Below are 58,909 nucleotides of genomic sequence, written 5' to 3'. Positions count from 1 at the left end.
ATCACCGTCCTGCCACCGGTGCCCCGGGTTTCCTTCTCTTACCGCGGGGCTCTGCAGCTGGGGACTGGGGAGCACCAGGGCGCCTGTCCGGGCAGGCACCGCGGGGATGGAGCACCGCGGATGGAAGGTTAAAAGCTGTCTCTGCGCCTCTTTTAAACACCTGCATTTTAAAAGTTGTGCAAATAAAGAGCCTTCAAAACATACTGACAATGTTGGGTTTTTTTTCTGTAGCGTGTTCAGACGGTGATGCATCCAGAGCAACCTGCTGAGGAGGGCTTGACAGGGCTTAGTTTACCTAAACGAGTTCTACTTCTGAGACACCAAAATGGAAGGGAGGTGAGGAAAGGGCCCTCAGCCTTCAGCTTTGTAAGAGGCGATTTTTAGCAGCCTTTGCAGACTGCGATAGGCCAGGCATGCTGTCAGAGCACGAAGTGGCTTCATGGTATGTCTTCTGTGTTACCTGTTACCCGTCAACTTACCTGTTGAGCCTTTCAGTTTATGATGAATGCAATGTTATGAATATATAATGAGTATAATTAATTTAATGCTATTACTAACATTAAAATACAGTCATGATTCACACAAAACTAACACAGCTTGCTCCTTTTTGTTGATCACTGTTTGCAGCAATGGGTCATGTGTTGTGAGCAATGACAATTCTTCAGACACCCAGTACAAGTTGAGTCCTTTTCTCATTCTTACTAACTCTAGACTTATGCTTTTGCTACCACGTGAGTACAAGCTTTTTGTAAAAAGTGCAAGCAAACTGTAAAAAATAGGAAGTGGACTATAATCCCAGGCCTAGCTTCCAGATAAAACTGATACAGGCTGAGTGAGGCAGTGGTTGATCAGCCTTCATCGTTTCAGTAACAAGCACCTATTGATAAAGTGTTGAAAAGCAAAGGTCTTTGCCTTTTTTTTTTAATTGCAAAGATCTCTGTTTATTAATATGGGCCTGAAAGGCAAACATAATGTTTCTAGAGGGAATAATCCTCCAAAATCAGCATGAGCACCTGCAAGTTCTAAGCAGTGTTTCTGAAAAAGTACTTAAAGGAGGTGGACAAAGAGGTTTTCAGAGAGGATTCCTGAGGTCCTTAGAGCCCTCATCATGAAGTAAACTGGCTTTTGCTGTGAGAAGTAGCTTTCACTTCCTCGCATTAATAGCAGGAAGTAGGAAGTGTACTAATCTAAATAATCCTTGGTAGCTTGCAGTTTCACAATGCCATGTATATCACAAAATGAGAAGAAAAACAGAAAAAGATACAATTCTAACTACATCTCTGACCTTTGGAAAATAAAAATTACTGTTGTTTATACAAATGGCTCAAAGCACAGGAAATTATATGCAGGCAATATAGTAATTATCACCACTGCACCTGGCTTGTCAAGCCATGTAATTGTGGAAGATGAACAGAGTGTAACACTTAATGTTTAACTCCAACAACAAGATCATCTCAAAATAAGGACTATTAAGTATTTAAAAAAAATTATTTTTTCCAACTAACTTATGCTAACTTTTCATGTTAGAAGCATAATGAGAGTTTGTAATCCCTGAACTTTATATGCTTGCTTTGCTTTTTTACACGTCAACATTTGGTACACAAAGAATGTTCAGGTTTTAATCAAATCATCAAGGGATTGTTTATTTAAATCAACAATTCTTTATGCATTTTTAATCAATTCTTTCAGTCTACATAAATCAAACTTACTAAAAGAAACATTTTCTGCTGGCTCTTAATGAGTTAATTTCTCCCACCTGCAATATTTCCTCCAAAGCAAGCACCAAGTTTGCTTTTACAGCTGAATTCCTAAATACCAGGTCAGTGAGGGGAAGGGAAGGTTTGCTGCAACTGGAATTTCATGTTCTCCTTTTCAGGAATGATACATTTCTTTGAGAAATATTCTGTCATTGAGTGTGACAGTGGTTTGAGCTTTTGGTGAATTACATTCACTATATTTTACTGTATTTAGAAGAGAAGAAAGAAGCTACTAAGAAAAAATGCTGGCTGTAGAACAGTGGGAAAGGAGCCATAATTTTTCCAAGGTAAATCTGTGCTGTTACCTTCTGAGTGAGTCATCTATCCCCCCAAGGGGTATAGTTCACTTTCTGAGCTCTTAAAATAGACTTTTGTAATGGGTTTGTTCCTTCTTCAGACACTTTCCTTCTGTAGCTGCCTTAAAAGGGCTTAAATTCTTCTAGTTACTGCCTGATTGCCTCATTTCATATCCCACATGTCGTCGGTAGAGAAGAATGTTGAAGCATTAGTATTTTCTTCAGTAACAGATTTTAGCATGCAGATTTGAATGGAAATGCTGAAAAATACACGCTAGTGCTTCTGATCATGTAGCAATTACTAACTGCAAAGGATGACTCCTCTGCTTAGAAATCGTAGTGCTAGCAAGAAAAGCATTTTGGGGCAAACCTTAAGCAGGACAGCTTTTAAAGCTTTGGTGTTTGGGCTTACTAGTTTAAAAGGTGGAAAAAGAAATCTGCAGTGAAAGGGGAGGTTAGCTTATAATATTGTAGTTTTATTAAAGTGTCAGGAAAGAAAGAGTAAGGGATGCTACCACACAGTGGTTTTGTCTGTGGAACTGGTTTGTTTCTCATGTGTATCGTGTAATTTGAGTTTGCATCAATACTTTCATAACTTTCTATTATGCTTGGGAAGTGGGGATTTTTTAATGGTGCAATTTAGTAACCTAAACTGTAGTAACTGCCATCAGTGGTTTAATGGTCTGTTGTTATGGTCACTGTACAACGTGTAAACCCCGTTGTTAAAAGTAACACTTTTTTGCTTTAATAATTCAAAAATGTGGGGTGTTTACTGTTTAAAAAAAAATGTAATTTCACTCTACAATAAGAAGGTTGGTAAGCTGGTGAATGTCTTGTCTTTCCAGCTATCTGAAATAATTTCCAGGTGAGAAGATAGCACTGGTCTCCATATGCTGATTGTAAATCTCTTTCTATGTAGAGCATTTACAAAGAGAGCACTAAGTATTAAATTACCTTTTCAGGAAATAAGAGCAGCTTATGTTAACATGGTCTGTGCTGTGTTGTAAAGCTTTCACCTTCTGCTGCGTGGCCCTGCCCTCTGGTGGGCACGCAAAGGCTGGCTGAGAGCCTGCTTTTATGTAAATTGGAAGGTTGCCTCCAAGAAAGCTTACCTAATCTTACTTAGCAAATCTTGAGATTTAAAAAAATTTAGTTTTCCCCATTGTGTTTCAGTCGCAGTTTTGCAGTCCTGTGGCAGCAGCAGAGATATTATCACCAGCGTCTTGGAATATTAAAGAAAAATAGTAGGATTGATGACACTTGCTTGTTACTATATTGCTTTCTTCATCTTACCATATTTTGGAGATCTCTTCTCATACAGTTGAAATGAAGGTCAAAAATGTGTTTTCCTGAATGCTAGCTTGCTTGCCATTTTTGTCTGTGATATTTTTAGACACTTTGAACTTTACACAGATAGAGTATCTGTTGTATATAATTCCAAATTAAAGATTTGTGTTCCAGCATATGTTTTCATTCTGGAACTTCTTGGCTGTTCTTCTGTAATCTTATTAGGATCAGGGATAGAGAAGTTTCTTTTTCCTATTTAAAAAAATACCTTTTCCATGTTTGACTAAAGCTTTTCTGTCTTTCTCCCTGTGCCACAACTTGCACTTTATCCTTCCATATATTTTCCTTCCAGTTAGAGATATAGAAATCAGTAAAGGTCAAAATGCCCTTAAGGATCTAATCTGAATTTAGTACTGTTTCATTGTGAAGCAATCTGATACATGTCTTAAGGAGATAGAATCTTGTTTTATAACCCACTGAGGTTTTTTAAGTATAGACCATGAATCTGATCCTGCAAGCTAGTAGTAGCATAAATAGATGTTATGTAATGGTTCAAAAAGTCACCAGGAAGCATCAGGTTCTTATTAGGAAACTGCTGGGGGAAAGACCTTTATAATACTAGTGGTTTGGGGCATTTTTCCCAAGGAGAAAGGAAACTTTGGATTTTAATTTTTTTTGTCCCATTTAAAAATGACATCTCATAAACTATGTTATAGTCTTTTCAAAGTTATGTATGCACTCATAATGCAAAATTCACACAGGAAAGTAATCTGAAACCTCTTCTGAAATTGCAGCTGAATTGGGCTGCCAGATGGGAGCTTATGCTCAGAAATATGCAGGGTGTAGTATTTGAATTTTAACTACTAGAAACTACTTGGATGAAGAAAAGTTATGAAACCTAAGTCAAAAATCTCGGTTGTGAGTAAGAAAGCCTTGAGTTTTTGTTGTTTTGTTGTTTTGTTTTTTTTTTTTTTTCTCTTTGTTTCTTTTTCATGGAGACAAAGTTGAAAAGAGGGTAAATATTCCAAGTTTATTTGGAACATCATAATATAATACATATGAATAGTAGTATATATTAATAATGTTGATATATGTCCGTGGAGAGAGTCCACAGGAGCATCACTGAATTGATCAGAGGAATTGGAGCATCACTCCTATGAGGAAAGGGTGAGTGAATTTGGTTTGTTCAGCATGGAGAAGGGAAGGCTTTGGGGTGACCTAACTGGGGCCTTCCAGAAGGGAGGCTACAGGAACAATGGAGAGAGGCTGGTTAGAAGACCCTGGAGTGACAGGACAAGGGGGAATGGCTTCAGACTGAGAGTGGGTTTAGCTTAGATATTAGGAAGAACTTCTTTACTGTGAGGGTGATGATGCACTGGCAAAGGTTGGCCAGAGAAGTTGTGGGTGCCTCATCCGTGACAAAGTTCAGGACAGGTTGGATGGGGCTCTGAGCAACCAGGACTAGAGAAATGTGTTCCTGTCTGTGGTAGGGGAGTTGGAATCAGGTGATCTTTAAAGTCCCTTCCAACCCCAGCCAATGTGATTCTGTCATTCTGTGAAGTTCATAAAGTTCATCTCATAAATGAATAGCAATGGCAGGCCTACCTACTTTGCAAAAAATAGCTTTAGTGATGCAGTGATAAAAGGTATGTGGATGTCTGTGTGTGTATAGATGCTTATATTTTTTAATGAAACATTTATTGAATATTGTCTATTTATCAGGATATTGGAAGGCTTATAACTGAAAAAACTTGAAACACAGTGGAACAAAAAAAAACCTTATGTTGTCTTTGTGTCCAAGCAGCATGATCCAGTGGTCTAATTATGAACAATATTTAACAGAAGTAAGGATAGATATAGACATTTATGTAAATCATGAATCTGTTTATAATTTGTATATCCTGAGTCAATTGAGATTTTCATGACAGAGGTCATATCCTCTAAGTTCTTCTACAGAAGGTTTCTCTAGAGTCTTCTCCTTGAGTACTGTCCCATGGAACTGCAGATTAAGGCTTTTCTTTCCTAATTTATAGCAACTAAATATTCACCCAGTAGCCACTTTCTTCCCAGACAAGCACTTTGGGTAGAACCAAGAAGACTTCTTTTACTGTTGTGCTTGATTAGAACAAGAATGAACAGGAGGTACAGTAATATTCAGGTCCTATGCAAAATTAATAATAATGACCAACACATTATATTCAGTGAATTGAGAAGGATGTTTGGCATCAAAAATAACTGTACTTCATATGGAACTGCAATAATGTTAGCGATGAGATGAGAAAGTACTTTCCTCTTCTCATTTTATGAACAATAATATCCTTACAGTCCTACTGCCTATGACCACAGCAACTGTGGGATGTGGGAATCCCTGCTTTTGTTAGGACTGCAGGACGACATCCCAAACAGGTGTATTTTGAGTAGGCTTAGCTTACAGTAAACAAAATTATATCTGAAATTATACTTTTTACTGAATCCTGTGTTTATTAATCGTTTTATAGGCCTCGATTCGTTCATGAATAATGCACTCTGTAGCACAGGCAAAATACGTAAATGGGATGAAAGTATTTAAGCATTCAAGTTTTGCTATGTTCAGAGTTTTGGGGGACATCTGATGCTCAGAGGGAAGGATTTGCCGGAAGGAGCGGCAGAGCCATGGGGAACGGACGCTCATTCGGTGCCTTTGATCGGGAGGTCACTGCACTGGCCACGATGTGCTGCCCAGCGCGTTTCAGGACTGATCTGACGGACTGCTGGCTTCTGGAAAAGTCACACGAACGGGCCCGCTGTGGGTGAGGCTGTCGCAGCGTTGCTCGTGCAGTAAGCACACAGGAGCTACGGCGGGATTCCGCACACCGTGTATACAAATTCGTGAATGTGCTCTGGGAGCGCCCCGAGCGCGGCTCCTCATGGCCGGCCAGCGAGACTACAGCTCCCAGCGGCTCCCGCGCACATCCCGCGCCTGCGCACGCGGTCCCAGGGGCGCAGGCGGCTCCCTGTTCCTTGAACGGGAACTCGGCTGCGGTCGGACTACATCTCCCAGCGGGCCCCGCGCACATCCCGCGCCTGCGCAAGCGGAGCCGGCCCAGCCGCACTCCGCCGTTGTCGCCGTCGGTGGGTGGGTGGGGGAAGGGAGCGAGCGGGAGGAGGAGGGAGGGGGGGGAGAGTTGAGAGTTCACCCGCCGCCGTCGCTGCCAGGCCGGACTCATGATTCCCATATGCCCGGTAGTTTCGTTCACCTATGGTGAGTAGCGGTGCTCTGCGATTCCGTGCTTTGGGAGAGGGCCGCGGGCGGGGGTCGGTCCTGAGGCGCCGACTCTGACCCGGCGCTCCCGTTCTCTCTCTCTCCCTTGTCCCTCTGTGTGTCTCGTTCTTTCCACACCGCCTCCTCTTGCCGGGCCTCTTGTCATGGCCCCCGCCGCCGCCGCCGCCCCTCGATCGCCGCCGCCGCAGTGCCCAGCCGGCTGGGGGAAGATGCCAAAATGGCCACCGGCAACTACTTTGGATTCACCCACAGCGGGGCTGCTGCCCAGTACAGGTGAGCACCGCCGCGACCTCCCGGGGCCCCCCCAGGGCCCCTCTGCCCGGCCGGGACCCCGGGCAACTCCCGCCCCTCGCCCCGTGCCGTGGGCTGTGCTCGGACCCTCCCGCCGCGCCCGCGGCTGTGTTCTTATCTCCCTGTGTGCCTGGGGGTGGCAGGTGGGGCTGGCCACCGCCGAGGAGGAGGATCATCAGCAACAGCAGCGGGTCCCCAGGCCCTTAGATTAAAATGGCCACTTGCAGTCAGTCAGCAGCACCGGCGAGTCTCCGTGTGCCGCCCCCAGGCCCGTCTCCTGCCTCAGCTTCGGGGAGCACAGGCCTTGCTCCCCACGGCTTTGCTGTCACTATGGGAGCCCAGAATCCCTTCTAACATGGGTTGAAAACCAACCTAAGGGAGGCTGGATGGATCAGGGAGAGATGGAGCACCGGAAAATAGCAGGGGACTTAATCCAATTGAAGTAATGTTATGATTAATCTGTCTAAGAAAGTAGAGAAGGTACTTTCATGGACAGGTGTCTTTTAAAAAAAAATGTTCTACTCTGATTTCTAAGACCAGGAGCAGTATTCTAATGGAACTTGAGGACATGTGACTGTGTTAGACAGTATATATACCTGTGTCTTATGTGTCTGGATAGATCTATCAATACAGATATCATACAGACACACTGCCACAAGTCTTGGTGTCTTTTTAGTTTTTGTTCATCTAATTTGTGGCCAGGGTGTTAAGAAGCAATTGATAGCATCTATTATATCACAATTTCTGACATCATATTACTTAATTTGCTATATACAGTCAGGAACATCTTTGCAATTCTGGCTTGTATTGGAGTGACACCTTAAAGTCAACATTTGAATCTTATGTTGCTCATTCCATAAACCTGCAATAAAGACCTTCCTCAATGCCTAAGTTGTAGTAAATAAGATAAAACCCAAAAGAATAAAGCAAATATATCAGAGATTATTAACAAATGAATGCAGAGGTGTGCTAGTAGCTAATAAAAATTGCATACCTAATACAGTTTTAGGGATGTACACTTTTGTGGAGGTGTTGGAATAACTCTGTTTTTTCCATTGATTTTTTTTCCTGAAAATTAATGTGAAGTACACTGAATTTAATTTACTCTGGTGACTAATAGAGGATTAAATTTAGCTAATCTTCTAGTTCCTTTGGGTACTCACAGTGCGTGTATGTGTTTACATTTTACGTAACAGTTATAGTGAATATATGGGACATATATATAGAACTTCCTTTTAAGTATAAAGGTTAAGTAAATAATAAGCCAAGATCTGTATGTCTGCAGTTTTGAAGTGCAGATGAATTTTGAAAATAATCTTTTATTGCAGGGTTGAGGTGATCTTTAGACTAAAGATCCTGAACAATTCCTTTGAAGTTGTATAATTGGAATAACATTCAAGTTTAATAGCTGATCCTAAGTGTGTTTTTGAGAAAATGGAAAACAGATCAAAAGAACCTTTTTCCTTTGCTATCATAAGTTTAAGATACTCTTTAATTTGCTATCAGTAAAAGACTCTACATCCTATAAATTATTTGTGTGTTTACCACATCTGGAAGTGAAGACAGGACCTTGTTAGGTCCTTACTGGTGTGTTTACACAGTGCTACAAATAATGTTTTCCACTCCAGTATATTTGAGAAGGAGATGGTGGTGGCAGGGGAAGATGGTAAGATTTGATTTTACAACAAGTCTTTAAGTTTTTTTCCAGTATTTGAAATGACAGTTCACAGAATAAAAAACTCAAGTTCTTGGAAACCAGGGCAATAAATAAACAAACAAATGTTTTTCTACCTACTTAGTGCACAGGTGAGCCTCATAAGTCTTGAAAAATAAAAGGTGTTTCTGGATGCTGAACTAACTTGTGGATTCTTAAAAAGTTGCATAAAGTAACAAGTTGTTTTATGAGGAAAAAAATCACACTTGCAGTTGAAGTCTTTAGTTCTTTATACATACACCATTTGGAAGTTCTGACACTGTAGTTTTTATGGCAACAAACAGAAATTTTCGTAATAAACACAATATCGGTCACATTTTTAGAGGTTCTCTCTTGCCAAAATGGCTGTGAAAAATTCTGATATGTTGTAAGAATATTAGTCTGCAATTTTAGATGACTCAATGCTCCCTAATAATAATAATAATAATCAGAATTTTATTGATTTTAGCACTTAGTTCAAAAATTTGTGCAATTCTTTTAGCATACACACCTTTCTTGTAATATCTTAAAATATGAATATCTCAAAATATATAAAGTCTTCATCTGGAAACATGCAGAGAAATTAACAAGCCTAAGTTTTGCATCAGAAAGAAAAGAGTCTAAGTAGACTCTGTTTAATTTCAAGGAATAGAAAAGACTCTTTCAGTTGGAAGGGACCTACAGTCATTGTCCAGTCACTTGCGTGCCCACTCGGGGCTGGCCAAGTTCCAGCACGTTGTTAAGGGCACTGTCCAAATGCCTTTGAACACTGACGGACTGGGGCATCGACCACTTCTCTAGGAAGCTGTTGCAGTGCTCTACCAACCTCTCTTTATAGAAATGCCTCCTGATGGCCAGGAAGGCCTCCTGGTGCAGCTGTGAACTGCTCCCTCATGTCCTGTCCCTGGATTGCAGGGAGGAGAGCTCAGCACCTCCTCTCTTCAGGAAGCTGCAGAGAGCAGTAGGGTCACCCTTCAGCCTCCCTTTCCCCAGACTGGACAAGCCCAAATTCCTCAGCTGCTCCTCACAGCAAGTTCCTTCCAGCCCTCCCACCAGCTTTGTTTTCCTCCTTGGGACACCTTCAAGGACCTTGCCATCCTTCTCCACCTGCAGGGCCCAGCAGGCCCCAGGTGAGGCCACCCCGAGGCTGAGCCCAGCGGGACCATCCCCTCTCTGGGCCGGCTGTGCCGTGCTCGGTGCTCTGGGATGGGGTTTGTTGGGATGGGGTTTGTCCTTGGGACTGCCCGGGCACTGCTGACCCACCCTGAGCCCAGCACCAGCCAGCCCCACCTCCCTGTGCAGCTGTCCAGCCACTCCTCTCCCACTTCATCCCTGTGCTTGGCATTACCCCATCCCAGGTGCAGAATCCAGCATTTGAACTTCTTAAATTTCACTCCATTAATGACTGCTCAATGCTCCCAATTTATCTAGATCCCTCACCAAGGCCTCTTTCCCTAAAGAGGTCCACAGCATCTCCCAGTTTGATTCATTAGCCATGTTGGTCATGATGCACCCAGCTCTTGGTTGCCAGATGTAGCCCCATTCAATACAGCCCTTTGCTGCCGTCCAGCCAGAGCACTGTGAATCTGCTCATCCCACAGCTGGAAAACTTGTTGGAAAAGGATGCTGTGAGGGATAGTTTTAGCAGCTTTAGTCAAACTGGAACTGCATCTGCTGCCTTCCCTTCATCCAGGATGTAAATGACCTTATTATGAAAGGATAGGTTGTTTAAACAGGACTTTCCTTTGTGAAACTGTGTTGACTGTGGGAGATGATTGCATTGTTTTTGACAATTCTTTCACCTTCCAGTAGCACTTAGTATCTCCATAGTTTTTCCAGGAGCTGAGGTTACACTAATAAGTCTCCAGTTCCGTTTCTTGCCTCATGCGTTTGTAAATGGGAATTACACTGGCAAGCTTCCAGTCAGCAGTGACCTGCCCAGACTCCTAAGGCCTTCAGTAGATGATTGAGAGGTCTTGCTGTAATGGCTGCTGGCCCATTCAGTACTCTGGAGTGAATCCCATCAGGGCCCACGGAGATGTGGGAACATTCAGCTTATAAGCTGGTCCCTCAGAATTTGAGTATTCACAGTTGTGGATTTCCCATTCAGAAGACTCAAAGGAAAAAATTGTTCTATTAAGTGATTGCTGAAAGGTGCTTTTAAGGAAAGTTTCTGAATTTACTTCTAGACTTCTTGTAGATTCTTTCTGAATAAACTCTCTGAATTGCAGTTCCTCAAAATGACAGTATTCTAATTTGTGTTATTAGTAGTGAATCATAGGATCATAGAATATCCTGAATTAGAAAGGACCCACAGGGAACATCAAAGTCCAGCTCCTGGCCCTACACAGGACATCCCCAAGAATCACACAATGTGTCTGAGAATATTGTCTAAATATTTCTGGAACTCTGTCAGGCTTGGTGCTGTGACCACTTCCCTGGAGAGCCTGTTCCAGTGCCCAGCCACCCTCTGGGTGGAAAAACCTTATGCTGATACCCAACCTAAACCTCCCCTGATACAACTTGAGGCCCTTCCCTTGGGTCCTCTTGCTGGTCACCACAGAGAAGAGATCAGTGTCTCTCTTTGCTTCCACTTGTGAGGATGTTGAAGGCTACAGTGAGGTCTCCCTCAGTCTCCTGGCTGAACAGACAAAATGACCTCAGCCACTCCTCACAGAGCTTCCCCTCCAGGCTCATCCTTAGAGCCCTCCTGTGGACACTGTCTTACAGGTTAATACCTTTATAATATTGTGGCATCCAAAACTGTCCCCAGCACTTGAAGTGAGGTCGCCCCAGTGCAGAGCAGAGCAGGACAATCCCCTCCCTTGCCCCGCTGTTGATGCTGTCCCTGATGCCCCCAGGACAGGGTTGGCCCTCCTGGCTGCCAGGGCACTGCTGACTCGTGTTTAACTCGCCATTGACCAGGAGACCCAGGGTCCTTTCTGTGACACAGCTTTCCAGCCTCTCCTTCCCCATTCTATCCACACATTCATGGTTGCCCTGTCCCAGATGCAGAATTTAAACTAAGAAACTAAGAAGACAGTGGAGCATAGAAGTCACTGTGTCTTCCTGGAATTCCAGCTTAACCATGGCCATGGTGGATCATTTAAATACTTTGTCGTCCTTCACATGAAGAAGAAATTAAAATTTGTCCAAGTTTTAACATTAAATACTGATATTTGAAGTGGTTATAAAGGCCAGGTTGATAGATGCTTAGGTGGTAGACATTGGATTTGGAAAATTCAGGAGTACTGAGTTGTTGCTGTTTAGCCCCAGCCAGTAGTACTGGGGGGGTACTACACAAGTTCTTCCTCACTTCCTGCCCACCCTGGATTGAGATAGGAACAGTTCATAGTTGAAAGAAAATTAAAAAAAAATATATATATATAAAAAATATGAATTATAGTAGTAATACCAATAAAAGTAATAGTAGTAGTGAAGGGATTAGGGGGAATGAAACTCAAGAGGCAAAAGCAGTGCACAACACAATTGCTTATCCCCTGCTGACTAATGTTCAGCCTGTTCTCCAGAAACAATCAGCAGCTCCTGGCCAACTCGCCCTAATTTATACATGCATGCATGATGTTCTATGGCACGGAATAACCCTTTGGCCAGTTTGGGTCAGCTCTCCCGGCCACGCTCCCATCCAGCTTTTTGTGCACCTGCTCACTGGCAGAACACAGGGAACTGAAAAGTTCTTGACTGGGAGTGAGTCTTGCTGAGGAGCAGCTAAACCATATCTGTGTTACCAGCATAATTCTCGTACTAAATCCAAAACACTGAACTGAACCAGCTACTAAGAGGAAAATTAACTACCCCAGCCAAAATCAGAATGGGTATGCAGAACTTGATAATATCTACTGTTGTGACGGTATAATCAGTAAAGTTCCTTCAATTAACTAGATAAGAAGAGGAATAGATTACTGCATTTATTAGTTCATAAATACTAATTTTCATAAAACATACTTGAAATCTTGTTTCATATTTAATCAAAGACAGCAAAAGAGCTAAGTGCCCTTTAAACCTGTAAATAATGTATTAGAAGCATTCTTGTTCCTTTCAGTATTATTGCTGCTGTAACATTTCCTGCTACCCTACTCATTTAAAATGCTTTGTGTGCATTACCCAGTAATAATATCGTGATTTACTGAGGGAAGCATTAGATTATGCAAATAGTAATGCAGAAAATTTCTCTGAACAGGACCTTTACAATTTGTGCTTTCTGCTAGTGGTGGCATTAGGGCCTAGGGTTATAAACCTGTATGCAATGCAAACCTCATTTGTTACTTATTGAAGTGACTGTACTAATCCATCTGTTTAGGATCCTGAAATAAATGTGGAATTTGGTGGTACTAGTCATCTTTTTCTGTGTGTGTGCACACCATGTACCTCACCTGAGCCACTGTGTGACTGCTCAGTTTGAAAATAACACCCTAATACTGGCTTGTCTTTCCAATATAAAATAATATTAGCCTTCTTGGTTCGGTGCTGGAGAGAGGTATAGTTATGCTTTTAATCTCAAATTGGCTGGTTAAAATGCTGATGGAGAGATAGGGGCATTGAGTAATGTTTGGACAAAGAAGTGTGCAAATGTGGTAGTTTCATTTAATTAACCTTGTATTATGGTTTTGGTTTCTGTTAGAAAGGTGAAGAATTTTAAGTGTTGTGAGTTTCACCTTGGTGGTATTCATACTGTGTCTTGCTCTAACAAAACAGAACACTAGTGGAAGATGCTTGGGTAGTTAGGAATGATTTGTTAACTTTGAATTGCCTTCAAGCAGCTTGAATATTACTGAGTGTGGTGAGCTGTCACAGATAAAGGCAATTTTAGCAGTGCAAGTTCAGAACAGACCACAATGCCTGTGAGTCCAGGTTAAGATGCAATCTTCTAGGCAGCAGAATGGAAGTGAACTCTTGCAATTACAGCTGGTTTGGAATTCAAATGTAGTGCACCATGTTACAGCACATTCAAGTGGCGTAAAACAACAAAAAAAGTGAATTGCTACGCATGGATGAGTTGGCTATTGAGAATTGATTGGGGGTGGAGTGTTCTTTTCACAATTGCTAGTATTTCTAATTACTTTTGTCTTCAATATCTGCCCCAGTTAACTCTTCTTCATCTAGATAACTAGTTTGAAAAGTATTGAGTCTTTCGGAGATGTTAGGGCTGTAATTTGCACAGGCATACCAGACCAAGCTTAAGATATCACTAAACATAATTCAGTCTTGTATTGGTGAAAACGGGTTGGTGAGGAGAACAGTGGGTGGGACTTCTTCTGCAGACAGTATGTACTACTAGACTTGAGCAGTGAAAGTAGTCAGTTTTACCACGGGATGAAGCTAAAAACTCAGAATGCTTGCTCTGTGTACTTTATGCCCATGCTGTCTTGAGTTCCATCACATCTTGACACATACATTCTTGGCAGAAGAGGCTTCACTGAATATGGTAGAGCTGTGTGGAGCTGATTCTCTTTTGGTCAACGAGTGCTAGTGTTTAGCACTGTGTCATGGTTTGACACTGGCGCAATGCCAGTGCCCCCATGAAAATGCACTTTCCCAACTAATTGCTGTGAGATGTGATCAGGAACAGAGCAGAGCAGGCCCAAGCTTGATAACAAAGAAAAAAACTTTATTAAACTACTACTACTATAAAACACAGGAACTAAATCCTGGATGAAGACCTTTCAAAACACTCTTCCTCCTTCCACCTAATTTCCAGACAAACCTACAGTGAGACACCACCCAGGATCCTGATCAAGTTGCCACCCTTCAGATAATCAATACTCAGTCCATCAAGGGAGAGAGGAGTCTCTCTTGCACCATAGACCCCCGAGGAAACACAATTGCAACCTCCTGTGTTTCCACATCACACATGGCAACCGCCCGGAGAAAATCTGCCACTCTCCTTTCCATATCACAGTGGTCTCACCACCGTGCATGGACAGACTGTTCATAGGGCTCCTTTAAGGATGCTTTGCCTTGGACCAAAAGAGACAACAGTTCAGTTTCTCATCTCGGGACTACAGTCCCCCCTATTTCTCCCTGGGGCCGAGGGTCCAACAGCTTCTCCTTTTTGGGACTACAGTCCCCCCCATTTCCCCCTGGGACCGAGGGTCCGAAAACAGAGATCTTCTTCCCTTCTTCTTCTCTGAAGACAGAGGGCCTCTCCACACTCTCTTCAGCTTTCCTCTGTTCTCTCCATTCCTCTGTTGGTAGTCACTGAAACAGGTCTCTTGGCCCACCAACGCATCCCCCTAAATGCAGTCTCTGTTGCAGGAGAATTTGGTTCAGTCTATGGCTAACAAGAAAAGTCCAGCCACAAGCCACTCCGTCGTCTCCTCCCACTCAAAAATTTCCTCTTCCAACATCTCAGATCACAGACTGTCTCTCTCCTACTTCAAATCAAGGAGGAGTAATATTTTACAAAGCCTTCATTTCTCAGGAAAGGGTTAAAAGTTCAGACTCCCTGGACGGCAGTCCTTCAGCCCCCTCGACCAGGCCTCATGGCTCCCCCTCCCCCACCCAGCCCCATGGCTGGGCAGGGGAGGTCTGCACAGCACCCTGACCGGAACCAAAGACAGCGAGCTCTTGGGAGTTCCTGCTTTTAACCCCCTGTGTTCTCAGAGGTGTATCCATACCTTCAGTGGTCACTCCAGGTGCCAATATCCAAACTTGACCACTGATTGGTTTGACCCAACTTCCTGAAAAAATTTGCTTCCATGTCAAACCATGACACGCTGTAGTAAGCATGCTGTTCTAGCTCAATGTACACAAGAAGCCTCCAGTACTGTTGTTTGTGAAAGGATTTTTTTGGACTTCTTTTCAAATCAATGAGTTCCCACTCTCAAAGGAGATATGCCAACATTAGAAAGGCAATAAGGGGCTCTGGGTTTGTTAACCTGGGTTGTATGCCAGTATTGCAATAGGCTGTAATAGGGATCCAGAGAAGGTGGTGAATGAGGGGTAAAGGGTGCCTTGAATCAAAGAAGCCTTTGTCATTTTAAGGAGGGAAAGCCTGCCAAGTAGTTGAAATTTGCAGCAGGTGCTTGTCTTTAGGAGCTGAGCACTTTGGGAAGATTTTCTGTTAATGGTGTAGCTGTGTCCTTTGTATCCTCAGAATGGGTTGATGGTTATAGGCTTAACTGTGGGGTGTTAAATTATGTATGAAATTTTGTATGCTACTGAAATACAGCAGTGGTAGCTTAGAGCATAGTTACATTATTGGTGCTAGAAAAGCAAAGTTAGTAGCTTAAGGCAGGAAATACAGAATGTTTTAACCATTTAGTACAATTTTCCATACTAGTGAAGTTTCCTTCCTTTTATGGAGAACTTGCCAATTCTAGCATTTTTCTGTTTAGCATCTTCATTAATGGTCCAGATGTTAGGGCAGAGTGTACTCACAGCCAGCTTGCTCATGACAGAAAATTATGAGGAGTGACTTACATGCCAGAGGGTTACAGTGACATCCAGAGGGACTTCAAAAATCTGGATAAAAGGGCTGCCAAGAATCTCGGGAAGTTCAACAAGGGGAAGTGCAAAGTTCAGTACAAAAGAACAACCCCATGCACTAGTATATACCATGGGCCACCCAGCTGGAAAGGAAGAAGACCTGGGGATCCTGGTAGACACCAGACTTGAATGTGAACCAGCAGTGGGTCCTTGCAGCAAAGAAAGGGAATGGCATCCTAGGATGCATTAGATAAAGTACTACCAGGTGGGTGAGGGAGGTGATCATTCTTCTCTTATACAGTACCAGTAAGGCCACACCTGGAATCCTGTGTCTGGGCTTCAGTACAGGAGAGATACAGGTGTACTGGAGAGAGCCCAAGAGGCCCTCCAAAGCTGCTGAGGAGTCTGCAGCATTTCTCTAATGAGAAAAGGCTGGGTAAGCTGGGACAGTTTGGCCTGGAGGAGGGTGAGGGGGATCTTAATAAGTATAAATACCTGAAGGAAGTCTGTAGAGAGGAGGGGGTTGGGTTTCTTCTCAGTGGTGCCTAATGCCAGGACTAGAGGCAATGGGCATAAACTGGAACACAGGAGCTTCTCTCTGAATGTGAAAAAGCACTTTATGAATACAAGAATGACTGAGTCCTTGTGCATGGGGGCTAGGTAAGTTGTGGAGTCTCCATCCTCAGAGATGCTCAGAAGCTGTCTGGATATGGTCCTGGGTGTTTCACTGTAGGTGATGCTGCCTAACTGGGATTGGATCCCTGATGACCTCCTGAGGTCCCTTCCAGTCTCTGCCATTCTCTGATTTTGACAGGGATGATGTTAATAGCTGCTGCTTTTTTAGGCAGATGTAACCTCTGAAGCTCAGTTCTTTTTGTTTTGCATATTACCATTTAAGGCTGTTGAATAGACTTGGAAAAAAATTAATTTTTTAAAGAAAGCAGTATGGGCAGTGGTCTGTCTGTTGTGTGTAGCCAAGAAATGAGAGGTTGATACAGAACATACATTACAGCACTGTTACAGACACCTGCAGTATATACAAGGAACAAAACATGGCAGAATTTGGTTAGATTTAAATCAGATTGTGAAACTAAATGTAGAGATTATCAAAGAAGAAAGGATGTTTTGAAAACATGAAGCTGTTAATCTTTGAGGTGAGTTATTGATAAGTATATGGTTTAGCTATCTAGTGGCAATCAATAATTTGTAATGGCACAAGTTTTGTATTTGTAATGGCACAAGATGCAAACAAGTTTTTAGAACAAGGAAGGGGAAGGGAAAACTCAAAATGGCTACAAAACTCTGTCTTTTTGAGGCTTTATGTAGTTAAACTACTGAAATTTAGCAGAATTCATGAGAGTATAGTACATTTGCATACCTTCAGGTCTCTCTGGATTCCTAGCAAATTGCATTAGACTAGGAAAAAAGCACTTTTCTGTAAAGTTCTAAGAAGATATTCAAATATTGAAAAAATTTATGCCTGTAGTGAGTGACAGGCTCCAGAAATATAGAGGCAAAGTCACTCCTAAAGTACAACATACTATAATGTGATATTTCATTTCACCATTTTATGCTGTTTATTGTCAAGTGTGTTTAGGAGACTAAAACTCACTTTTTTTCCCTGGTTAATTCTAATTTTGGTTTTGTTCTGTCCATGTTCCATTAGCACATCTGGAACTTCATTTGACCAGTTATTCAGGAGTGCCTCTTCCTAGGTTAGGATCTGAAGCAGTAGCAGATTGCGCTGCTTCTAACAGTTTTTACAGAACTAGAACATACTTGTTTCAATCATCATGTTCCTGAAAGAACTGCAGAACTGTATTTTTGCTATTCTGCTATTAATAGACTAATCTGTGAAACTTTGAGAAACCTGGCACTTAGATTTCACCAAATATGGTTCCTTAAATGCTAAAATGTTCCAATGTTCCTAAAAGGTACAAATCAAAAAATGCATCCTAATTAGTGGAAGGTTTTATTCAAGATACTCATATTTAAAAAACTATTTTAGAACTTATCTTAAATATTGTGCATGGAAATCACTTCCTTAAATTAAAAAAAAAAAAAAGGCAAAAAAACCAAACCCCTGGAAGAAATAATTTTTTTAAAGTTGTAATTTTTGAGGAATACTTTATTTTGGGTAGAGACATACTTGGTTTTAGACCAGATCCTAACTGTCTATCAAAACAGCACTCATCTGAAAACTGAAACTGAAAAATCAGAGATGTTCTTTGCCTCTTGGAGGAGAATTTTCAGTGTTCAACGAGATAAACAGAGCTGAAATAGTAGCAGCCTTTGTGTGCATGTGTTGCTTGTTAATACAGCAGCATGCTGAAGATAAGCATGTTATGTGCACATACGTAATAATTAATTTCTTCTTTTTTTATTCAAATAAATGAATCAAGTGTGATGAAAAGCAGGGCTTATGTGGAACATTTTCTATGCTTCCTGTATACATGCCCTTTATGTGCTATATATCTTACTTGGAAGTAGGCTGCCTTTTCCTGAAAATGTATTCTTCCTCTGACAGTAACTGCCACAGATGGATTATCACATTTCTTAATGCATGACTTACTCAGCATATACTTTATGGGGAATATAAAGTATCTTAAAGTCTTCATTCATCTGGCAAAATAGATAGCATTATATCAAAATGTTGTGTTTTATTTATATTGCTAACACTAAAAAAACCATAAAATTTTCTACTTCCCATTTAGTTTTAAACAAAATATCTCCACAATTTTTTTTCTAGAAAACGGCAGTAGCTGGAAATCAAAAAAGACAAGACATAAGTGTATTGCAGAAGAGAATTCAATATTTGTTTCAGAATTGCTCTTAATACTGTGTCATTCTTTGGAAATCCAGATCTTCTTTCAGTGTTACTATTGGGAAGTAACTAACAACGGTTCTCCTGTATTCCATCTAGCACGTTCTTATCTAAGCTTTTTGGGGAATAATGCTGCTTATTTGCAAACTTACCTTATATGGCTTTTTAAGTGAGACAAACACGTGGTTGTGGAGCTGAAGAACATTGTTTTGCCAAGTGGACACCTGTAGCTCATTAATTGCTGTTGACCAGCAATTTCTGCTCTCTACAACTTCTGACTGTTTTAAGTGTGCTGCCAGCTATTTTGATAATCAGATTATCATGGAATTAGAGAAATATACTGTGGAGAAACATACGTGGTCACAGCTCACTGCAATCAGTCTTGTCTAGCAGGTTTAATATCATAGTGGTATTTTACAATATGTGGCACTTGTGCTGATACTGATGTAACAGAAGGATTGGTATTTCCCATTGTTCTTGTCAGTAAAAACTGTAATAGATGTTATTCAAAGATTTGAGTCAAAGGTGTTTCACAAAAAGTACTTGTGCACAGTAATACAGTATTGCCAATAAAGAGTTAGCCTCTCACCTTCTTGGAGTTATTCAGTTATAATGTGTAGGACAAGGACAAGTTAAGTATACACTGTGGTGTAAAACTACTCAATAGAGGTGACCATGTTTGGGAAGAGGAAATAAAGAGGATGAGGAAATATTATAGATGTGGAAGTTTAAAAACAGGTAAGGAGGGATAAAACACTTTAGGTAAGGCCCTGCAAATGACATTCTGTAGTTGACTCAAATACATACCTACAGAATCTGGAGCAGAACAATTGCCATGTGCATTGCAAACTGACTCTGGATGGGATAGTGAAATGCAGTGACACAGGCACCTGAACAGGAAGATGAGCATAGAAGAGTGTATTGTTCCCAGAAAACAGAAATTAAGTCAGCTTTGTAGGGAAGCATTATTTCTATTACAATCAGAAAGACCTAAAGAATTAGGTCTGGTATAAGTATAATACATTATTTTTGAATGAAAATTTCTGGTGGAAGATGTGCTTTGATAGTAGTACAGCAGAGTACAATTGGAAGCTACTCACAGCATCCTAAATTAAAGAATGATTTATTCTGAAAGTGGATTTAAACACTCCAAGAATTGTTATGTGTAGTTGCATTGAATTGAGCGGTCAGAAACTGGATCTGCTTTTGTAGGTGTTGGTGTAGAGCTCATTTGCTTTTGAAACTGGAGCTTTCATAAATTAAGGAAAAAATTCTTGACAGGATGCTCAAACATCATGTGCTGGTTTTGGCTGGGGTGGAGTTAATTTTCTTCATAGTAGTTGATATTAGGCCGTGTTTTGGATTTGTGCTGAAAACAGTGTTGATAACAGGGATGTTTTAGTTACTGTTGAGCAGTGCTCACAGAGAGTCAAGACCTTTTCTGCTCCTCACCCCATCCACCAGTGAGGGCCCTGGTGGTGCACAAGAAGTTGGAAAGGGACACAGCCAGGACAGCTGACCCCAGCTGACCAAAGGGACATTCCATACTATATAGCATCATGCTCAACGATAAAACTGGAGGGAGAAGGAGGAAGGAGATGATGTTCAGAGTGATGGGATTTGTCTTCCCAAGTAACTGTTTTTCTGTGATGGAACCTGGCTTTCCTGAGATGGCTGAACACCTTCCTCTTTCTGGGCATAGTGTTGCACCTCAGTGTTTTGTGTGGGGCCCAGAGCTGGACACAGGATTCAAGGTGTGGCCTCACTGGTGCCTGAGTACAGGGGAAAAATCACTGCCCTGGTCCTGCTGGCCACACCATTGCTGATACAGGCCAGGATTCCATTGGTCTTCTTGGCCACCTGGGCACACACTGGCAAACTGATGTGTCCATGCTCATGTTCAGCCACTGTTGACTAGCACCCCCAGATCTTTTCCCACTGGGCAGCTTTCCAGCCATTCTTCCCCAAGTCTGTAATGTAGCCTGGGGTTGTTGTGACCTAAGGACAGGACCCAGCACTTGGCCTTGTTGTGCCTCATATGATTGGCTTTGGCCCATTAATCCATCCTATCTGAACCCTTGTTTTGTTTTGCTTGTGTGTGGCCTTTGTCTTCCATATTAAACTGTCTTAACCCACATGCTTTCTCACTTTTACTCTTCCAGTTCTCTCCCTGCTTCCACTGTGGGGGAATGAGCAAGTGGCTGCATGGGGCTGAGTTGCCAGCTGGGGTTAAACCATGACACACTGGCACAGGTTGTCTAGAGCAGCCTTGGAGTCTCCATTCTTGGAGGTGGTCAGCCCGTGACCGGACAAGGCCCTGAGAAACTTCCAGCTTTAAAATAAGCTGTGTTTTGAGCATTGGATAAGGACAGGTGACTTTGAAATCCTTGTGTAAACCAAAATTATTCTATGAGTTTTAAACTCCTGCAGGTTAATAAAGCAAACTGAATCGAGTGTATTTGGAAGAGAGCTTGGACTCAAAAATGCTAATAAGGGATATTAGAATTTATTTTGGGGAACAAAAGAATCAACTACAAAGAGAAGTGGCTGCATCAATGAGTTAGCTTCTTTCTCTGCAGTCGGCCATACTTATTGGTGTATTCTTAATTCATAGAACATACAGAATAATTTGTATAAGGTCACCTTTTCCGCATGGTGTTGAGGGATGTGGTGAAGATCATGCATGTGGTTTTGATGACACGCCTAGATCTTTTGGAGACTTATTTATCAAGACTAAGAAGAAATACTTGATATATGAAAAATGACTGCTTAATGTAGAGATTAGTAAAAGAATTACAGAGAAGGAGCTGGTAAAAGTGATTAGTTTAATTAGAATAACTATTATCAAATAGCAGTAATTGCAGTGGAGTTCACTACGGATTGGTTGTGACTTCAGTATTTTTACTAGTGTGGCATATTGTGCTATTTGATGTGAGGGAAATAGAGTCAGTACACAGGTAACTTTATAGGAATTTGTTCTGAGGAAGCTAGACTGCTGGGAAAAAAAGCAGTTGTCTGGAATAGAGTGGGTGGCACAGCTGAAACTTCGTATGAAATGACGCATGAGGTTCTTGCAATCTGTAGTCAAAGAAAAACAGGTAATATTAAGATAGGTAGGTGCACAGATGAAGGAAGAGTGGAATAGGGAGTTTGACGAAATAATCTGGGGGGAGCTAAGTTCATCTCAGCAAACGTGAGGAGGTGATAATCACCAAACCAGGATAAGAACTCTTGTCAGTTAATTAAAGAAATTGGCACAGCGATATTTGTAAGTAAATTAATTACATTAAAACATAAGTCTGCTCATCTTAATATTAAAGGTCTTCAGTAAGACCATGGAAGAGAAGAATGTCACAAATTTAGAGGTGATGTCACCATTAATTTCTGTTACATAATGTAACACAACTTTTAGAAAGGAAGAAGTCAGTTCTAGAATATTTTTCTTGCTGTCTTGCAAACTCGATCACTAGCTCTGCATGATGTTGCAGAAGCAAGGGGAACAGGTTTGCTGAAATAAACACGGTCATAGAACCTGTATTAGCCTTAGAAATCTATTTATTTGGGCTGTTAATTCTATGCCATGATAAAGAATTTTGCTTCTTAGTTGCACAAGAAATGAAGTTGTCTGTACCATAATCTTGTTAATAGTTCTGCTGGTAATGTTTGTAATCTTTTTCACAATTTTAAATACTGAAGACTATCAGGTATCTTTAATCATACATATTCTGAGAACAAAAGCATTTTCTTTGCTTAACTGACTGCTACTGTTGCTTTTGTAGTGTGATGTGAGCACTGTATCTTATTTTGTAGCTGTAACAGTTTCATGAAATGGGGGAACAGCCATGCTAGTGCTTCTGCACAAGTCTTCTGCTCCCTTTTTTTGCTCCATTGCCATGTATATATATATATATATATATATATATATATATATATATAATTAATATGGGTTGTCACTATCAGCAGACCTATTTTGTAAGCTGCTGTGTTTCTTAACATATCTGCCATGCTAAAATATGACCCCAACAGGAAACGCTCACATTGTTTTCTGCTAGATTAATGAGTTAAATCAGTGCACTGAATGGCTTGATAAGTAGCAGAATTAGCACAAGGGATGGAGTAAGATGGCTTAGCCACTACTGGTGTTTGGGGGAAGGGGAGACTAAGAGCAGGAAAAGTGTGAAGCAAGACTTACCTTGTTGGCAGTATCAGACGGTTGATGTATTCAACTACAGTCAGTTTAGCAGTCTGCTGTCTCTTTACTCAGTTTAATGTGATTTTAGTAGATATATATGGCCATGATAATTACCTCAGATTTTGTGACTATTTTACACTTCTGTACTGTTAGTTGTGTAGATAATGAGACCTAATTTTATAGACTTTCATTCACTTCTACCATTATAAAAGAGTCTTCCTGAATTTTGTGATGGAGTCCAGTTTCTCATGTTAAGTAAACAGAATTTTCCTGTGAACATTAGGGAGGAGGCATTGCAAGCAGCAATGTGAGGTTCATCAAAGTGGTTTAGTTATTTTCATTTTGTTCTTAGGCTAATAATTGAAAATAACATAAAACATTATTGAATGTACAACTCACACTGAAGTAAAATTGGATAGAATGGAAGTAGTCTTTTAAGCAATGAGGAACATGTGATGGCAAGAAGGTGGAGTCCAGTCATACAAGTCCATCAGTAGTAAAATTTTCTCTGTTTGTGCTGTGAGAATGGTTTGGGGTGGGGGGAGGGAGCTGCGTGTGTGTGGTTTTTTAATTTATTAAAGTAAGTGGGTTCTACTGCTATTGAAATGACAAAATCAGGTTTTCTAAAAACAATAAAAAATTACTGAACACAAGGGAGTTGTGGAAATGTCTTTTGTGAAATTAAAAGTGTATAGCTATTATTGAACAGCAGTGTAGGCAATGTGCAAAAAGAATCAGAATTATCACTGAATCCCCACTTGATGTCATTGTTCCAGATAGCGATATTTTACCTGCTTTGCTTTATTTGTTTAAAAATCAAATAACTATTCCAAGCTTCTAATCATAATCCACAGTTATATATCATTATAGGACAACATCATGCAGAGTTATGTATCAGTACAGGACAATAATTCTAGTTTCTGTTCAAGTAATTAAACCTTTGAAGCAATCATTTTTTATTTCTGCTGTTAGTATTTGTGGATTTTTAGTAAATTGCCACATATTACCATCCTACCTGCAAATTTTAGAGAGGCAGATTAGTCTCAGCATGTGCCTGGAAGATTGTCAGAGCTCTGGTAGTGGTTTTCTTGCTTGATGTGATTGTCTGCACTTTTGATACTTCATGTTGTGTCAGTGGACTTCTACTTGAGCAAATGGAGCCAGCTTCTAAAATTCTGGCCATCTGTTGGAGAAGTCCCCTATCAGTTCTGTGTGTCTAAGTAATTACAACAGTTCCGAGCTGATTTTCACGGCTGTCTTAAAGAGTTCATTGCTTGAATATGGTGTAATGAAAAATTCATGCTAGTACAGGTCAGTAATAAGCTCTCACACAAAAGTAGCATTTTTCTTAATTTGATAGGTGTGTCACTCTGCTGAAGAACTACTAAAGCATTTAAAACTTGCCAGTTGGGAAAAGCTAACAGTTTGGGACTACTGCATTATTTTGAATGAAAGACTTGTGTTCACTGCTTAGAGAAGACTCAACACAAACACTCCCCCTTATGAAGTAAATAATCATCTGCATGAAATATCAGGAACTGTAGAGATAGAACACGGAGTAATGCATGCAAATTGAAAGAGGGGACATATAGGTTAGGTATTGGGAAGACATTCCTTGCTCTGAAAATGGCAAGACAGCTGGAGCAGGTTGCCCAGAGAGGTTGTGGGTGTCCCAACCTTGGCAGCATTGGCTTTGAGCAATCTGGTTGAGTAGGAGTTGGCATGGAGGTTTGGACTAGATGGTCTTTAATGTCCCTTCCTGTGTGTGTCCATCCACAGAAATTTAAGAATGATACAGCCTTCTTCATGGGGATGGAAGATGGTTAATAAAAGCCATTAAATAAGAGTATGCACAGATAGAAGGCTGCTCCAGATCTTTCTGTAGAATAGGCAAAGTATTAATCAAATCTGGGATTTTGAAATGTGTAGGCATTAGCTTTGTATGTTGGATTAATTATTTACTGTCTTCTGCCTATACAGCCAGCAGCCAGCTTCGGGTGTAGCCTACTCCCATCCAACCACAGTTGCCAGCTACACTGTCCACCAGGCCCCGGTGGCAGCGCACACGGTCACTGCAGCCTATGCCCCGGCCGCAGCCACGGTGGCAGTGGCCAGGCCTGCCCCGGTGGCCGTGGCAGCTGCTGCCACAGCTGCCGCCTACGGCGGGTATTCCACAGCAGCTACAGACTATGGCTACACGCAGCGGCAACAAGAAGCTCCACCACCACCGCCTCCTGTCACCACGCAGAATTACCAGGTAGGTTCCTGCTGTGTGATTTTTTTAAAATTTTTTTTTGAGAGGAGGAAGCCTGTTTGGAAAAGGAAATGTGATTTTTTGCAACTGCTGCTGTAAAGTAAAACAGTGTCTTCCATTTGCTTAGATGTTGGCTTGATGTGCAGTAAACTGGGCCATGGAGCTGAAAAGACTGTTCCAGTAAAAATTTTCTGTAGAGGTAGAAATAGTTCATTTGTCAGATTCCTGGGTGCCACTGGAGTCTAGTACCAAGCTTGTGAGGACAGAAGATTGCCCTAGGAGATAAACTACCCTGTAGGTAGATTTTGGATATCCTCTTCTGGGATCCCTGCCTGTCTGTGGATACAGGCTCTTGCAAAAGGGCTTTTGCTCTCTTTCATCTTGAAATACTGTGTTTCTTGCAATAGTTTTTCAACTTTTTAATTCTGAACTTAGCAGCGCATTATCTAGATTCTAATTAGCATTTTGGTTTGTTTAAAAGGACTATATTATTGCTTCATGTTCTCAATTATTTTGTATAGCTTCTATAATTCATTTTATATTATGAGGTCAGTTATTAGATAGATTTGGAAAAAAAAGAGTCCCTATACTAAGTAAAATAATTCCTGTTTACACAGGTTGGACAAAAAAAGATTTTGTTGTTCTATTTCTTGGAATTAAAAATAATTTTAATACATTAGTGTATTTCAGCTCTAGCAATTCATGCCTGTTCCCCCTCAGTTGGTCAGCTCTTTGTGCTTTACCATAAACATGGTGAGGGTGAGAGAATGTTTGTACATGCATATAGTGGCTTCCAGGTCATCCCCTTCTAAGCTTATTAGAGGTCTACTGAGTTGAAAATGTATCAAAAGAGCAAGTTGTATTGCCTTTGAAGACTAGTTATGGTTCCCTGATGAACTAGTTGATATAGCAAACAGTAAAGAAGGCTTTAAAAGTACCACTTTCATACTCTGAAAAATATAACCAAGAGAAATGTTAATGATGAGATTTTTAAAGCCAGTAAAGGCTTATGTTTCTACCCCTGAGAATTTATTAGGACTTGTAGAAAATCATGTTTTGTAGAGATATGTGGTGGGTTTTTTCTTAATATTTTACAGAAATAGAATCTGATACTATCATTAAAAACCATTGAGGGTAGATGCTTTTCAAAAATAGTTTGATAGAGAAAGGGATTAATAGCATGAGGATAATTCCAGTATTGAGTCTGTGGAAGGCGGTTAGGGCAGTTTCAGGCCTGAAGTATCCATGAAAGTAAATTTAATTTCTCTAATGCATATACTGTATGTGTAGGTGGGGAGTTTTTATTTTACTTGAGTAGGCCAGAAGACAATACATTGTTAATTTGACTCTGCTAATCATTTCTGTTACTCTAGCAATTAACCTAGAGGTGGTTTCTCTGTTTTGAATTCTTAGGATTCCTACTCTTACGTTCGATCCACTGCCCCAGCTGTGACATATGACAACAAACAATATTATCAGCAGCCAACCGTGACTGCGGCGGCCGTGGCTGCTGCTGCCCAGCCACAGCCCTCAGTGGCTGAGTCCTACTACCAGACAGGTGGGTGGCATGATTCAAGCTGCTCTTGTTGCTCACAGTCTTGTTGACTACTTTAAGCCTCAAAAATAGTTGTTTGACTGCTTCACATTATCTTCTTTTTTTAAGTTTTGTTGTGTAATCTGTGTCACTGTGTGGAAAGTTTTTCTGTGCCTAGAACTTCTAGAACTGTGCCTAGAACACTTGTGATGTTGCCATAAGTAGCTGCCTCTGAGGTTTGGACTGCCACTAAATACACTCAAAACATACTTCTAGGCAAAGTTCTTACTGATTTGTCTAGAAACCTTGCTGAAGTAGTTGAGATAATCAGTGTTGTGTTCAGATGATAACTCAGTTAGAAATATTATTTTGGTTCTCTAGGTACTTCATGTATATAATTATCTCATTATTCATATCATGATTGCTACAAATCATGAATCCTGCTTAGGTTTTTTTATGTAGAATTAAGAGGTAAGTTAAGGTGTGTTTTGGTTTGAGTATTCTAGTAAAACTGTTGGATAAGAAGGTTGTTTAAAACCATGTTAAAAACATGATAGCACAGTTAAAAACAAATAAATTTAAGGCTTACTACTGTGAGCTGTGATTTGATTGAGATACATGGTATGCAGTGTATAGCCATGACAGTAAACCAACCCAATGCCCAGCACTAAAAAGCAAAACAAATGAAATAAAACTCCCAAAACAAACCCCCACTTCTTACACATTTGTTCACAAGCATGTTGTTAATTTTCCTTTAGTATGGTTTACATTTCATTCAACTAAAATATGTCAATGTTTCTACATTTGTATTTTCTATCCTCATTAGCTCCAAAAGCAGGATATAGCCAAGGGGCAACTCAGTACACCCAAGCCCAGCAAACACGGCAAGTGACAGCTATAAAACCTGCAACCCCCAGTCCAGCAACAACGACATTTTCCATATATCCAGTGTCCTCGACTGTGCAGCCAGTGGCAGCTGCAGCCACTGTTGTTCCATCCTATACTCAGAGTGCGACATACAGCACAACCGCAGTAACTTACTCTGGTAAGAATTTTGCATGTTTTCTTGCTGGGATCTTTGAAGTTGCTGCAGAAGAGGCTTTCACTGTTCAGAAGTTTAGCAGTTCATGCTCAATTACATCGTAGTCTGCTGAGAGGTAGCAACCAGTTCAGTCATTACAGTGGCAGAATGTTCTGGTGTATCTTAAAAAGAGTTTTGATGTCTTACGTACCTGTTTTTTAGATGTGAGAATATACAAAGTACTAGCATTACTGATTAAGCAGTGACTTATTGTAAGGTGAAAAGGAAAAAACAAGGAATATAAGGAAATGCATCCACATAGATGTTACTCCCAGGAAATAGGAAGGGTGCATGCAGTTACAGAGATAGGGAGGAACAGTTCAGTATAAATCTTTTGAGTTTTGATTGTCCTGACCCAAAATGGAATGAGAAATGTGTGCTGGGAAGACTTTTATTCAACCATTAGGAATTCAAAACATAATTAAAGACGAAAATATGGTAACTTCATTGCCATAGATGGTAATTAACTGGCATGTTATAGCTACCCTGAACTTTGTTTTCTTTTGTTTCCTGCTTAAAAAGGGATTTTTATACTTTCTTGAGATAGAGCCTAGTTTCCTTGATTTATTCAACTAGAAATCAAGGACTGTGTAGCAAAGTTTTAGTGAGTGAAGCATCTTCTCTTTACCAAAACAACTTAAATCACTGAAATAAGGTGTAATAGCACTAGATGTTTTGTCTTTTATCTTAATTTTTTCCCCTTCCTCTCCATATTATCCGTCCATGCCATTTGGAAACATGAACAGCAAATCTGGTTCTAGGTGATTGCTTGCTTCATGTGGCCTTTGCTAAATCTTTCACTAAAATTCTTGTTCCATCATGCCCAGTCTTCCCAGATGTACCAGGAAATTTCATATGTTGTCTAGGGATGGTTTGATATATCTAACATCACTGTGTGTCTGCAAAGATGTGTCTAGAATTGAATATATTCCAACACAATTGTTGGCTGTATATTTGTCTACTGTGAAACATGAAGCCAAATTCAAAACTGCCTGACAAGATCTCAGTGAATTACTAACATCTTGCCTTGCCCCTCAACTGTTATGCAACATGATTTGAATTAGTGTATTATGTAATTGATACATTATATATGGTGATGTAACATTTGTTTTTATTTTAATTTTTCAGGTACCTCCTATTCTGGCTATGAAGCTGCAGTGTATTCAGCTGCATCGTCCTATTACCAACAGCAGCAGCAACAGAAACAGGCAGCAGCAGCTGCTGCTGCTGCTGCTGCGACAGCTGCTTGGACAGGGACCACCTTTACTAAAAAGGCACCATTCCAAAATAAACAACTGAAACCAAAACAGCCTCCCAAACCACCCCAGATCCACTACTGTGACGTTTGCAAGATCAGCTGTGCTGGACCACAGGTATCTGTATTATGTGTTATTCTACTGTGCTTTATACTACTATACTACTGCTATATTCCACTATACTCTATTCATAATTTCTTCAGCTAAAAAATCTTACCCTCCTGAGTGTCACAGAATTGCAGAATAGCCTGGGTTGGAAAGGACCTTGAAGATCATCTGGTTCCAAGCTCTCTGCTGTAGGCAGGGACACCTTCACCAGAGCAGGTTGCTCAGAGCCCCATCCAGCCTGGCCTTGAGCACTTCCAGGGATGGGGCACCCACAGCTTTTGTAGGCAGCTGTGTCAGTGCATCATCACCTTCACTGTAGAGAATTTCTTCTTAATACCTTAACCTACTTTCTTTCAGTTTGAAGCCATTGCCTCTTGTCCTGTCACTCCATGCTTTTGTAAAAAGTCTCCATCTTTCTTATAAACTTCCTTTACCTGGAAGGTCCCACTTAGGTCACCCCAAAGCCTTTTCCAGGCTGAACAAACCAAATTGTCTTAGCCTTTCCTCATAGGAGGGGTGCTTCATCCCTCTAACCAAGAGTATTTGTTAATCTTTAGACCTGATTCCATACTTGTACTAAAGGAATAATGAAATAAAAATGAGTACTATTATAGAAAGAGTTCCTGTTGGAAGACATAAAGATACATCCTCTGAGCTTGTATAGAGGAGCTTCACCTGACTTCAGAATTATATGAAACTTTGAAAGTGATTTATTTCCTTAGCATAGGAAACTTCTTAGAAAATACTGTTTTGAAAGCTGTGGAATTACACAAATTTTGTGAATGGGAAACCTGAAAATTTATTCTTTGTTATATTTCAATTTCCCAGTTTAGTGTCACAGTGGGTAAAAGTGCCTAGAAAGTAGATACAAAGTAATGCAGAATGTTTGTCTGAGTCTGGCTAAACTGTTCTTTTACTTTAGGTAAACTTGTCATTATTTTCTACCCTGTCTGCTCTAGATTGCCAGTGTTAATATAGGAACTAATACCAACTTCTGCATTTCATTTTCAGTACAGCTTTATTTGTGCACTACCTTCTTTTAAATTGATTTTTCTGTTTATCTGGATACACTTAAAAGTTTGAGGGAAGCTGAAAATGAAGAACAATTGAATGCAATGCAGGAAACTGCAGTTTCTGATCCTATCAAGTTTTCAGTGATGTTATCTGTTGACCACTACTTGGTTGGGAGGTTGAGAAGTCAGAGGAGAAAAGCCTGTATTGTTTTACCTAAGGGTGGAATCCTGTTGCTGGAGAAGAAAATTTTCTGGTCTTAGAAGTATCCTGTTAATGCATGCCATACTGCAGAAATGTTCAGTGTAGGAGGTACTTCTTAGGTAAAATGTGTGTTTTCTGCCATGTTTTATATTAGATGTGATCACAGGAATGATGAACCAGCAGTACAAAGACAGCTTACTGTGTGTTTTGTTTATTTAAACAGACTTACAAAGAACACTTAGAAGGCCAGAAACACAAAAAGAAAGAAGCAGCATTAAAAGCTTCCCAGAACACCACCACCAACAGTACTTCTGCTCGTGGAACTCAGAATCAGTTGCACTGTGAGCTCTGTGATGTGTCTTGCACTGGGGCAGATGCTTACACTGCCCATATTCGTGGAGCCAAGCATCAGAAAGTAAGAGGTTTCTGTTCTTACCATGCAAGTCAATATATACATTTGTGCCCATCATTTTTTCTCATTTTAAGGAAGGAGAAAATACGCAGAAACAGTATAATTTAAATTATTTTATTTAAAAAATTTCGTTATTCTTTTCCTTTCAAACTTGTCTTTAGGCTCACTATTAGAAGGGCATTGTTGAAAGAAAGGGGGGAATATATTGCGATGTCATCAGTGACAAGAGGATATATCAGTATATCATCCAAATCATAGGAAGAAGGTGTGGAATGAGATGAGGGAAAGGAACCTTTGAGGACATGTGGTACTATGCTTGTGTCCCCTAACTTTTCTCAAGACCTTTCTTGAGATTCATCTTATTTGTCTTGCTGGGACAGAAAATCTTTCAGTGCACTTTGAAACACTGTAAGCTAAGTTCGTGCAAAGAACAGGCATCATTCTTTGATACTTCTTGCAAAGAAAACTGTCCTCTGGAAGCAAGAAGCAATGTCCTATAGTAGGTTTTATAATTAATATGTTTATAAGACTTCTGGTACACATGTTTTTCTTATTGTTTGGATGCTCTTTTGTGGTCATCCTGGAATAAAAACTGTGGGCTGCACTGTGAAATGCTGTGACCTGTGTTTTAAACTTGGCCATACAATAGTAAGTGCAATGATAGGTAGAATATGTGTTTAGAAGTTACAGATTTTCCTCATAACTCTGGAAAGATTAATGTCACTAACAAATGCAGTATTAATACTCTGCTTTTACAGCTCTTTACATCTCAGGACATCACAGGCATCAGTAGCATTGTTCCTACTAAAATAAATAAATCTCATATCATGTTGAAAATAATCTTCCTCCAAGACCAAAAATCAAAATTTAGAGACACTTGTCCAGTGTTCTTCCTTTAAAGAACAACCCAAGAAAGGGTTGTGCTCAATAACTCCATAGGTATATGAAGTATGGTATATATTATCCTTTTATATTTGGATATAGTTTTCTCTTTGTGATAGTCGCAAGCCATTGCTGGGTTTAGGTTCTTACCAGTGTGAAAATGGTATCTCAAAGGACTCCATTACTGTGGTAACTAAAGAACTGTGTGCATTCCACTGGAAAAAAAGTAATTTGAGCACTTGCTTGAGTTTAAATTGATACTATTGTGTGACATTATTGTGTTGGATTTCTGATAGGAACATAAAAACTAAGAACAAAAGCCTAAGAAATTAATATGGACAGTTGTGTGCATATCATGGTTGTGTACATGTTCACTTTTTAAGGCATGTCTCAAAATTTTTTACTGCTGTTTTCAACACTTAGTCTTTAGTTTTGATCTTGCGTGGTATTTTTGTATGGATTACTTGCATTGCTTTTTTAGATGGTGGTCAGCAGATGCCAAAGAGTATTATTCCATGAGAGACATGTTATAGAAAGGCCTGTGCTTATCAATTCTAAGAATAAGCATGTATCTCTTTACTTTCTATGAGATACTAAAGAGCTCTGAAATACCTCTTGAATCTTCCTTAACTATTTCTAAATATTAGGGAAAAAAAAAGGAAGACATTTACCTAAGGAGTCTCTTCAGCTTGGCTAAGTAATGTGTAACGTCATTCAATATGAAGACTCGTCAAATGTAGCAATCAAAAGACACAGTGTTGCTCAATTTGAATTAAATTAGTCTTGGTTGCAAATATTGTTTGGAACCAAAGTAGTTCAGTGTTTTGCCCTTTCGAGGGCGACTAAAAAGTGATGAGGCAACAAAACAGATACATTGAAACACTAGGAGCAAAATGTATTCTTGAACTTACCCAGAGTTGTAAGCTTGTTGTATTTCTGTTCTTACCTAAACAGCTGTGGGAGAAAATGCCTGAATTTCTGAATTTCTAATGCAAGTGAGCAATGTGAGATAACAAGTAGCTATTTTCTTGTTATAGATGACAAGAGCTTTTACATGTCCCTATTTTTTTTCCCAAGACCACTTTTTGTAAAAAAAAACCAAAAAAACCCAAAAAAAAAACCAAAAAAAAACACAAAAACAAGCTAAGTTTTTTTTTTATATTGATTTTTTTTTTGCTTTACAGCTGTCTCAGGGAGATCATGTTATGAATTTCTCTTCCTACTTACAGGTAGTAAAGTTGCATACAAAACTTGGCAAGCCCATTCCTTCGACTGAACCAAATGTGGTTACCCAAGCTACTTCCTCAACATCCACATCTGCTTCCAAACCAACTGCCTCTGCTTCAAATATAGCAACTAGCAGCAGTACAGTGAACTCCTCTGTTGCATCCTCCGCAGTGAAAATTCTTACTCCCACGGCAAACACATCACTTAACACCGCTTCCAACAACAAAACATCTTCAACCGCTGCTAATATAGCTGTGAAGAAAATATCTACACCGAAAATAAATTTTGTTGGCAAGTACAGAAGTCAGTCTTTATTTTGAAACATAACCTATTCTGTAAATTTTTCTTAAGACCTAGTGCAGCAGACACAAATGCATTTAGGTAACTCCATGCATGAGTTACTCTGCTGTGTTTAAGGGAATTACTGATAAGCGAGAATGTCTATAAAAGTTTTGCTTCAAAATTTTCTGCCCAGTTGTTTCCACCTGGCCCCTCTTGAATACTTTTCCCACCTTCATAAGAAGCCTTCCCACCTTTGGTTTCTTACGTAGTAGCTGCTGGAATATTGCAGTTTATAGTCCTAATTTCAGTGCACAGCCTGGGCTGTTAATGCGCCTGCAATAGATTGGCAGCTTGTGATGGGCAACTGAAACATCCTTTTTCAGTGAAAAACTAACCATGTAAACTTTGAACTGGACATAACAGAGATGGGAAGCAGCTGTTGCACAATAAGCTATCCTGCTCTTCAAGGAAAGACCTATACAGTTGCAACACTAGGGTTATACTGCCTTTACTAGTACAAACATTATAAAGTTTTGAAGTACTTTTTCTTTTATAAATTTACAAAGTAACAAGAAAAGAGATTATTAAAATGCATTTTCTGAGTTGATCCCCATTCAGTCCTGTCCCTTGAAAAAGCAGTAAAACAAATAACAAAAATGGAGATTTTATAAAGCAGAAATTTTTCTTGTTAGAATAAACAACTTCAGTGTTTAAGTAACCTGAGTGTTGTTAAATTTACTGTTAAAATATTTAGTTGTATTGAAAATATATTTAAGTTTTGGTTGATTTTAAAATCCGATAGATTTCAAAAGACCTATAATTCTTTGCCCAGTTCATAGATATTTGCAAATAAAATCTCCAGTTTGCACATTACGTTTAATCACATTCTCATTTTATGAAGAGTAATAATTTAACTTTTTTTTTTTGATTTCTAGGTGGTAATAAGCTTCAGACAACAGGAAGTAAAATGGAAGAAATGAAATCAGCTGAAAGTGTTAAAACGCCTCCTGCTGCTACAGTGCAAACACAGGAAGTAAAACCTGACACAGCAGCTGAACCAGTGACTCCCACAACTCTTGCTGCCTTGCAAAGTGATGTCCAACCAGTGGGCCATGATTATGTGGAGGAGGTATTAATATGAAAATACTTATTATTTTTTAATTGTTATAGTGAAACATAATCATAGAGTGATTGAGGTTGCCAGGGACTTCTTTAGGTCATCTCATTCAGTCACCCTGCTTAAGAAGGACCACCTACAGCCAGTCACCCAAAACCATGTCCAGATGGTTTTTGAGCATGTCAAAGGATGGAGACTCCAAAACTTCCCTGAGCAGTTGTGTGAGAGCGCCGTCAGTCACAGTAAAACAGAGTGTTCTGATGTTCCGCTGTTTTTCACTTGGTGCTAATTGGCTCTGGTCCTGGCACTGGGCACCATTGAAAAAAGTCTGTCTCTGTCCTCTTTGCACCCTTCCTCCAGGTATTTATATTCACTGATATGATCCCCCTCAGCCTCCTCTTCCCTAGGTGCGACAGTTGAGGTCCCTCTCGATGTCAGCGCAACCCTTCGCATATCACCAACTCCTCTTAGTTTTGTGTTGTCAGCAAACTAGCCGAGGATACATTCTCCCCCATCATCCAGAGCATTACTGAAGATGTTACAGGACTGTGTTGATTCTGGGGGCACATTGCTAGCTCCTGGCCTCCAACTGGGCTTCATTCTGCTGATCACCACCCTTGGCCAGGCTGTTCAGACAGCTTTCAGTCTACCTCACTGTATACTTATCCAGCCTATGCATTAGCAGCTTGTGTAGGTGGATATTGTGGTGAGACTGTGTCCAAGGTTTTACTGAAGTCCACAGGGACAATATTGACTGCTCTGCCTTCATCTGCCAGGCCTTCACCTTGGTGAAGTTGTGCTGACTGCTCCTGATGGTTTTCTTGCCCTCATTGTACCTGGAAATGGTTTCCAGGATTAGCTGCTCTATTGCCTTCCCAGAGATCAAGATGAGGTTGACTGTAATTCCCTGGGTTCTCCTTGAAGATAAGAGTGACAATGCATTGAACCTGCAAAGGCTTGTGCCTATATTTACATTTTTGTGTTGTGCATATTTCTTTTGTGCTTCACGTGGTTGGTATGAGATAGGTGGATCAACTCTGATGTAAATTTTGCCTGATACACAGGTTTGTGATTTATTAGCTCACCATGTTCAGGTTTGAATTTACAGCTGTGCACTCTTTCGAATGGAAGGACCTCATTCCCTGCGCATTACCAAGCATAATGGTGTGTCTGTCAGAAATGAAGGTTCTACTTTTCTACTTTGCCTTCTTTCAGTTATTGTGTGAACTTCTTAACGTGTCTTGTGACAGATAGATATTGACAGGTGGCACTGGATAATTAGATTGATGAATAATTAAATTTTATATCAACCTTATAAAATAAAAAAGAAATTACCAAATGTGTTATAACTTAATTTTCCAGGTAAGGAATGATGAAGGAAAGGTGATCCGCTTTCACTGTAAACTCTGTGAATGCAGTTTTAATGATCCTAATGCCAAGGAGATGCATTTGAAAGGGCGGCGGCACAGACTTCAGTACAAGGTAAAAATGCTAATGCTTATCTCTGAAAATGGACCAGATATCAGCTAACTGGTCTGGTCACCTGTTCTTAGATTTAAAGATTAGACAAAAGCAGGCACTCTGAGTGAACAGCATGTAAAAAAAGAGAAATATATTTCATAGACAGTATAGTCTTTAAAGAATAATGCAAACTGTGAAATTATATATTGGTTGAGGCTTTTAAAAATGTTTTAAATGTTGCTTGTAGTCCAAGCAATGCAAGCAAAAATAGGTTCTTTATGTTGCTTACTATGAAATGTAAAGAGTATAAAATGGTATTGCTCAGTGTTTTTGGTAGGAGTAACAACACACACTCTTTGTGTTGCAGACTTTTTAATGATAAGTGCATTTGTGCAGTTCTAAAACTGCATTTTACTCATTTTGATTTTATTGTAGATGAGTAGTGTATGTTAAATATGTCAGAACTACTCCATAACCTTGAGATGAGGACAGGAAAGCAACAATTAATTCATTACTTTTCTGATCTAGAAAAAAGTAAATCCAGACTTACAAGTAGAAGTAAAGCCCAGTATTCGAGCAAGAAAAATTCAAGAAGAGAAGATGAGGAAACAGATGCAGAAAGAAGAATACTGGAGAAGGCGAGAAGAGGAAGAACGCTGGAGGATGGAAATGAGGTAATGCATTATATTTCATGAATGAATGTGACAACCTGCTGTCAGATTGTCTGAAACTAAACTCCATAATTACTTATTTTAAATACTTTAGAGAACTGTGTACTGTCTTATTTTAAATTGTCATTTTCTCACTGGGATTTTTGTTTGCTACTGTTAAATCCTTCTCAGTAATGCAGAGTTAGTAGAATTACTTTGCAATAAATGCAGACCTACTTTCACAGCAATAATTCATGTTGTTACCATCTCTTCATTGGTATTTGCTTATGACTGCTAGAAGTTGTTGAGGACAGAGAAGGATCTGTCTAGAGCAATATCAAGTATTAACTGCTGTATAAAGAGAGCACTTTGACTGATTCACTTCAGGCGATATGAAGAGGACATGTACTGGAGGAGAATGGAGGAAGAGCAGCATCACTGGGATGACCGTCGCAGAATACCAGATGGAGGATATCCTCATGGCCCTCCAGGACCACTAGGTCTGCTGGGAGTTAGACCTGGAATGCCTCCTCAACCCCAAGGACCAGCTGTGAGTTTCTTAACTTGAGAAAAAAATTAAACTATTCTTACCAAGAGACACAGTTAAGAAATACAAAATTACTCAGTGCTACTTCAGTTGTCTTTGGTGTTTCTTAATAAAGGATTTGGAAAAGAGAAGAAGAAATTATATGCTAATGAAATGGGATAGGTGTACTAGTCCTCCAAAATAAGTCCAATGAAATGACAAGAGGATGCTTTAAATATTGCTTCTTATGAAACAAGTCATACTGGTTTTTCCTATTTTTTTACTTTATTTGATTGCATTATACAACATTATTTACCTAATTGTGGACAAATGTATGGATAAAAAATGTCTGGGTCATCAGTCTTGGAGAATAATGCTTAGTGGTTCATCATACTCTAGCAATGTGGAGTGCCGTACCACTTGGGTTGATTCTGGCATTAGACTGATAAACACCTTACCAGGGATCTGAAAGGTGATGAGGATCTGAAAGGTGATGAAGTGAGTGCACACTGCTGAGGTTTGCAGCTGGCATGAACCTGAATCGCGTTGGGATGGGGAGAATAGCTGATACCTTTGATGGCAACCATCCAGAGGCACCTAGGTGGGCTGTAGGAGTGGAACATTATGGAATTCTGCAAGTACAAATGCCTAATGCTGCACTCAGAAAGGAAGAACCCTTTGCATTGATAGAGGCTAGGTAGCAGCTCTGCTGAAAGTGATCTGGGGGTCCTGGCAAGCATCAGTCTGGGCATGAGTCAGCAGCGTGCCCTGGCAGAAGGGCCAGCAGCAGCCTGGGCTTTAACAGGACCACAGTCAGTAGATTAAGGGAAGTGATCAGCTTTCATTAAACCCTAACTTCAATACTACATTTAATTTTGGGCTTTCCAGTAGAAGATACATAAAATATAACAGGCTCAGTGTGGAGCTGCCAAGGTGTTCGGGTGTCTGGAGCACTTGCCCTGTGAGGAGAGACTGAGGCATCTGGGATTGTTCAGCATGGAGAAGAGAGAGCTACAGTGGGACAGAATAGACTTCTAATAGCTGTGCTTTATAAAGGATATGGAGCCAGGCTTTTTATAGTCACGAGAGGGTGAGATATATCCAGCTTAAGCAAACAGGAGATTTACACTGAATACAGGAAATAATTTTTTTTTTTGGTGTAGGTGTTGTGCAGCCACCATCTTTGAAGGTTTTCCAAATCTAACAGGCTAAAGCCCTCAGCAATATGATGTGGTCTTACAGCTGACCATGTTTCAACAGGAGGTTGGATTAGATGACCTTCTGAGGTTGTCCTGTACAATCCTGTGATTGTACAAAAGTAATCATGGATACTTTATTTTGCAGAAATATCCAAGTATTTTCCAGCTGATAGAAAGGCAAGAGATATTAATGTTGAGGAGTACCTCTGGTCATGGGATTTGACCTTAGTCTAATTTTGATATACTTCATGTCTTTTCAGACGTGATTGATTGTGACAGTGTAGGCTGTTGAGGAAACTTCATGTTTCCTCAACATTTCAGAGATGTGAGGTTTGAATATTCTGTTCCTTAGCCACATGTTTGGGTTTTGGTCATTTTGTCTCATTTGTGAACCTGGAAGTGCACTCAGGTTTCAGAAGAACATTTTTTGTCTGTTCAGCCTCTGCGCCGCCCTGACTCCTCTGATGACCGCTACGTGATGACGAAGCATGCTGCTATATATCCAACTGAGGAGGAGCTTCAGGCTGTCCAAAAAATTGTTTCTATTACTGAGCGTGCTTTGAAGCTGGTTTCTGACAGCATGACTGATCATGAAAAAAGCAAGAACAAAGAGGGAGATGACAAAAAGGATGGCAGTAAAGACAGGTATTTTTTAAATTACTTTTTAAGAATTTTATTGTTTTTCCTTACCCTGTTATCAGTGCTTCCACGATTTCATCTCTTTGGGCTTTTATGCAGTATTTTGAAGTCTCAGAAAGATGTGGAGTACTATTATATTTTACTTTTCTATCTTTAGGATTATTTTTATGATTTTTACATTGTTATTTTAAATGCAACTTTTAACTACAATTCACAGAGCTTTGAAAGGTGTTTTACGGGTGGGCGTTTTGGCTAAAGGTTTGCTACTCCGTGGAGATCGAAATGTCAATCTTGTTTTGTTGTGTGCTGAGAAGCCCTCCAAGACGTTACTCAGTCATATTGCTGAAAGCCTCCCTAAGCAACTTGCAGTAAGTAGAATTTAGATTTTTGGATTTGAATTTTTATAAAATTACTGTGAAAATGTGTCCTCAAGTTAAATGTGTGCAGGACTCACTGTGCTGCTACATGACATAGTTCAGCTTCAGTTTCTTTCCATTTTCTGGGTGTTTTCATCTGAATTCAGAGACTGCTGCATGTTCTGCTTCCTCTATATTGTGTCCATACAAGCACGTGCTCTAGCAGTGTAGTATCAATCACCATTTAACAGATTTCTTTTATTTGGGAAATAGAAATGAGTACAAGAAAGACCATTAATCAGTTACCAGTAGCAATAGAGATAATTACAGCACGTTACATGTTACTGCACACCTGCTGCCTCAAGGTCAAAGTTCTCCATTAATGCCAGTCTTTTGTACTTCTGTCTTGTTTCCTTATTGTATATGTCAGTGTTTTGTAGTTCAAAATTAGCCACCTAAATCTAGTCTGGGGTTTTTTAGAATTTGGACCTTTAAAAAAGTAAACATGCAGTCTTAGACCATTCAGTGAAATATAAACTCTTTGTAGTATTTCCACAAGAAAGTGTAAAGTCTCTGCTGAACAAAGCCTGTCACTGTAGAGTGCTTGTCACAGCATTAGTATTTAAATGCAGTCTAGTAAAATGCTTGACAGAGTCGCTGGAATGGTCAGATTAATGAAAAAAATAGTCTGAAGTTTGCTCTTGTTTGAGGTAACAGAAGTAAATTTAACCAATGGACATCTTGGTCTGTCTTCATGGCAATGTTCACCATGTATGTAGAAGAGGGTCGCAGAGGTGCCTATAGCTTTCTTTTGGGGGTATTTAGAATTATTAAATAAAGTTGCAAAAAGCAATTCAGAATAAACACTGTATTAGTTAATCTTACATTTTTTCCCTGGCCCTTATTTGCCCTTTTTTCTTAGCATGTTGTGACATAAAAGCACAGGATGTATCTAGCAATACCCATTTGTAACTGTGAATGTGAAAAGTCTTTGTTTTTCAAAGACTTCTGTGTTCCAGTCAGAAACACCCTGCTGATATTTTAATTGGCTCAGAGGCTTTTCTTTATCTCAAAAACATCAAGATTCTTGTTATGTAATTTATATTAATTTCCTTTCTGGGCAGTTTTTTTAATTCTAATTGCTTGGTTGTGTATTTTCATTAATAATTTGGAAGCAATATGCAAGCCCACATATCTTTATACTGTGTAGTGTGGTTCTGTAACTACATAGGTACCTGTTTCTTTTAAGTATATTGTGTTTCTGTATTTCTCTTGAAAAAAGAATATGTTGGAATCCTTTTTCTTCCTGATACTTTTAATGGCCACATGCTAATAGAAATTTCTGTTTCTCAATATTTAGGTAATAAGTCCAGAGAAATACGATATCAAGTGTGCAGTCCCAGAAGCAGCAATAATTTTAAATTCGTGTGTGGAACCCAAAATGCAAGTTACAATCACACTGACATCTCCAGTCATTCGGGAAGAGAACATGAGGGATGGAGGTTGGGAAGTTGTTAAAGATGTTACTTATTTCTCACCTGTTTTTTTATGTTTATCTATTCTGCTTAAGATGGCACTAAGGTCCTGGAAGGCAACATGCTGGCACATATATTTGATCAAAACTTTGTTTTTCAACAACCAGTCTCAGTAGAAAACAGTTGGTTAAAGTAAATGTGTATATGATTCTTTTATTTAATTTTTAAAATTTCCAACTTTGTTGTCCAACCTCAGCTTTCTGGAAAAGGTACAAGCTTGATTTTTTTCCCCATCTTTTAAAATGATGTGGAAAACTAAGTATTTTATAGCAAGTGGCTGTAAACTGGCTTTCTAGAACAGTCTTGCCTTAAGAGAAAGATTGTATGGATTTAGAAAATCAAATCACAGGTTTTTGGGTTTGAACTGGGTCAGTATTACCATCACTTAGACATTCTGAATAGTGCCACTTAAAATGCACTTTTACAGTACTTTTGACAGTAACAGTGCTTCTAACTTTAAAAGATAATGCGATTTTTTCCAGCTCTCTGAGGTTGTTTTTGGTCTGGAGTGCTTTTTGAGTATATTTAGGCTCCTGGTATTGCAATCACTCTTCTATCCAGCTGGCAAACCCTACTAGTACAATAAGAAACGGCTTTGTCGTTGAGCTGAAGTAGAAGGTGGAGCTTGGGAATCAATTTACGTTTCTGAAGTCCACAGTTTCTCTGGTGCCAGCAGTGTTGCTTTAGGGTCTGTTCTGTAACACTTTCAAAGCTCCAAAAGCTTTTAAGCCAACAAGCATGATTAATGTCTGCAGTACATTGGTTCTTTTTACTTATGGGTCAGATAAAATTAACTTTTGTTTCCTTTTAATCCTGTATTTTCATAGTTGAAAGAGATCAGAGCAAACAGGGTTCTGGTGTTTGACAGTGAACCTACAAATAGGAAATCTGAGGCTGTTTTAACACTTCTCATATACAGGTTGAAGGAAATTTTATGTGTGTATGTATACATGTGTTTGTGTATATACGTATTTATATAAGCCACTGAGGTTTTTTTTATATTTCATCTCATCACTATATGTCCTCTAAAACACTTGAGTTTTTAATATTGCATTACTAAGTGTCCTGTAGCTGTGACTAGTGCATTTATAAGCAAGCTATGTTAACAAAGTCATCCTACATAATCAGAAAGAAAAATTTTCAACATGCATTCTGTGGTTTGGATGACTTCTAAAGAGTCTTAGAGTGCTTTTGTTTTAAACTGTGCATTTTATTCCTAGCTATAAAGGCTTTGTATGTGTACTGTCACACCCAACCAATTTTACTTGGTTTTGGACAATCTGAGTGTATCATGACTCTGGGCTGAATCCAACTTTCCATATTATTTAAGTTTATAAAAAAATGCATTTTATTATTAAATTAGACTAACAATTTAATGAAATTAACCTTAAACACCATGTTTATTTTTTGATGTACTGTGCAAAAGTGCAGTATTGATTCTTGTGCTATACTCAATTTCAACTAAGTGGTTTCTGGCCCAAAATTCTATGATGTGGACTAAAAGTAAAACAAATTTCAAATTGCTACCATCACTCCCCTAAGTTACATACCAAAAGGAAACAAATCTGTATTTTTGTCTGACCCACACTTGAGTTAAATTATCTTTGTGAGTTTATTCACTGCTGAATGCAGTACTGCCTCTAGGCAAACAAAATCAAGTTAGATTTCTCCTCAAGACACTGAGCAGTATAAAATGGATGTGCAGAAAAGTTCACTTTTGAAACTGGAGCAAATAGAAGACTGAATTGCCAATTATTGCAGCAAAGAAGTTCCTTATTCCGAAGACTGCTGCTTATTTGCTGCAGAGTAACAGTATGTGTTTGTGTTTTTCTTACTGCAGCTTCTCATGCTCTGTGTCTTACATTGATTTGAAGTTTTCATTTTCCTTAGCCCGCTTGGGGAGCTAGTTCAGATGTTAAGGAAGGCTTTACCGGAAGGACCAGTTGGAGTAAAGACGCAACTTGAGTCTTGCACGTGGAGTAGAATCATGTTTGATGTGTTATTAAGAAAAAGGCTAAAAAAAAAAACCAAACAGTGAAATTAAATTGTTAACCGCATAGCTACTGTTCCTTACAGTATTGTGCGTTTGACAGTTGACCGAATCTGATACATTTGAAGAGCTCTAACCCAGCTGTGGAGTCTTCCTTCGGCAAACAAAGTGTACATACTTACAAACACCTCTGTGTGTGCGCGTGTGTCTTTCTTATCCTTTAGCTAACAGCCCCGGTCCAAAGCCTTCTAGCAGAGAGACTTGATTCCTGTCAGGGGTTGCTGCCAAGACATTGGAAGGATTTTTGACCAAGGTTTTCTAAAGCTCAGTGTCACACCTGCCATGCTTTACAAAGGAGGGGTTTGGATGCATAGTCCTAGCATCTGCTGTTACTTTGTGTTTGGTTTTTTTTTTTTTTTTTTTTTTTTTTTTCTTTTCGTCTTTGTCTCTCTCCTAGAATGAAGCAGTGTTCACACTAGTCTTATAATAGTTGACTGGATAAAATGTATTTTATGTAATAAAACATACCTAAATTGACATACCTGTTAACTTTTAATGAAGAGGTAGTGTGGACACAGCACGTGTAATTGAAGATTAACCCCTTATGTTTAGGCTAGTAATAAGTTATACAGGGTAAGAATTCATGCCCGTGTTTTGTAAATTAATTCAGTTTTTGTCCTAGTTTAGTAGGGTGGTAGGTTAGGCATCTGATTTTAGTTACACAGTCTTTAAGGGGTTAATCCAGAAATGTGAAACATATGCAAAAATCCACAGAATAAATATTACAGGAGTTCCCTTGATACATGTTTTCAGTCATTGTTCTCTCAGTGTAGTACATGCCTCAGCAACTTCTGACTTTCAGAGTCTTTTAAGTTCCAAGGGTATTCTTATGACAGCCATTAGTAACCCATTTTAGATCAACATTTCCAGCACTGAGTAAGATTCTTTCCTGTACATTTAAATTGTAGTTCTTCTCAATAAAACTATATTACAAGTTAAAGATTTTCAGAGATAAAAATTTCAAATTATTAATGAATTATTGTGTTAAAAGTTTGCACGGTGTCACCTATTTGCATATTAGTTTTAGAAGAGTGTAAATAATTGACTGATTAGGTTATTGGCCCCACAGCACATATTTGCATTTTTAATTTCTCAACCTTATTTTGCCACTTTTTCCTGTGGTGGGTTTTCTCAGGATGTACTCCTTGTCTCATATATCTGGGTTGTACTCCTGTCATCTCTTCACTTTAGCTGGCACCCCTCTCGTGTAGGTTTGGAGGGGATTTTTTGTTGTTGTTGCTTTTGTTTTCGTTTGGGATTTTTGGGTTTAATTGGTTTTGTTTTAAAAGAAACATCACTTTAAACATCTTCATTTGCTCTGTAATTGCATTGTTAGTGAAGATTTTAATTTTTCCACTTTAATACATAGTCTGTAAGTTGGAATATCTGTGAGAAGTTACCTATGTTCTTCTCACCTTTGCTTTTATGAAGTCTTGACATTTTTATCCCTGTGCAGAGCAATGGGACTATCCTATCAAAATGCTCAAATCTGAATATAGTACTTAACATTAAATTTAGTTACTGTACTGCAAAGCTGTACTACTATGTTAATTCATGGCCTTTTAGCTCTATATACTAAAGAATCCTATTATTTTACATTTGTGATTTTAGATCACAATTTCTGCAACGTTCCTAACAGCTTCTCGTTGCAGGCACATTTCATGAGTCTCATCTTTTATTTTATTTTATTTTATTCTGTAGCTTAACCTAAATTTAGATCTTGGAGGAGTAAACTTTATTGTTCCAAACAGCTAGCTCCTGTGAAACGTGTGCCACTGAGTGAGGGCTTTTTGTTTCATCTCATTTGGTTTATCACCACTTATGCTAGCAACATATGTTGTGGCTAGTCACCATAGCTATTTTCAGAATGAGTGAAAAAGTAACTTCTAATGGTGATCACTGATCTGATTATATCCACATAGTTTTCAAGTAACTCAAGGATACCGTTTCACATTGTTTAGTGATTCCAGTTTCACTGATTAAACCACTTTCGTGGTCTCTTCATTTCTTTGGTAGCAAAGCAGTCTGCTTGGTAATTAAATTATTTTTGGAACAATTAAATAGGCAACATCTGGCATGTTTTCTCCATCTTTCAGACATTTTGCTTTGTTTTTTAGACTATTCCTTGCTTTTCTTTATCTTGGTGAGTCTTTGGTAAAGCAGTCCCTTTTCAGATCCTTCATTGCATCCTAAGTGTTGCTGGAACATATCTGTTATGGGCTGAGGAATTTTATTTATATGAGTAAGAGAGAAGGTGCTAGAAAACAAGGAACTCTGTAATATTGAAGAACATGTCACATTCCTTTAGTCAGGTTAAGTCAAATAATTTTAAGTTTAAGGCATGATAAAAATAACAACATTACAAAATATTCAGTGCTTTTAAAATTTGTTATACTTAGTTTTTCTTTCAAGAATAGGTCCCAATAACACCTGACAATTAAAATTTTAAAGAAACTAAGTTTGATTGTTTCTACTTAGTTAAAGTGGATTTTTGTGTTCCTTCTGTCTTGTGTTCTCTGTGCTGGTGCACTGTGTCCAACCATCCTTCCTTCGGTATTTAATTTTAGGGGATATGTGTTTTTCCACTGTTAGCTGAAATAAAGAAGTACTATGCATTGCATAATCAGCAATGCAATTGAAAATAACTTCAGAGCTGAAGTGCATTATGCTCTTGATCTTCCTACTGGGTTGATGCCCTAATCCTAATTGAGCGACTACTGCTGAACATTTACATTTCTCATTCAAGGGTTTAAACTTTAAATGGCATGTGTGACATTGAAGCTATTTAAGGAAGTGTCTTGCTCACCTGGTCAAACACCCATTCCTCACTGCATTTTGCCAATTCAATCCATTTTAGATGTAACCTCGGGTATGGTGAAAGACCCACCGGACGTCTTGGACAGGCAAAAATGCCTTGACGCTCTGGCTGCTCTACGCCACGCTAAGTGGTTCCAGGTTCGGAACATCATTTTACTTTCTTCTTGTAGCCTTATGAGAGATTAGTTCAGTTGCAATATGAATGTTTAACTGTGTGAAAACACTCAGCGTTATTCATGCTAATAATACTTGGTACTTCTCTGGTCCCTAAATTTAACTGTAGAAGGTTGAGTATGCAGGAGCTGCTTTATGCAGTTATTGCTCATTTGACATCATTTTTTTTTCCAGTCATTGAGAAGGCGATGTTGAAAGCTTGACTCGCTTGGGGTGATCATATGTTGTATATTTGTTATATATTCCATAAGGCTGCAGAGTAACTTCGCTTTAAATAATGGAATATGTGTTTAAAGCTTTGTGTTTAGATTTAAGACTTGTTTTTTTCTATTTCTTTAAGTGCATTAAGTGTAGGGAATGAAAGGTGAGAAGCAACTGTTTGGTTTAGTGACTTTGCATTCTGGCAAAGGCACAATAAAGAAACCAAACAGATTCCCTTGACCTTTCAGTCTCTATACCTATTTCTTAGATCTTTACTTTACCCTTTTTATTTCTAATATAGAAAGATACTGTATTTATTGTTTCAAATGAACATGGGTCAAAGTGTATAGGGGATCAAGAAACGTTATTCTTGTATAACCTGTGCACTTTGACTTCTACCACCTTAAATTACTAACCCTGTATAAAATACTGCTGTAAATGGCAGCTCACGGAATAAAGTTGGTAGAATGATTTGTTTCAATCTTGTATCTGAGCTTCCATTGAACAGTGGTGTTTTAGTCTTTCAACAAGTCCTGTTTGCTCTGGGTGCAGGGGTTAATTAATTTGGTTTTGTATTGCTCTCAAGGCTAGAGCTAATGGTCTGCAGTCCTGTGTGATTATCATACGTATTCTTCGTGACCTCTGTCAGAGAGTTCCTACTTGGTCTGATTTTCCAAGCTGGGTAAGTAATGTTTTCTTAATGAGCCTTCTTGATAAATATGTTACTACAAGTAAATTATAGGGAAGTGTTAATACAATTTTTAAATTCAGACTTTTTCAACACATAATGTAGGGTTTTGTTTGGGATTTTTTTGTTTTGTTTTTTTTTGTTTGTTTTTTGCTAACAAATACTCCAGATTCCCTCTTAAAATACAGTTTTCTGAGATTTTTCATTTGAAGCTGGAAGTTACTGTTTTTTTTCCAAAATAAATTTTCTTGTTCTTTGTGGGTAGATTGCTATTGTAGGTTTTAGCATTTTTTTCCCTTTACTCTATATAAAAGAACCTATTTTTTTCTAACCACCTACTCTGAATTGCTTCGCGTTTGCTGAAGCTTTATTTAAAATAATGTTGGCTGTGCCCAGATAGTTCTGTGATAACAGAAAGAACTCAAAAGAAAAAATCACAGTAATTCTTAAGTTTATTATGTCCCTTTTGCAAGGGGAAATACCACAGTACTTCAGTACAGCCTGTGGTTGTGTCATCATCATATTTTAGTGAGTGTCACTTAAATCTCTGGGTTGTATCAGGTCACTTTTCTTAATTCAGTTGAGTGTTCTTGGAGCATTCCTTTTGTGTTGGTTACCTTACAAATGCTCCAAATACTAACAGGTGTATAATGTGTGGATTGGACAAAGTTAATCTGAAACAAATACCTGAAACATGCATCATGTGGAAGTAAACCTTGCTCTGACTGTTGTGTTTTGCAGACGAAATCCAGTTGCACTGAGCTGCTTCCTTCTCAGTTTTGACAGGAAGAGTGCTAACATTGTTTTGATCATTTGACTTTATTTAGATGAGAAATACTTTACAACTCAAGTTTGCAGACAGTTTTATTAAATTACTTCTAATAATATATATTGCTTCTGGAAGGGAAGTGGAACAGTAATGTCACTTTTTCTAAATATTTAAATGGAAAAAAACTAGTGCCAGTTTCAGTACTGCATTTCATAAAAAGTACACTAAACAAATATAGCTTAAAAGATGCTAAGTGCTCTCTTAATATCGCTATGATACTGAGTTGCTAGAGAATTAACCTTGGCATACTTTCAGAAAAGTATCCTTACAACTATTGCAACACAGAGCAGAGATGTGGGTGAAGAACAAGGAATGTTGCTTCTTAATTCTCACATTATGTGTTTCAAGGCACATCCAGAGGGAAGAGAGATATGAAGTCTTAGGTGTCAGACCTTGCAGTGTCTCAGTTCTCTCCAAAAGTGATTCCTGATTTGTTCCTTGTGCCTGATGCATTCTCAGTGACATGGATCAGCACTGAACTGTAGTCAGCTGTTCTTTTGGCCTGTAGGAGAAGTCTTACTGATTAAAAAAAAGACAAAATTAAAGTGGTGATTTCAGCCAGCATGGCTGGAATTTAAAAGATTGCAGTAATACAGTTTTCTGAATACACATATTCTCCTACCCTCTATACTAAAAAGCTTTTACAAATGAAAGAGATGACAGAGCTTTAAAAAAAGAAAAAAAACATAAGTAGTTGTAAAAATAGAAGTTAATAGGAAGCCTGAATGTTCACAGTAGTAGCGTTTCATATACCTAAAAGTAGAAACTAAATTAGAAGAATTTTGTCAGGTTCCTACACATTATTCAAATTTGAAATCCAGCCTTTTTTGCATATAAACACCAAGACATCATAATTCATGTTTTCCCAGGACTGAGTTATAGACCTCAGTGTATGAGGATCCAAAAGAACTAGATTTTAATATATGCAAATCCAAGATCTGCTTTTTTTCCTTTACTCTGATGCACTTTTTTTCCTCCTTGAAAACCTCTTAATTACTGTTGCCAAATCCTGACTGATACAGCAGGAGTACAGAAATAATGTGCTCAAGAATTGAAATCTGTCAGTTAAATGGAGCTAAATAGAAAGGAATGGACAGCCTTAGTGGTTAGCACTGCCTGTAGTTACTTGCATACATCAGAATAAATATTTACACCTTGAAAGGAAGAAGAAAAGGTAGCATTTAAACAACTGTAGATGTGGTGAGGAGGACAAGGTCCAAACAACAAATGCCTCCAAAAAAAACCTAGCAAAAATTATTGTTGGAGAATTAAACTTGCCAAAGAGTGAAACATCTATCTAATTCTCGGAAGGATATATAGGCGAAGTTAGATCTTTCTTTTACAAATACTTTTATAGGTTCTTCTGGAAAAAAATAGTGTCTAATAAAAGTGAACAATGGAAATATTCACAGAAAAAGCATCAGTACTTAAAGCACAGCTAATTATTTAAACCATTTTAACTAACATCAAATAATGTATACATTTCAGAATATCTACATTCTGAAAATGAAATGTATACATTCAGAAAATATATTTATCATAGAGGGTTTTTTATATTTGTTTAACAACTGAATTAGTGTTGCTTGCTAACCAGGAGAAAAATTAAAAACTGTGAGCTTTAGTTGTGCTAAACTGAAGGACTAGAGAGGATATTAAGCATTTTAAGGACATTAAATTTTGATGTTATAAGTTTCTGTACTCTTGTCGAAAAAACTATTTCTACTTTCATAGAGCATCCTGTTCCATTGTGTATACCATGTACTGTATTCATGTGGCTGAAAGAATCAAGTGTCCCAGAGTGTTTCAAACTCTCAAAAATGGCTGGACAAGTTGTCTACCTGTATATGTAGGCTACTACTGTATAAATTTCTCCAAAATTACTGAACAACTTGTGATAGGAAGAAGCCCATCATAGAATCACTGAATTCTTCAGGTTGGAAAAGACCTTGAAGATCAAGTCCAATTGTTAACCCAGCACCACTAAAACTATGTCCTTAATTGCCATATCCACATGTTTTGTGTACACTTCCAGGGGTAGTAACTCTGTCAACTCCCTGGGCACCCTGTTCCAATGCTTTACATCCCTTTCAGTCAAAATTTTTTTTCCTAATATCCAATCTAAACCTTTCCTGGTGCAACTGGACGCCATTTCCTCTTGTCTTGTCATCATTTATGTGGGAGAAGAGACCAACCCCTACCTGACTACACCCGCTTTTTTTAGGTGGTTATACAGAACAATAAGGTCACCCCTGAGCTTCCTTTTCTCCAGGATAAACACCCCCAGCTCCCTCAGCAGTTCCTAACAGAACTTTGTGCTCCAGATCCTTTCCCAGCTCTGTTCCCCTTCTCTGAACACATTCCAGTACCTCAGTCTCTTTCCTGTGAGGGGCCCAAAGCTGACCCCAGGATTTGAGGTGTGGTCTCACCAGTGCCCAGCACAGAGGGGCAGTCACTGCCCTGGTCCTGCTGGCCACACCACTGCTGATACATTCAGGATGTCCTTGGCCTTCTTGGCCACCTGGGCACACTCCAGCTCATGTCCAGCCACTGAAAACCAGCACCTCCAGGTCCTTTCCCATTCAGCAGCTCTCCAGCCGTGCTGTCCCAGCCTGGAGCTGCAGGGGGTTGCTGTGGCCCAAGGGCAGGACCCAGCACTTGGCCTGGTTGAACCTCACACAACTGGCCCTGGCCCGTGGATCCAGCCTGTGCAGATCCCTCTGCAGAGCCTCCCTGCCCTCCAGCAGATCAGCACTCACACCCAGCTTGGTGCCATCTACATACTGGCTGAGGGTGCTCTCGATTCCCTCATCCAGATCTTGAATAAACAGGACTAGGCCCAGCACTGAGCCCTGGGGGACACCACCAGCAATCAGCTGCCAGTATCAGTACTCATTGTTCATCTGGCTCCACCTTTCTTTTTATTCATCTTTATAAAATAACTGGGGTTTCTTTCCATTTTAACTGAAAGTGTTCTATGATGTGTAATGTTCTTCAAAATTCAGGATTCAAAATTCTCTACTGAGGAACAGTAGCAGCCTTATTCTGTCTTAGTCCATCTTCTAATTTGTCTGATCCTCCTGTTGTTGGTGTAGGCTATGGAGCTGCTTGTGGAAAAAGCAATTAGCAGCGCAACTGGACCACAGAGTCCTGGAGATGCACTGAGAAGAGTTTTTGAGTGTATATCTTCAGGAATCATCCTTAAAGGCAAGTTGCCTTTTATGTATACTTACACTTAACTAATCTGTAATCTTGCTCGTAATAAGGTAAAGATGTGTTACTAATTAGCCTGATTATTGTAGGTGGTCCTGGCCTTCTGGACCCTTGTGAAAAAGATCCTTTTGATACGCTTGCTGTAATGACAGACCAGCAACGAGAGGATATTACTTCAAGTGCACAGGTATGGGAATGTAGCTGTGAAGTAACTAAATTTGATGTATGGTTTTGTTTTGGTTCTGTTTTTTTGTTTTTTTTTTTTTGTAATGGAGCTTTACATTGAATGTGAATTTTTTTTCTCAGAATGTAGTCGGATCTTACCATCGGATCTTACCATCTTACAGTCGGATCTTAGCGTGTTATTGCACTGAAATAAATGTATTTTCCTGAACAATTTACAGCATTCTCATCTATGTCTATATACCTAGATCTAGATCTGTAAACAGACTTACTCTACAGCAGTATGTTACTAGATTGGAAATTTTATAAATACATCTGCATAAGATTCATATAATAGTAATGATCATTCATGCTTCCAGTTTAAAAGGTTACTGCCTCTGCCTCTTAATTTGATCCTTTTGCTAATGTTTCCTGATCTTGTGTCACCTAACATGACATGTGACAAGCCTTGGCTGTTTCATTGCAAGCCCAGAAGCCCAAACACATGCACATTAAGCTAAGATGCTGCACTTACAGAAGCAGCAAAAGTGACATACACGTTACTGTGTTGATGTTGTTGGGAGACAGAAAGATGGAATAATTAGACCTAAGGGTAATATCACACATCACTGATGTTCTTTCCTAATTGTTTGACAAAGTGCTCAAAATGGACGTTTGTTTGTAACACAAGTAACTTCTCTTTACCATTTTTCTAGTTCGCGCTGAGACTCCTTGCATTCCGTCAGATACACAAAGTTCTTGGAATGGATCCATTACCACAGATGAATCAACGCTTCAACATCCATAATAATCGTAAAAGGAGAAGGGACAGTGATGGGGTTGATGGGTTTGAAGCAGAGGGAAAGAAGGACAAAAAAGATTATGATAACTTCTAAAAATGTTTGTCGTCATTGCTAATATTGATGGTAATGAAAAGTCCATTTGTTGCCTTGCTTTTACTTCATTCATAATGATGTCTGTTTAAAACATCCAAAACCAGCTTCTGAATTAGATTTGGAAGAGAACAACCTAGCTCTTCTGTGAGATTCTGAATATTTTGATTGGATGTACTGTATCAGACAAATTATGGATGGAAAGACTGCAAATGGAAACTTGTCATAGGAAAACATAGTTTTCCCTCACTGCATTTTCTTTAAATGTGTTGCTAAGTTTAGTATCTTATTCTTTTTTTTGTCTTTTTTATTAACAAGTGCATTGTCTTCCTATCTTGACTGTATTTAACGCAGCATTTGTGCTTCTGTTGCTATGTGTATTTTGACCTTTTATTTAGAGATATTTGTTTGCCTTTGATACTAGTTGTATGAGTTACTTTGTTTTAGGTAGTGAAATAGTTCCCCTCCCAGTTGATATTTTACAGAAGGTTTTTTTTCTTTTTTTGTAAAGTGAGACTGCAGGATCATGTTTTTTTCTAAATGTGAAGGGGTTACAACACATAATTGTCCCGCCATTTGAGTGCTCAGAATTCAATGTTTTTGCCAATCTTGTGGCATTTGGCATTTGTCTCCTTAGTGTGATATAACAGTGTAATTAAGACAAATTTGTGTTAATCTAATCGAGTTTGCTGTTAGTTGTGCATTAGCAGTATAAAAGCTAATATATACAGTATGGTCTTGAAACAGTTTTAAAGCCGCTGCATAATTGATCAAAAATTTGCATGATGGGTTTTTTTTTTTGTTTTTTTGTTTTTTTTTTTTTTTTAATAGAAGGGCTTTACAAACTATTATCTTAGGTTAAATGCATAGGTCTTTGTATGATTGACTTCGTGACATAGCAAGGCCAAAAAATAACTTTCTGAATTTCTTTTCTCAATGAGCAAAGGTGGGCATTTTCCATTTAGACAAAGTTAGTCATTCTTTTCAGTCAACTTTGTCAATATGGTATTAATGCCTGTCAGCCCTTAAAATATATGTTTGTCATATCAGTGCCTGTGAGGTTATTCCTTATATCTGTTCCTGTATAAACTTTCTGTGATTTTTTTTTTCATTAATTCAAATTTTGAAAGTGAAGTATTACTTAAAAAGTGAAGGTTATCAAAGAAAAAAACCCAGAAAATTATTTACTGTGGCCATAGTGTATGCTTATGTCTCTTTCAAAAATCTAAATATAGCAGTGGTGTAAGTAAAGTTACATCATACTGTTGATGTGTGCTCTGGTACACAGGTGTGATTTGTTGTCACAGCACTACAGTGGAATACACAAAAGTTAAAATTTATTAAACTACTAAAATTTATTACACACTGGAAACTGAAGTTTCACTTACTGTTAAATGTGTATTATTCTTTGTTGCAAACCCATAAAACACAGATTAACATAGACTAACATTCCGGTAGCTACTTTATTGATGGCTGTAGGAGAGTATCACATGTGACAAAGATAACTTGTAATTTCTGATACTGTTTATTAAGAAAAGCCCAACTTCTGTTCCATTTTAAGGTCGAATTTATCTTTGACCTTTTTAATAAGCAACTGTTGGAGCAGGGGGCGTGTTTCTGTTCACAGCATCTACTGCTAACCAGTGTGGGCCTATGGAATAAAAATACAATATTTTAGAGAAATAGAGGGAATCTAAAGACTTAAAAAAGAAAAACACTTAATAATAGGGTTCTGTGAGCATAAGAGTGCAATTTTCAAGGGAGTGATTATAAGGGGTTAGCATATAAAAGTAAAGCTTTCTTATTGTAGGAAAGCTTTCTAAATAATTAGAAATATGAAAGGCAGAAATGCTTTGAAGTTACTTTAAAAAAATTACACTCATTTCGTTGTCCAGCCTTCATGCATAGCTCCAAGCATATGCTTGTTCTAGGGGATATCTTGCTGCCATCGTGTCTAGTTAGCCATTACTATTTATTTTGAAAGCTACAGGTGCTATTCATGTGGCTAGTTCAACTCCATACCAAAGTTTCTTTCCTCATAAGGCAAACTTGTCTATTCAGGAATGTGACCCTAAAATATAGGATTAAAAAGGTCAAAGATGTATTTTGGATTTTCTGTATTTTTGTTCTACTGGCTTGTAGCTCCTAACCAGTTTCTGGATCTTTTGAAATATTGTATACTTAAAGTGATTCCACATTAAATATGAAGCTGTGACCATTATTTTTGTGCTGTGTGGTGAAAGGTGAATTTGCAGTTTGTTTCTGGTGTTCCTGCCCATTTTAATGGATAACTTCTGACTCTTGTTAACAAATCTAAAAATGTAAAAACAAGGTTTTCAAAAGTACAGAGCTAGCTTTGACTTAAATACTACACTGTGCACTTGGGAAGGCAAAACTGACTAAATGAGCGTTTTAATACCCTATGTTTTGGTAATGCTAACAGTTTACTAATAAGCACTGTTTACTTTTTTTATTCAGCAGTGCTGTGTGTTAAATCCCACAATTCCAAACACTGTAGTCCTCATTCACAAGAGGAGAATGTACACAGAAAAGGTATTCCCCCCCATGCTCACCTTAGAGGAACAGCTGGTGAACATATGAGCTGTTCTGTTTCAGAACTTTCTTGAATATTGACTTGTCTTCCTAGTTCATAAGTGTGTCCTGTCTGTGAGCAGTGTGGTTTCACATGGATCTGTGCGTAAAGGCACTGCTAGAAATTAAAGTCTGTTAGACACACTCCATTGATTTCTTGCCCTTTTATGAAATTCTAGATGAGCACTTAAACTTGCAGAACTATTGAATATGATGGGTTCATTTGCAGCTTATACTTTTAGACCTTTTAGTACTTAAAATTTTTCAGCCTAGAAAACTTCCATGAATTGGAATCAACTTGAAATATTCCTGCAAAAATGTGCATGCATATTTAACATTCTTATTGTTGGTTGAATATCTGCTGATCATTAGTCTGTTAAGTAGTCACACAATACCAAATTCATTTCTTTATTAAGCAATTAAGACTTGTTTGGACTAACCAAACAGATCTGAATAACACAGCATTAATAATGGTGGGCAATAGACAAAGTTAGCAATGGTTTCTTTCATTTATGTTTCTGTTTTACAAAGTACAGTGATAAAGTCAACAAAAACATCCGTTTTCCTTCAATTTTTTTTTAAATGACAGCTATAAGCCGAAGAGCCTTCTAGCCAAAAAGGCTAGCAAATTAAAATTCTCCTGAGAGATTCCTTTCTAGATCTCAGAAGATCTTTTCATCTTTCAGTGTGGTATTTCTCAGACTTTCAAAATGAAACAGATAGCTGGTCTTTTTGAGAAAAAAAAATCCAAGGAGTATTCTCCATAGACTTACTTACAGCAGTTTTGATTTATATCCAAATAAAAATCAAACATCATTCTATAAATATCTGTTCATCTGCATTCTTACATTTTGTTCCACTTTTTTTGCTTGCATTATGAAAGTCTGAGAGAAGCTGGCTGTTGTTTATTGAACTTCCTGCTTGTTTACAGTTTGCATTTTAAGAAACACTGCCCTAATAGTACTCAACAAATGTCCAATTGCTACCAAGGGCAAAAGTCACTGTTTTTCAGGGACTGGCAGCTTTTGCTGGGGATGTTGACCCAGCACAGTGCACACCTTCCCACACGTCATGGTCCTTACATACCTGTGTATGGTAGCAGCTCTCTGGCCACAGACAGCAGACACAAACTTTCTTAGCATTTTCTTGAGGAAGGTTGTGAGAGAAGCAGAGAAAAAAGAAACAAAACAATTCTTATCTCATTTACTGTTCCTGTATTTGTGCCCACATGGAATGTGTTTAGAGATTGTTTACCTAAGGTAAACTTAACTAATTGGATAGTGTTTTAGATTCATTGACCAATTAGATCCATGTGTGTGTCAGGACTCTCAGTAGAGAGTCACAAGTTTTTCAAGTTAGCTAGTTAGTGATAGTTCTTATTAGTGAAATATAGCGTGATATAGTATAATATAAGATAATAATAAAGCAATTGATCAGCCTTCTGCAATCATGGAGTCAATGCTAACTATTACCCAGCTGAGGACCTACATCGACACTTCTGTTAGTAAGGGTCATCATTTAGAAAGATCTTTAACGCTTGTCTTAAATTTTTGCAAAGCCATGGCCAACAGTATTTATTGCAGGGTAGTTTAAAGCTTACCAGCTTGCAGAAGGCTCAGCCACTAGCTTAAATACTTTCATATATATTCTGCATCAGTCCTCTTTGGGGTTGATACTCTGAATCACAATAAACATAGGATGGCATCAAGAAACCTTTGTGAATTTTTTAAGTTTTCTGTAATTAAAAATCTGAGACTGTAGAACGGAGTAGCTGACCAAGAGAAAATAAATGGCTTTTTCTACAGTAAAAAGGTTACTTTAACATTAAAAGTGAGACAAAAGACCTTCTGTTTCGACATAAGAATCACAAACCTTATGTAACCTCTTTTGTTTCCTTTTCTGCTTGTTGTATTATGTTTGTATCAATAGTATGCATATATGATCAGACTGTGTTAGACAGCCTTATCACAGACGTTACTTCTGGCAGACATTTAAGTTTGCCAGTAATTTTCTGCTTATACAAGTCAATGAACACTATGGGGGAGATGAAGGTGCCTGAATACTGGAGTTTACTGTCATGTTTTACATGCTCCTGGGCTATGTGCTGCTCCAAATGGGATCTGTCTCTCAGAGGTGCAGTCCTACAGCTGCCCGTCCTACTTGGATATCTCAGCATGGCTTAGAATGTTGAGAATGTCACTGCTTAGGTAACTACTTCTCCTTTTCACATGTGAGAGAAAAGCATAGTATATTTAAGAACTGGAGCCAGAGTGATCCAGGATGTTGCCAGTATAGTCATGTGAAACTGCAGCATCAGGAAAGTGGGATAATCATGGTGGTATCAGCAGCAGAGGGTGCTTTTCATAAGAAAAGTGTCTGTGATAATTAAATGCTATCCCACTTTCTACCAATAACTTCAATAATTTATTTTATTTGAAAGAGGAAAGGGAATAAAATACAATAGAACATACTTTTCTGTATTGACAGGAAGGGACCTACAGTCATTGTCCAGTCACTTGCATGCCCACTCGGGGCTGGCCAAGTTCCAGCACGTTGTTAAGGGCACTGTCCAAATGCCTTTGAACACTGACGGACTGGGGCATCGACCACTTCTCTAGGAAGCTGTTGCAGTGCTCTACCAACCTCTCTTTATAGAAATGCCTCCTGATGGCCAGGAAAGCCTCCTGGTGCAGCTGTGAACTGCTCCCTCATGTCCTGTCCCTGGATTGCAGGGAGGAGAGCTCAGCACCTCCTCTCTTCAGGAAGCTGCAGAGAGCAGTAGGGTCACCCTTCAGCCTCCCTTTCCCCAAACTGGACAAGCCCAAATTCCTCAGCTGCTCCTCACAGCAAGTTCCTTCCAGCCCTCCCACCAGCTTTGTTTTCCTCCTTGGGACACCTTCAAGGACCTTGCCATCCTTCTCCACCTGCAGGGCCCAGCAGGCCCCAGGTGAGGCCACCCCGAGGCTGAGCCCAGCGGGACCATCCCCTCTCTGGGCCCGCTGTGCCGTGCTCGGTGCTCTGGGATGGGGTTTGTTGGGATGGGGTTTGTCCTTGGGACTGCCCGGGCACTGCTGACCCACCCTGAGCCCAGCACCAGCCAGCCCCACCTCCCTGTGCAGCTGTCCAGCCACTCCTCTCCCACTTCATCCCTGTGCTTGGCATTACCCCATCCCAGGTGCAGAATCCAGCATTTGAAGTTGGTACATTTCATTCCATTTGAAAAGTGGGGGTGGGGGAAAAAACAAAACCAAAAAAACAAACAAGAAAAATGGCAACAGAAAGAACAGAACAAATTAAATGGGTCCAACTGAAGGAACAAGATGGGAAAGGCCATTAGAGATTTATGTCCTGGTTTAGGACAAATTAGGGGAAAATTTCTAAAGGAGCCCCTTAAAGGAAACAAACCTCCACAACTCTTCTCCCCACCCCTACTACCGGGTTCGGGAGGAATTTCCTCGTAGAAAACTTGTTTATTAAGCAAGAACAAAAAACACTCCCCAACACAAGTAAAAACAGCCCGAGGTGACAACAAACATTTTCACCAGTCCAAGAGAGGCCAAACGGCGTGGGCAGTCTGCTGAGGAGGGTGCTGAGCTTCTCTGTAATGCAGACTCCAGAGGAGTTCCTTGACGTTCCAGAATCAAGGTCCGAAGCAGGTCCAATGTCTTTAGGGAAGGGGAGGAAGGAAGGAAGGGAAAAACAAAAATAGAAAGATGGCAAAATAAGGAAGGAAGGAAGGGAAAAACAAAAGTAGAAAAATGGCAAAATAAGGCAAGTAAAGAAAAAACAAAGCAAGAGAGCAGAGCAAGTGAAGCGGGCCTAAAGCTAGCAGCAGCAAGCCAGAGCAAGCAGCCGGGGGAGGGACACGGCTATAGACAAAACAAACTGAGAGCACGGGAACAGGAATACACGATTGGGATACAAAGCATGAAAATGTCCTGTCACCCCAGGACAATCTACAAATCAAAAGTAATATAAAAAGGAAAAAATTACATCAATACTCAACAACAGTCAGCTTCAAAAATAGTGTAGGAAATCAAAGAGAAAGGCTCTGTTTCAGCAGAGAGCATGATTGGCCACTCATGCAGCAACTGCAGCACTCCAGAAAAACACAGAAGAAAAAAAGAAGTTTCAGGTGATTGAGGAGTTTAAGACTGAAATGGCTTAGGCCCATGGAACTGAGGTGTTAAATATGTTACATTCCGTGTATGGCAAGTGAGCTGTGGGAAAAGGTGAAAGAAAAGCTGAAGAGTTTTTACAGACTTTTCATGCATCTCTCCTGCTTCACAGACAGAACTAGATCTGGAGTCCATGCCCTCCTCCCTTGCACGTGAAGGAGAGCATTAAAGAGTGTGTGAGGACACTTCCCCACACACTAGTAAACCTAAGTGAATGCTTCACAGCCAAAAAGAAAAGTGCAGTTTTATGCACCAAATCCTCAGGGCTGTGTTTGAAGTGTCCCTGTGTGTTCCCAGCAGCAGAGAGCGCTGTGTCGTCAGCAGCGGCTC

At 39.2% G+C, this 58,909-nt stretch overlaps 1 protein-coding gene and 1 non-coding gene across 4 annotated transcripts; both read left to right on the top strand.

Annotated features, from left to right (window-relative positions):
• Positions 1-6,424: 6,424 nt before the first annotated feature.
• Positions 6,425-54,030, top strand: ZFR (zinc finger RNA binding protein). 3 transcript variants are annotated; one of them, XM_068176342.1, is made up of 20 exons: positions 6,425-6,581; positions 6,791-6,875; positions 25,032-25,308; positions 26,719-26,863; positions 27,666-27,884; positions 29,049-29,293; positions 30,723-30,914; positions 33,023-33,323; positions 34,238-34,431; positions 35,782-35,901; positions 36,409-36,554; positions 36,918-37,080; positions 38,695-38,900; positions 39,112-39,262; positions 40,611-40,752; positions 45,693-45,790; positions 46,614-46,709; positions 50,637-50,748; positions 50,844-50,941; positions 51,633-54,030. In XM_068176342.1, the coding sequence occupies exons 1-20, from the start codon at positions 6,545-6,547 to the stop codon at positions 51,810-51,812; spliced, it is 3,207 nt and encodes a 1,068-aa protein (XP_068032443.1). In that variant the 5' UTR covers positions 6,425-6,544; the 3' UTR covers positions 51,813-54,030. The 3 variants fall into 3 exon arrangements, 2 of the variants coding, with proteins under 2 accessions (XP_068032443.1, XP_068032445.1); XM_068176344.1 differs by lacking the exons at positions 6,425-6,581; positions 6,791-6,875 and adding an exon at positions 16,372-16,695; XR_010994431.1 differs by lacking the exons at positions 45,693-45,790; positions 50,844-50,941; positions 51,633-54,030 and having other exon boundaries at positions 50,637-50,656.
• Positions 22,311-22,448, top strand: LOC137465546 (small nucleolar RNA SNORA66). Its single transcript, XR_010994688.1, has one exon. It is a non-coding gene; the product is annotated as a small nucleolar RNA SNORA66 (small nucleolar RNA).
• Positions 54,031-58,909: the final 4,879 nt, after the last annotated feature.

Source organism: Anomalospiza imberbis, chromosome Z (genome assembly GCF_031753505.1).
Source record: "Anomalospiza imberbis isolate Cuckoo-Finch-1a 21T00152 chromosome Z, ASM3175350v1, whole genome shotgun sequence".
Taxonomy (NCBI): Eukaryota; Metazoa; Chordata; class Aves; order Passeriformes; family Viduidae; genus Anomalospiza; species Anomalospiza imberbis.
This window is presented reverse-complemented; position numbering and strand designations above follow the sequence as displayed.

Bases quoted from the DNA above. Each gene is read 5' to 3' on its own strand.
- ZFR (XM_068176342.1), top strand. From the start codon at position 6,545: ATGATTCCCATATGCCCGGTAGTTTCGTTCACCTATG. The intron at 30,915-33,022 runs GTAAGAGGTTTC...TCCTACTTACAG, and splicing joins GTGGAGCCAAGCATCAGAAA to GTAGTAAAGTTGCATACAAA. The intron at 37,081-38,694 runs GTGAGTTTCTTA...TTGTCTGTTCAG, and splicing joins CTCAACCCCAAGGACCAGCT to CCTCTGCGCCGCCCTGACTC.